This window comes from Saccopteryx leptura, chromosome 2 (genome assembly GCF_036850995.1).
Source record: "Saccopteryx leptura isolate mSacLep1 chromosome 2, mSacLep1_pri_phased_curated, whole genome shotgun sequence".
Taxonomy (NCBI): Eukaryota; Metazoa; Chordata; class Mammalia; order Chiroptera; family Emballonuridae; genus Saccopteryx; species Saccopteryx leptura.
In genome coordinates this window covers 20,024,511-20,096,599 of record NC_089504.1, presented here as the reverse complement: position 1 = coordinate 20,096,599, position 72,089 = coordinate 20,024,511, and the positions used below count along the sequence as shown (strand labels likewise).

The 72,089-nt window shown below is 44.5% G+C and overlaps 1 protein-coding gene across 1 annotated transcript; it reads right to left on the bottom strand.

The window, feature by feature from the left end:
- Positions 1–30,505: 30,505 nt before the first annotated feature.
- Positions 30,506–59,071, bottom strand: TNFSF8 (TNF superfamily member 8). Its single transcript, XM_066367329.1, has 4 exons — positions 58,650–59,071; positions 48,529–48,571; positions 35,508–35,579; positions 30,506–34,008 (listed from the first exon to the last, which is right to left on the bottom strand). Exons 1-4 carry the CDS (start codon positions 58,842–58,844, stop codon positions 33,617–33,619), a joined length of 702 nt encoding a protein of 233 aa, XP_066223426.1. The 5' UTR covers positions 58,845–59,071; the 3' UTR covers positions 30,506–33,616.
- Positions 59,072–72,089: the final 13,018 nt, after the last annotated feature.

Sequence of the window (72,089 nt, the reverse complement as noted above, 5' to 3'; positions counted from 1 at the left end):
TCAGGGGTTGTATCCAGGTTAGCTTCCAAGATCACAATTTAAACTCTGTGTATGTGCTCATATATTTATAGCTTGAAGTGTAGTCATTTATTTATTCCTGTAGTCAATGGGTTTAGTGAACACTCGCTGTGTGCTGGGTGCCTGGTAGGCCTTGGGGCTACAGTGAAGAACAACTCGCCTGCTCTTTCAGAGCTTAGCCTTGGCCTTCCTTCATGCAGCTTTCCCTTAGCAGCTACACTCAGGGTGGACTCTAGTTTTACCACAGCCCCTAAGGAGTTTCTCGTCAAGGGAGAAATCAGTGTGGGCTGGTATGATAAGGGATTCTGGGATTGGACATGAGCTTGGAAGGGCGGGCAGGTTTAAGATAGCAGAGCTGAGAGAAAGGGGCCAGTCTGGGTGAGGGGCAGAGGTGCAGGCTTGTGGAGGTAAGATCATTGTAAGGATGTAGGGAAAGGGAGGGCCTGCCAGAAAAGAAAAACAGTCTTGTGGTGAGGAACTCCTGGTCCAAGACTGAGTTTTCTTCGCTTGCTGATGGGAATTGCCTTCCATTTTCCAAACTACTGGTCATCAGATGTCTCTCTTGGGTGTGATTAAAAGTCTATGCCATCATATTCACCATCATTTCCCAAACTTGCTAGATCCTAAACTTTCCCAAATAACAAGAGTTATCTGGGCCCTGGCCAGTTGGCTCAATGGTAGAGCGTCTGCTGGGTGTGTGGGTGTCCCAGGTTCGATTCCTGGTCAGGGCACACAGGAGAAGTGCCCATCTGCTTCTCCACCGCTCCCTCTCTTGCTTCTCTCTCTCTCTCTCTCTCTCTTCTACTCCTGCAGCCATGGCTCAATTGGAGCAAGTTGGCCCCAGGTGCTGAGGATAGCTCCATGACCTCCACCTCAGGTGCTTAGAAGAGCTCAGTTGCTGAGTAATGGAACAATACCTCCTAGTGGGCTTGCTGGGTGGATCCCAGTCAGATAGCATGTGGGAGCCTGTCCTCTGCCTCCCCTCCTCTTACTGAATAATAACAACAACAACAACAACAACAAAAAAGAGTTATCTGGAAGTACTTGGTAAAGACACTGGTCTAAAGAGGGGTCTGGGATGTTGTATCTTTATTAGGCATTATATCCAGAAAACAAAGCCAGATTTGGGGTTACTCGCCATGCTTAATGACAATAAAGAGAGAGGAGGACAGAGTAGCTATAAGGTGTGTTGTCTAAGTGCAGCAACTTGAGAAGGCAGGGGACTCCTGTCCAAAAGAACTGCCTTAACACTCTCCTGGTGCTGGTGGTTTTTATAGGGTTCAGGAGAAAAGAAAAAAAGGGAAAAGTTCATGCAGTTAGTCACATAACAATAATAGGCAAGAGGTGGGGGTTCAGCTGCAGAAACGTTTCCTCTGTAAGTTTGATGTAACACAGGCCCAGTTAATATGGTCCTTGGTAAATCTTCAAGGCAGCGAGGGTCAGGCGTCTCCCAGGAATAGCGGGGACCTGGCACCTCTGGGACCATCTGCCTCTGGGAATTATCTGTGAAAAGACTCCCTGTTTTCTTAGAACACAAGGTAAAGATTTAAGATTGGTGAACTCAGTTTCTAATTAATTCATAGGCTTTAACTTATACGCAGTAAATCCTATGGCTAGGCTTTTACAAACAACTATTATGATTTAAACTCCCCTAATTGTCAGGTCCTTCCCCAAAGTAAGCTTTCCCCAACATTCCTGCAAAGATAAACTTTCACTGTGTTTCAGAGTAAAGGCCGGGAAGCCATTAGGAGAGAAGAGCAAGCAGATGAACTATTTCCTAATCCTTACCCATCTCCTATTCATTACAACTAAAAGTTAATGTTACTGAAGGCGATTTTTTAACTTCTGGGCTCCCCTATCAGCATGACAAGTGATTTTCTTTCTTTCATTTCTTTCTTTTTTAAATTATAGACAAGTTTGGGCAATATAACTCAACCCATTACCAGTGGTTCCAACCCTGAACCCTCACTGAGAAATTTAAAAAATTACTACTGCTCAGGCCCTACTTGCAGGGATCTAGTTAATAACAGTAAAACAATCAAACTAAAGAGAAGCTAATGCTAATTAGAATTAATTTAGGAGACTTTTGGATCCATTATTATCCCTTCAGTTGTACCACATTCCCTGCAGCCCCAGAATCAGCTAGGAAACTCACACGAGACTCCATTAACAGTGTCTTCCTAGGTTTAAGGTGCCCAGAATACAGCATTGCGAGCTACGGATGTGACTATTGGTGGTGCTGGAGGCAGGGGAGTGACCTCACTTGCTTTGGAGAGAAAAAAAAAAGAATATTGATGGTTGCTTTGGGCTGTCGAGGTCTGTTTAAGTACAGCAAATTTGAGGAGTAGCCCGCTGAAGCCAAGTGGAAAGGAATCCTCCCTGTTCCACTTAAACGGAAACTTTGGGAGGCGGTAGAGAAACAAAACCACACCAGGGCTCTCATTGTTCCTGAGAACTTGCTGAGTTAATGCAAAGTATGTGCTGTTTGTCCTGCAGGAAAATTAATTCCTTTTTGATGGGGGGGAAATGTTTGTCTTTTTCCATTTATGAAATCATGGGCTCTAAATTTTGGGAGGACACAGAGCAAAGAAGACATTTGAGAATTCATTGGCCCTACTGCTTTCTCTCTCTCTCTCTCTCTACTCTTCCTCACCTAACCGAGACCAGGCACCAGGAGACTTGAACCTTGAGCCGCCTCTGGCACTGGCTTGCTGTGTGATCTTGGGAAAGTCCCTGCTCTCTCTGGGCTTCAGCTTCCCTATCTGTTCAAAGAAAGCTGTTCTTCAATCTGTGGAGCCCTTCCAACTGCAACTTTGCAAAAATATAAAGCTTTTATATGGAACCTTCTTAGAAGACACCTAGTGAAAGCTTGACCTACATCTAGAAAGAACTATATTTCTTATGTGGCTAAATTGAACAGGATCTGTGCAGGGGCTTGGAAAACAGTTTTAGCATTCAGGAAAGCATGCCCAATGTTCTGAAGGAAGGCAAGGTCTGAAGCTGGACCTACTTAATTCAACTCATGCTGGGTTGTATGTTTTTGTTTTTTTTTTGTATTTTTCTGAAGCTGGAAACTGAGAAAGACAGTCAGACAGACTCCCGCATGCGCCCGACCGGGATCCACCCGGCACGCCCACCAGGGGCGATGCTCTGCCCACCAGGGGGCGATGCTCTCCCCCTCCGGGGCGTTGCTCTGCCGTGACCAGAGCCACTCTAGCGCCTGGGGCAGAGGCCAAGGAGCCATCCCCAGCGCCCGGGCCATCTTTGCTCCAATGGAGCCTTGGCTGCGAGAGGGGAAGAGAGAGATAGAGAGGAAGGAGGGAGGGGGTGGAGAAGCAAATGGGCGCTTCTCTTATGTGCCCTGGCCGGGAATCGAACCTGGGTCCCCTGCACGCCAGGCCGACGCTCTACCGCTGAGCCAACCAGCCAGGGCGGGTTGTATGTTCTTGAACTTGTGAATTATTCTCTGTGGGGTCTCATGTTCTTCATTCATAAAGTAGAGATGATAATCATCATCATAATCATAATAATAATGCCTGTCTCATGAAGTTATTCTGACAAGTAGATAAAATAGTGTACTTAGGATCTCAATAAAAGTTAGCCATATTATTTTTCCCTTATAATTTTGGTCCCAATGAATCTTTCCCCCTTTCCTTGGTATGTCCCATGGTTTGTTCTAGCTTAGTTTTGTGAGTGCATTTTTATTCTCTTTCTATTTTATAGTTATTTTGGTCTAATTCACCTAAAAATAAAGAAAGAAAAATATTTTTTATGGAGTCGAGTTTTAAGGAACAAAAGGACAAATATTATACCTGAATGGTAAGATTCAAAGCTGAAAAATTATCAATATTTCACATTGTCGAATGGAGTCAGAACTAGAGCCCAAAATCTGGGAAGGAGGGCAGGTCTCTGGGTGAGGAATTGCCCCCCCCCCATGTGCTTTGTGACCTCCATTTCTTGAGCAAGCACTTTCTGTGCAAACAATTGGCATGAAAAAAAGGACATTTGGGTTCTGTCTTGGGCAGCTTCCCAGAGAAGAGCCGTGTCCAGGCTTTGCTTTCCTCGCCTCCATCCCTTGTTTTCCCCTCCCCGGTCCCTTGAACGTAGCGCTGCTAAGGAGAAGTCCACAGTTGCAACACAGCTGCCGAGGGGCAGGCCTGGGAATCCGGTCTTGGGACTTTGTTCTGGTTCTTTAGCCTCTATGCTCCATGCATCCTTGAGGGAGTCTCTTGTCCCCTCTGCCTTGCTCAGAGTCTGTACCTGTGAGTGCGCAGGCTGGAATGAATGTGCAGTCACCGACATCAGCCGTACCTAAGCGCATTTTATTAACAATACACATGTTCAGACCCCACTTTCAGAGAGCCCGATTTAGAAAAATGAAAGATGAGTTGTCTTTGTCAGTCACTGCTCCTGACCCTAGGAACCGGCACATAAGACCCTCGAGGTGTGCGATCTGGGGTATGGGGCGCGCCTCCTCCACTTGCTGGGACGTGAGGGAACTCCAGCCAGTACCCTCTTTCCCAGGGTGGCCGCCTAAGCTGCGGTTCTGAAAATGTGGCCTCCACGAGGATCTTTCTGAGGGTCTCAGACAGAACCAACTGGGAGTCCTTTCTTTATGTTTAGTAGGTTAATACAATCAATTTCCATTGGTTGGAATTTTTTTTATATAATTAAGGGATGCTTGCTAATTAATAACCTAATATCTGAGTTCCCCTGAAAGCAAAGCCTAAGGCAAGGGTTTAGGTGAGAAGTTTGCTTAGGAGGTGACTCCAGGAAATAGAAAGGAGAGAAGGAAGAAAGCCATTAAATAGTGACCATTGAACTGGTCGCGAGTATAAGAAGTTAGAGTTCAGTCCCTTTGGGGACCTGCTTTCAGTCAAATCATGTAGTTCTGTGGTTTCCAACCAAGAATGATATTCCCCCTCCCCCCCCCCCCCCCCCGTGGCATTTGGGAATGTTTGGTGACATATGTAGTTGTCACAATTGGGAGTTGTGGCTGGCTTCTGGGGCTGCTGCTAAACCTCCTGTGATACACAGGACAGTCCCAACAACAAAATATCCGTGGTCCAAATGTGGAGAAAGCTGCCTCCAAATCATCCTTCTCACGAATGCTGAGCAGAGCATCTACCCATCAACTCCATCTCCTCCGGGTGGCCTCTGGGAGCGGGAATGACCTCAGACCGCCAGGCTGCACGTGAATTAGGGCTGAGCAGGTTTCCATGAATTTGGAGAAAACCCTGAGACTGAGAAACAGAGAGCCCCCACCACACACATAGATGGAGCACTGGCCATGTGCGTGGGATAGACTGATGTGTGCTGAAGTCAGGCCAAGGCCGAGGGGATGTGGCCAGGGGTGTTCTGCTTAGCTGAGTAATGATTCTGGGGCTGTGGAGAATACAGTACAACCGAAAAATAAAATGATAGACCCCCAAACTGTTATTATTTAAGTCTAACTATGAAAATGGCCGAAAGCTAGAAATGCAGAATTATCCCGAGCTGCTGCGTGGTGAAATGGTTAAAGGTGTGCTCTCTGGGCCAGGACTAGCTGCCTCCCAATCCCGCCTCCAACGCTTGTTGGTTCTGTGACCTCGGGCGAAGTAACTTTTCTGTCCTTCAGCTGTCTCACTTAGAAAATGGGATTAATACTGGTTCAAACCTCCTAACATTGTTATGAGGATTAAATATTATTTGTGTGTGTGTATAAAATTTAAAACACACACACACACACACACACACACACACACACACACACACACACTACTTAATGTACCATAATAACAGGGCCTGGCATTTGGTGAGCACTACTTGATTGATTGGGCATTGTCATTATCCCAGGGCTTGGATTCTGGGCTTAGGGAGTTGCAGAATTCATTTGGTTTGGCCTTTTCCTATTCATAATAGACACAAGAGTTTCCATTCAATTTAACTGAAAAACATGTATTAACCTCCTGTGATAATCCAGACACTGTACTAGGCTCTTAGCCAAACTCTTAGTAATAAGGATAGGACTCTCTCTCTTTCCTCTCAGCCTGTTTGCTTATGTCATTCCTTCCTCTCCTTTCATCACGTGTGGGTGGGGTAAAGAGTAAAGCACTGAGAGAAACACATTTCAGTCCAGGCGCAACTTTGTCATTCACTGGCTGTGATTTTGTGAAACCACTTTGCTTCTCAATGTTCACATTTATGAAGCAACTGTAACCCAGTCCTGCCTAACTGTTCTGCTGTGAGGCATAAATGAGGTTGTATGAGCAAAAATATTGCGGGAATTGCTAAATGTGACAAAAGTTTATTCTTTTCCTTGACTGTCTAGTGTGCTCACCTCTATCTGGGACTAGGGAGCTTTCAAACATCCGATTTCTGGTTCTAGCCTTATGACTGAGTGTGCTTGGAGGGAACCTGTAATCTAGACAATTTTCTAGTTAATTTTGATGACCAGTCAAATTTGAGGATCCTTAAACTATACTGTGAGTGCCTCAGAGCAGAGATGTCTTTTGAATGAATAAAAGTCCAAACCTCTATACTTAACGTAAAAGATGAAAAGTACAACTCTCTAGAGTTACCCCATTCCCCCAATCCGTAAATTTTCCTGACCTGACCCGCCTTCCTCCTATTGGATTAGTGTGTTTGCCCGGAAAGTATGTGAGCTAATTTACACTGCGACTATAATACCTGACTGTTCAGAATCACCTTGTCTTCAGAATCACCATGAATGACAATATCTGCCCCTTTCACTTCAAAGGTGGTTGGTTGTACAGATTAAGGAGAAAATAGATAAGAAAGTAATTTTTTTTTGGCTGCAGTGTGCTATAAATATTTAGGGGATTAGTGTTGTTAAAAAGAATATGCTAAGGAACTTGATGGTTCTTCAAGGCACACAGATTCATTACTGAGCTCACTAAAGTGCTTCAGGAAATAGATTTAAAACAAAGAGATATCGAGAATTGAAATTACAAGGCTGGGCAGAGGTCTACAGGCCAAGACATCCCAAAAGAATACAGAAGGACCTCAGTATTAATATCAGGAAAGTGGGCTTCAAGGCAAAAGATGTGACATAGTTCACAAAGGAACCTTATATAATGATGGCGAATGTGATCCATAACGGACTATACTGTCATGAGTAGTTCTGCACCAGTGAACATAATGCTAAATTATAGAAAGCAAAATATTCATAAAAAGCACCCCAACATCAAATTTATGCTGGGAAAGGCCCTGGCCGGTTGGCTCAGTGGTAGAGCGTCGGCCTGGCGTGCAGGGGTTCCGGGTTCGATTCTCGGCCAGGGCACATAGGAGAGGCGCCCATCTGCTTCTCCACCCCTCCCCCTCTCCTTCCTCTCTGTCTCTCTCTTCCCCTCCCGCAGCCGAGGCTCCATTGGAGCAGAGATGGCCCGGGCGCTGGGGATGGCTCCTTGGCCTCTGCCCCAGGTGCTAGAGTGGCTCTGGTCGTGACAGAGCGACCCCCTGGAGGGGCAGAGCGTCGCCCCTGGTGGGCGTGCTGGGTGGATCCCGGTCGGGCACATGCGGGAGTCTGTCTGACTGTTTCTCCCCGTTTCCAGCTTCAGAAAAATATGAAAAAAAAATTTTTTTATGCTGGGAAAATGTGTTACACATCTTCGGAACTTTGGCAGAAAGTTGGAGCAAGAGGTCCACCAGCATACAATCGTACAATGGTATCTCACTGCTCTCTGTATGGAGCGTCTATTATGACCCAAACAGCAGGGGCTCACCTACACCTCTAATTCTTTCAAACACACTACAAGATTGGCATAATTGTACACATTTATCAGATGAGTAAACAAACTTACCAAAGTTAAGTGTTCAAATCCAAATACTAGAAGTGTGATCAGAATTCTGGCTCTAATGTCCATGCTGCTTCCAGGTCATCACACTGGTCCCATAAAATGGTCAGCTATGTGGCTGAGTGTCAGTGGGTTATAGGACAGAAACTTGGAGGTGAGAGAATTGAGAAGTCTGAATAATTACATTTGCTTTGATTAGGTTGGTGTCACTTGGTTTAGTTTTAGGAATTCTAGTCCCCTCTTTTATGAAACAACAATAGGTGATTGTTTAAGGTCCCTTTTAGAAGGTAGCAGTGAAAGGTGCTTTGGCAGGTCAGCTTTTCTAGGCTGTGATGGATGATATACTAGCTTCTCTAGAAAAAGCCTTCCCTTATGATACAGCATACGGTCATGTGTATGGAGCACTCCCAATATGTGCCCCATTAAGAGTTTCATAGAGTTCAGGCTGTCATTCCAAGTAATACTCTAAAGCCGACTCTACATTTACACAACATTGCTAAAACTTTATTAACTATAAATTAGACTTCACTAGAAATTATCCCCTCTTTTATTTGAAAAGGAAGGGGAAAATCATTTAAAAAAGTCCAGGGTTAATCAATTTCTTGGAGCATTCTGCTTGGTTGAATCCATCTCAATATATACCTTTCAGACTCCTACTCTGTGCTGGCACCACGGACAGAGTTGCCAACAAGACAGAACACTAACTCTGGGAGGGACCATACAGAGTCTGTTAGTATGTTACTCTTTCAGTTGTAAGAACAGCAACTCTCCCATGTCAGCTCAGGAGGTACTCAATCGTATAGTAATACTTGAATGGACAACCTAAACTCCAGGGGACTCAAGAGATCCCTTAGCCTGCTATTGGGATACACGTAGGAATAAGGAAGAATAGAATCACAGTACACAGCTAGACCCTAAAAAAAAGACTGGCTCATCATGGGGGCACTAGATGATTCAGGACCTTCCAAGAATATTACTTGACAATGGCCACTGTTTCCGCCACTACCACCACCAATTTCTCTTTAATAATAAGCATGCCTATTAAGGGTCGGGCACGATCCCACCCACTTTTCATTCCTGACGATTTTCTCATCTTCACATTGTCTGCTACTTCTTGGCTGCTATTTTACCATCTTCTACATGTGTGCTTTGGTTTCTGGCTCTATCATTACCTTCTCAGCTCACTGTGGCTGGATTTCACAAGATTATAAAATTTCCTGATTGTTCTGATTCACTGATTTATTTAACCAGTATTTATGGTGCTCCTGCTATGTGTCAATATTAAGTTCAGACCTGGAGGTTCCAAATTTAATGAAAGAGTAATGGGTACGTGTAAGAGAGAGAGAGGGAAAGAGAGAGAAGGGGGGGGGGACCATAAGCCAATATGATGCAATCTTTATTTTGAAGGGATTTTGTTTTCATGGGTGAGAATGTGCCAGAGATCAGGGATGGGTAGAAGACAGCAAGGAGGAGGTGAAAACAAGCAGGAGTCTATTTCAGGATCCAGGTGAGAATGATGGTTTGGATTGCAGTGCTGAGAACGGGAATGAAGACAAGAGGAAAAATGTGAGAGCCTATTCCTTGCTGCATGGATGTTGGTTCTTACTGAAAGGGCGGTTCCTGGTTTGAGCAATCGTGTTGATGAGATAACACTTACTGAGCAAGTGTAGAGAATGGGCGGAGCAGGCAAGGAATAGATGTTATGATAAGGAATGTTGTACATTTTACATTTGAAATATCAAGGAGAAAGATGTCCGCCTCCCACCCCCCAGGATGGAGAAAGCACCAGGCGATGGTGTGTGGAAGTTGAAAGAGAAGCATGTGCCAGGGAGGGAGATGTCTGCTGTGACAAATGCTGAGAGTTTGAGTAAGATGAAGACAGAGATATGTCCACTGGACTTAGAAACATGGGGATTATTGACTGATGATCTTAACGTGAGCAGTTTCTGTTGAGTGGTGGAGCTGGAACCGAAAGTAGGGACTATTGAGAGTAAAAGGTTGAAGGTAAAGTCCCCTTGGTCCCTCACTTCCAGTTTTGTTCTGATATCCCCATTGGGAGAGCTACTGCTATTATGATGTTCATGTGGATCCTGTTAATTCAACTTAAAAAATGCATACACAGCCTGACCTGAGGTGGCGCAGTGGATAAAACATCAAGCTGGGATGCTGAATTTGCTGGTTTGAAACCCTGGGCTTGCCTGGTCAAGGCATATATGGAGTTGATGCTTCCTGCTCCTCCCCCCTTCTCTCTCTCTCTCTCTCTCTCTCTTGTCTCTCTAAAATGAATAAATAAAATCTTAAAAGAAATACATACACAGATACATAGCCAACTCTTTCTCTGTATTTTTAAATTTTTGAGGAGAGTACATTAAGTAAGAAAGAGCAAGAAGAGAAAGAACTTGGAAATAGTGTGTGTAGATAACTGTTGTCAAGTTTGGCTATGAATAGGGATATAGGAATGCTGTTAGCACTTCAGGGGTCAAGACATGCTTTTGGTAAGAGCTGACACTAGAGCATGTGTGCCCATTTATGGGAATTATGTAGCAGAAAGAGGGAGAGACTAACCACATTACAGGAAATGGATTAATTAAAGAAGTGAGGTCCATCAGGAGGCAAGGATGACTCCATGGGATAGGACTCAGAGCCAAGAGGAAGGTTGGCTTTTGTGAGGTCTGAGGACACTTCCTCTATCACGGAGAGTTAAAAGAAAAGGAAAATGAGTATAGATACCGTAGGCTTGAGTACGAGTGGTGAGAAGCTGAGGGACTTTACCCCCGGTGACTTGTACTTTGTTCTCCACTAACTATGACGTGAGGGTATCAGCGGAAACTGTGGATGGAGGAGAAGGTGGGGGAGGTCTGGGGGGAGAGAAGTTATTCACCTCGGTGAGTGACAAAGCGAGCCTGTGAGAGAAAGAAGTCAGCTTTCTGGGCAGATGTGCAAGCCCATCGGAACTTGGAACTGTTACATTAATGTGATTTTTTTTTGTTTGTTTGTTTCTCTTTCCAGCACCAGACAGCTGCCTGGGGCAGCCTCTGAGGTAGCAGAGGGCTGGGTGTGCAGACAAGCATGATAAAGGGGACTCTGGGCAAGGAGGGAGGGAAGGACTGCCAGACAGTGATCAAAACGAGTGCTCATGAAGTGTAGGATGGGCAAGAAAGGAAGTGAAGTCAGGGGAGACTCGGGTCAAAGACCTGTGGGGGTGGGAGTGGTCGGGGCTGTTCTGGAGCATGTGACTTGGGATGCTGGGAGGTGGTAGTCAGGGTGTGGGGTGATGAAGATGATATTTCATAGATGATAGAGTTTCTGCTGGTGGGAGGTCTGGGATGTGACCGTGGGAACGGGGGAAAGGTGAAGGAGCTGAGATACCAGCATGCTGGGTGGTCCATTGTGTGGATGCTGAGACCCGTGAGCCTAACTCGGAAGTTGGGATAAAAGAGGAAAACTGGGCTGGGAAGCTCAGGTCTTTAAGGATAAGGGAATGAGCAGGTGGTCCTAGATAATCGCAACAAGGAGAAGTTGTGAGTTCACAAGAGCCTGAGTGTTTTACAAGAGAAAGGGGGAGGGAGAGTATGGAAGAAGAAAGGGGGAACCAGGAGGACACCCACTCCCATCTCAAGACTCTGCTGATGTGGGACATGAAAGAACAAAGCACCTTCCCCTTGAGAGGGTAGGAACCATGGTATCTCGGAGATCAGCCCTATTCCCACTGAGGCAAAAAGGTACAAAGAGCTTACCCAGAGAAGTTGCTGATGTGGAGATGTTTGATGACCCCAGACTAGGATTTCCAGAGCGGCACTGCAGAAGGGCTTGTTGGGAGGGGTGGGGTTAGACCAAGAGATACACAAAACAGCCTGGAGATGTGTCCCCACTTATTCTCTGTTGTCCCCGCGGAGCCAGCCTAATGTACAGGGAACCTACTCTGCTGCCCACTCCATAAGGGTCACCTGTCCTTGGTCAAACCCCCTAAAGCCAGATGGTGATGATTTGGGTATGCAATGTGGCTTCCCGTGCTGCCTAGAACTATTTTCCTCAGCCCAGGCCGAGGGCTGGGCAGGCACTTGCAGGGCAACGGCTTCCTGAACACCAGTCACCTCTGAGCTGGGGTTTATTTCCACAGTTTTGATTACCTGTAGTCAGCCATGGCCCGAAAATACTACATGGAAAATTCCAGAAATAATTCTAGTTTTAAATTATGGGCAGATCTTACGCCTCCTGCTCCGTCTTGTGGGGGATGTGGATTGGCCCTCTGTTCAGTGTCTCCACGCTGTAGACGCTCCCTGCCCATTAGTCACTTAGAGGCTGTCTTGGTTATCAGAGTGACTGTCGCAGTGTCGCATGCTTCTGGTCAAGTAACCCTTATTGTATTTCACAACGGCCCCAAAGCGCAAGAGTGATGCTGGCAATTCAGATATGCCAAGGAGAAGCTGTCACATGCTTACTTTATGTGGAAAGGTGAGGGCTCTCCACTTAATAAAGGAAAAAAAAAAAACTGTACAGTGAGATCGCTAAGACCGACAGCAGGAAGAACTCTTACATTCATGAAATTGTGAAGAAGGAAAAAGAAACACGTGCTAGTTTTGCTGCCACACCTCCAACTGCAAAAGTTATGGCCACAATGGGTGGTAGGTAAGTGATCAGTTCAGGTGAAAAAGGCATCACATTTGTGAGCGGAGGACACGGACAGGAAACGTGCTCTGGTTGACGGCAACGTGGGTACAGACAGCCTTGACTTCAGGAACGGACCCCCTGGAAGGAGGGACACCGTGCTTTTTACTGCAAGTACGGGATGGTTACACAGACTCAGGAATAGGTTTGGGCTGAAAGATATAAAAATTACTAGAGAGGCTGTGCTGGTTCTGAAGAAGCTGCTGCCGCATTGAAGTTAATTGGGTCCGATACCATCCTCAGTTTCAGGCACCCACTGCAGCTCTTGGAATGGATCACACGTGAATAAGGAGAAAACTATGTACAAAGCCTCAACCAATCCCTACCCTTTGAATACAGCACTATTCTCTTCACCACTGTCAGTAACTTATTTTTAAACATGTCTAATCAATATAACAGCGTTTCCAGAGTCTAGCTTATTTTAGTGTTGGAGGAGTTCAGCATAAATGTGTGATTAAGTTATTTGTAAAATGCCAAATGAAATGTCAGTAAGATGTCATCTGGTCCCCGTTGTATTGGCAAAAATAACAAAGATTGGTAGCGCCCATGGCTGGTGAAAGTGTGGCACCACCAAACACTAACGGATGGAGAATGCCTTGACTCGAAATTTATGGAGGAGAGTTTATGATATCTCTTAAAATCTTAAGTGTCTCTATCTATTTGACATCAAATTTCACTTCCAGGAATCTAATTTACAACAAATTTTTGTTGTATTTTATGTGCATAAATATGTTAGGGATATTGATTGCAGTATTATTGAAATGGCAAAAAACCTCAAACTATTTGTTCATCAGTGGAGAAATGGTTTGAAAATTTCCTCTCTGCAAATAAATGCTAGATAGTCATGTAAAAGGATGAACAACAACAAAGACAGATCTATAGGCACTGAGTAGAAGGATGTCTTTGCTATATCATCAAAACAGTAAATGGCAGATGCACACACACACACACACACACACACACACACACACACACACACACACACACACACACACACAGTATGTCCGTAAAGTCATGGTGCACTTTTGACCAGTCACAGGAAAGCAACAAAAGATGATAGAAATGTGAAGTCTGCACCAAATAAAGGGAAAACTCTCCCAGTTTCATACCTATTCAGTGCAGTTCGGTGTGCGCTCACGCACAGATTTTTTAGGGCTCCTTAGGTAGCTATCCCATATAGCCTCTACAGACTCATCACTGACTGATGGCCTACCAAACGGGGTTTCTCCACCAAACTGCCGGTTTCCTTCAACTGCTTATCCCACCGAGTAATGTTATTCCTATGTGGTGGCACTTCGTTATAAATGCGCCAATATTCATGTTGCACTTTGGTCACAGATTCAAATTTAGCGACCCACAGAACACACTGAACTTTCCTCTGTACCGTCCACATCTCGACTGGCATGGCCTGGGCTGCTCCAGTGTAAACAGGTGTTACATCATCATCTGCACATGTGCACATGCTGCCACATCATCCTACAGAAACTGGGAGGGTTTTCCTTTTATTTGGTGCAGATTTCACATTTCTATCGTCTTTTGTTGCTTTCCTGTGACCAGTCAAAAGTGCACCATGACTTTGCGGACACACTGTATATGTGTATGTACGTTTAGCATGATTGTACTTTGTGTAAAAACAACATATATGTATTATCTAGGGGTGTGTGCATATGTATATTTCACCAATTCTAAAACTTATATTTTTTCATATTTCCATTTCTTTGAAATCAGGGTGTATCATACAATGTGTGATGTGTTAGTTTGACAGTAGTGTTTTTTCTTTCTTGGTGGTACAGAAATTGACAGAGACTTAGGTATGATGAAGTATGTATGATAGACAGATTGAGTAGAGAGAAAGAAAGATAAAAATATATAAAGAAAAAAGGGTACATATCAAATAGTTACCAGAGATTGTCTTCAGGGGTGGGATCGAAATGACAGTGGCTGGATTATTTCCTTTTTAAAATTATTTCTAATTTTTTTTTTTTCAGTGAGAGGAGGGGAGGCAAAGAGACAGCCACCCACATGCGCCCTGACTAGGATCCACCTTGCAAACTCTAGGGGGCAATGCTTTGCTCATTTGGGACCATTGCTCTGTTGCTCAGCAACCGAGCTCTTCTTAGTACCTGAGTTGGAGGCCATGGAGCCATCCTCAGTGCCTGGGCCAACTCGCTCCAATTAAGCCATGGCTTCAGGAGGAGAAGAGATAGAGATAGAGATAGAGATAGAGATAGAGATAGAGATAGAGAGAGAAGCAAGAGGGGGTGGGGTAGAGAAGTAGATGGGTGCTTCTGTGTGCCCTGACTGGAAATCAAACCTGGGACATCCACATGCTAGGATGATGCTCTACCAATGAGCCAACCAGCTACAGCCAGTTATTTCTAAATTTAATCTAATATTTTAATTGAGGTAAAATGCCCAAGGCTTAAGATCAGAGTCTGATGAGTTTTTATGGATGTGTATAACCTGTGTAACCATCATTCATAACAGATTTAGAATTTTTCCATCACCCCAGAACAATCAGTACTCTCTCCCAAACTTTATTTTGATTTCCTTTTTTCACCATGGGTGATTTTTTTCCTTGAATTTATTGGGGTGACATTGGTTAATAAAATTGTATAGGTTTCAGGTGCACATCTGCAATAATACATCATCTGTCTATTGTACTGTGTGTTCATTACCTCAAGTCAAGTCTTCTCTATTTTACTTCTATCAACACAGATTAGTTTCACCCATTATGAACATTAGATAAATGCAGTCATGCATGACAGTATTCCATTCATCAAATGCAATCAAGCGGAACATACTCTTTTCTGTCTGCCTTCTTTTGCTTAACAAAATGTCTTTAAGATCCAGTTATATTATTGTGTGTGGCTTTTCTCCCTTTGTTGTTGCATACTATATTTCATTTGTTTCTGCCTAGTATTTCATTGTATAAATATACCACTATTTATTTATTCATTCTTCTGTTGATGGACATTTGAGTTGTTTTCACTTTAGGAATATTATGAATAAAGCTGCTAAATTCTTCTACCTGCCTTTTTGTGAATATATGACCTCAATTCTCTTAGGAATATGCCTGGGAGTGGAATGGTTGGGTCATAAGGCAAGCATATGTTCAGCTTTAGTAGATATTTCCAAACAGTTTTCAAAAGTGATTGTACCATTTTCACTTCCACCAGTAATTTATCAGCTTTTTAGTTGCTTCACATCCTCACTGACACTTGCTGTCAGTCATTTTAATTTTAGTAACTTGGGTGCATGTGGGATCTTATTGTGGTTTTAATTTCCATTTCCCTGATTACCAATGATACCAAACACCTTCTCATATCCTTATTGGCCATATGAGTATTCTCTTTTTTTTAAGTCCTGTTTAATTCTTTTGCCCATTTAGCACTTAATTTGCCCACTTAAAGATTAATTGATTTATAGGTGTTTTTATTCACATTGTGAATGTGAATCCTTTCTCAAAATATGTAGCAAACATCTTTCCAAACTATCTGTGGCTTTTCTATTCACTTTTATAATGATGTCTTTTGATGAACAGAAGTTCTTAATTTAAATGAGTACCAATTTATCATTTCTTTATAGTTGTATATTTTATATCTTAAAGAAAACATTTTTGTCTACCTCAAGATCATGAAAACATCTTTTCATATTTTATTGCAGTAGCTATATTGCTTTATTATTTACATTTAGGTTAATGGTCCATCTCAAATAAATTTTTATATATATAGTGCAAGGTAAGGAAAAGTTCATTTTCATACAATTGTTCCAGCATCATTTATTAAAAAGAATATTTTTTCTCTACAGAGGTTTGCATCACTATTCAAGCAATCATATGTGTGTGGATCTATTGTTAGACCACACTGCACTGAGTATCCTAACTTTATAGTAAATTTAAATCTCATAGTGTAAGTTTTGCAACTTGCTCATTTCCTTTGAGGAGATCTTGTCAATTACCATTTCTTTGCATTTTCAAATAAATTTTATAATCAGTTTGTCAATTTCCAGGCACAAGTACCTACAGGATTTAAGTTAGAATAGCTTTCATATTATAGATCAATTTGGGGAGAATTTACATCATAATATATTTATATTAAAATGCCCAGTTTATATACCTGAAACATCTGTTTGTTTAGGTCTTCAATTTTTTTAAGCAATATCTCATAATTTTTAGTCTAAAGTTCTTTTATAGGTTTCTTTAGTTTTTCCTCAGTATTAGATATTTTTGAATACTACCGTACATGTTATATTTTTCTGAATTTTTGTCTTCTAATTGTTCATAGTATACAGAAATATATATGCAACAACCTTGAAAAATTCATTTGTTTGTAGACCCTTTGTAATTTTTAAAGTATAATATTTATATTATCTACTAATAAGGGCAGTTTCACTTCTTTTCTGATCTTTGTACAGTTTATTTCTTTTTCTTTTCTTATAGCTCTGGCAAGGACCTTCAGTTCAGTGTTGCGTGAAAGTGGTGACAATGGATATTCTTGTCTTGTTACCAACCAGGGGAAAACATTTAATATTTCATCACTGAGTATGGTTTTCATTGTAGGCATCTTGGTAAATATGTTTCCCTTGTTTCTTAGTGTGAAATATTTAAAAGAATCATGAGTGTCAGTGAGGAATACTTTTCTTGTCCAGATGTTTCTTCCACATGACGGGTGCTCAGTTAGCATAACTTCATGTCTCTCTGTGCTCTTTGGTTTGGTCTGCCACAAGGATGGTGGAGCGACTTATCTGAAAAGAACACAGTGGGCATGTTCCTGTCAATGCCTCTCTTTTTCTTCCCCATGGGAGATCCCTGTCCTTGTCCAGGACTCAGCGATGCTATGACTGGGAAGTCTGCCTGGCTCTGGGGTTCGGCTGGCAAGGCTGGCCCAGTTGGCTCTCAAATGGAGTGGCATCCTCCCACTTGACCTTCCACCATCACACAGTTAATATTTTAATTTCCCATCTGTCTTAGTCTTTGCTTTAACTTGTGGTTTGTTCCAGAACATGGAGAGAGAAAGGAAGGACTTGCTATTTATTGTGTCCTCCTGTTCGCTGCCACACCCATATTTTAACAGTCATATCAAGGGATACTTTTACTTTTTTTTTTTTTTTTTTGTATTTTTCTGAAGCTGGAAACGGGGAGAGACAGTCAGACAGACTCCCGCATGCGCCCGACCGGGATCCACCCGGCACGCCCACCAGGGGCAACGCTCTCCCCACCAGGGGGCGATGCTCTGCCTCTCTGGGGCGTCGCTCTGTTGCCACCAGAGCCACTCTGGCGCCTGGGGCAGAGGCCAAGGAGCCATCCCCAGTGCCCGGGCCATCTCTGCTCCAATGGCGCCTCGGCTGCAGGAGGGGAAGAGAGAGACAGAGAGGAAGGAGAGGGGGAGGGGTGGAGAAGCAGATGGGCGCTTCTCCTATGTACCCTGGCTGGGAATCGAACCCGGGACCTCTGCACACCAGGCCGACGCTCTACCACTGAGCAAACCGGCCAAGGCCTTACTTTTTTGATGTGTAATTTTTAGCATTTTAAAATAAAACCCCTCTTTTTTTCGCAAAGAACTTTAAAAAAAGTCTGTTAAGGCAAGATACTTTTTGTAAAGGCACAGTTTTCATAAGACAGTTTAAGCATCCTTCTTTATTCTGCTTATCTGGCCCTGGGACTTTTTTTTTTGGCAACATTTCACTCCCCTCTATCTTCCTGCTGGGCCTTAGCCATGCTTGCATCATTCCTTACTCCCTTGAAAGACTGGGCTTCCCCTCAACACCACCACGTCTGTGTGGCTAATTTCTCCTGTGGGTCTTCATCCTGCTGTGCCGGGGGTGAGGTCCTCCAAATTCACATCCCACAGTGACCACAAGAGCTCTCTCCCTTAGACACTCTCACGACAGGCTTTGGTGTTGATTAATCTCTCAGGGCTTCATTTCCATATACAGTGTGTCCGTAAAGTCATGGTGCACTTTTGACCGGTCACAGGAAAGCAACAAAAGACGATAGAAATGTGAAATCTGCACCAAATAAAAGGGAAACTCTTCCAGTTTCACACCTATTCAGTGCAGTTCGATGTGGGCTCACACACAGATTTTTTAGGGCTCCTTAGGTAGCTATCCCGTATGGCCTCTACAGATTTGTCACTGACTGATGACCTACCAGGACGGGGTTTCTCCACCAAACTGCCGGTTTCCTTCAACTGCTTATCCCACCGAGTAATGTTATTCCTATGTGGTGGCACTTCGTTATAAATGCGCCGATATTCACGTTGCACTTTGGTCATGGATTCAAATTTAGCGACCCACAGAACACACTGAACTTTCCTCTGTACCGTCCACATCTCAACTGGCATGGCCGTGGGCTGCTCCGCTGTATACATGGTGTTACGTCGTCATCTGCGCATGCGCACATGCTGCCACATCATCCTACAGAAACTGGGAGGGTTTTCCTTTTATTTGGTGCAGATTTCACATTTCTATTGTCTTTTGTTGCTTTCCTGTGACCGGTCAAAAGTGCACCATGACTTCATGGACACACTGTATTTTAAGTTGGAGATGTCCAGAGGACCCACCTCACAGTATATCTGAGAAGATTAAAAGAGTCATTTGGATGTAAAAGCATTTAAGCTAGTATGTGGCACTTAGTTTATGTAGATTACATGTCAGCTATTATTATTAGCTGATACTATTGCATTTATTGAGCATTTTAATATATCATTTTATACTTTCATCAGGATGTTTTGGTTATAAATAACTTATTTTCCACATTAGTTTTTAAGCTCTATAAAAGCGCATAGGACTGTGATACTTACCTTGCATTTCCTATGGGCTAGTTCAATTCACTATCTGCAATAGAACAGCAAAATGATCATTTTGATATTTCATTTTTTTTACCTGTATTTCTAAAATACCATAAGCCTGATCATTTTTGGAGCTATTTTGGGGATAAGAGATGTGTCTATACTCTGTGGAGATTTAATTTCTTTACGTACAGAGAAAGAGATGTGGAAATAGAAGGAAAATTAATTTGGTTGCTGGAAATCTGGGTTAGAGTCTTGGTTTTCCTATTTATTTGTTAGCTTGGTGGCTTTCATCTCTGATTCTCAGTTTCTTTACATCCATAAAATGAGGACAATAATGTCTTTTTTAATGCAGCGTTTAGCTTTCTTGTATGTTTCAATATGCAGATTGAAATCCCACATCTCCTATAATGAGCACTTGAATAGAATATTTCAGTTGGAAAAGAGATGAAACTAAAAGGAAAAATTTAATATAGGAAGTTTTCTTTTAAAGGTGATTCTGTTACCGAATTAAAGGGCTTTGTTCGCCTGCATGCATCAAAGCCCAGTCACATGCCAACAGGAGCTTGCAGCAAAGGAAATAAGTGTTTAAGGAAATGGTGCCAAACTCAAAGTCACAAGTGAGCTAATGATCCAAGACCGGAATCCCTGCTGTCTTCTAGGGGTAGGTTATACAGGGGACGAGGGAGTTAGTTAGGGTCATTTATGGTCAGGGCCATGGTCTCTACTGATTGGTCGGTTCTAGGGTAGTTGATCCGTGCATCTGGTCCTGATGGCAGCCATGGTGTTCTCTGTCAGGTTTTGTGAGGGTGTGTGGTCAGTGGGGTTGTTCCACATTTCTGAGTCCGGCGCTGAAATACAACTAAGGCCTAGATGTTATCTCTAGTTTGACTGAAACTCTGTCTCTGTAGTTAACAGACCTGAGGATTTGTTCCTAAGATGATTTGATGCTGACCTGAACCTCATTGTCCTGAGGGCTTAATGATTAAGGGAGTGGATGTGCAAGAAAGAAGGAGGCAGGTGAGTTAGGGTGCTGGGTGAGGCCAGTCAGTGTAAGCCAAAAGAAAAGAAAAGAGAAAAGTCATATTAAAGAAATAAAGTTTCTGTGCAGTTACAATTTTAGCTTCTATTCAAATCAATAAATACTGTATTTCATAAGTACCTATCATGTGATTCAAAGAGGAATAATAATAATGATACCTGTCATATTGAATTGCTAAATGATTCTAGTTTTATTTTTTTTTAAGATTTTTATGTATTCATTTTAAAGAGGAGGGGAGGAGATAGAGAGAAGGGAGGAGGAACAAGAAGCATCAACTCCATATGTGCCTTGACCAGGCAAGCCCAGGGTTTTGAACCAACAACCTCAGTATTCCAGGTCAAGGCTTTATCCACTGTGCCACCACAGGTCAGGCGCTAAATGATTCTACTACCTACCGTATTGGGTTTGGCTTTATGCTTATATACAACCCCATATCTCATAGTATATATCTGGAATCTGGATCATTTATCCTGGAAAACAGCCGGGTATGGGGTTCCATAATTCACATAGAATTTGCTTTTGTCTCCTTTACTAGTGTAAATGAAAGGCACATTTTCATGTTGCTTCAGTCACCATCTAGTCACTGTTTCCAAACTCTCCTGGATAGCTGATTGGAAAAAAATAACAACCAAGAAACAAAATACAAAAAACAACAGCCATACACATCTAAGAGCAAACAGTAATTTTCCTGGAGTAGTATATTGTGAATCCATGTTTTAGAAAGAGACATTTCCACAAAACTTTTTTGGTATTATAAAGAAGTTCAAATTCTCACATCTCAAAACTCTTTTATTTAGCACCAAATCTTTGCTTTGTTTTATATAACAAAAAGGTCCAACAAAAACAAAAAGGTTTTGTTTTTTTTAAAAAAACAAAAAGCTCAAAGGGTAATTCACATTTCTGGAGTTAGAAAGCTCCTGGCAGCTTTTTCCTCTAACTCAAATAATCAAGATTAAATAATAATAATACAAGAAATGTGGTTCAGTGTCAGCCACCATATTACCACTGATCTGAATTGTGTCATTATAAGGGTGTGTGGGGCTCTCACCCCCGAGCCATGTTGTGATTTTAAATTATTCTGTTTTTCATGATTCTTCTGTCTCCTCTTACTGCAAGCCATTCCCTCTTACTGCATTTGGTGAACTTGCCTTTGAGGCCATTTCTTTCTTTGTTAGTGTTGATGTAAAACAACTTCCAAACCTGTAGGAATTTTTTTAATGAATTTATTTGAACCAAACTGTTGACAATTGCCGAGAAGCCAAGTCTTAATGGATTGAGAAAGTTCTCCAGAAAATGGTGATTCCACCACTTATCTTATACATCAGAATCAAAGGGGAAGACGTAAGGGGGTTCCATAAAATTGATTGGTGATTGATTAGGGAGGCAGAAGAAAGCAAAGCTGGGAAATCTCTGGGATTGGGTAAACAGTAACAATGTACAACTGAAACTTCTTTGACATAGGCAGGAACAAGACAGTTAGGAGTTCATGGTTCACATAGCAATGACAATGAGGAGTCTGCGGGTTCCCACTCTGGTGGGATGTCTGGCCTGATGGGAGAAGAAGATGACCCTACATTCCAAAGGTATGTAAGCAGGTACAGTATAGTGTTACCAGAGTACAACGGGGTCTGGGGTTTGGTTCACCCACTGCCGCAATAACCTATTAGCAGAGGCTGGGTCTGAGAGAGAAACAGGTGTCTTTAATCAAGATTGCAGGCAACTTGAGAAGACAGGGGGCACATCCCAGCCCAAAACCTGCCTTACACTCTCAGTTGCGAGGGTTGATTATATATACCGATCACAAAAATTAGGGGATATTTCAAAATGAATACGAAGCGATAAAATATCCCCTAATTTTTGTGAGCGGTATACTTTTTCAGGTGAAACTAATATAATGGGGGACGTGCAGTTATTCATAAAGCAGGATAGCTGGTTCCTGGCATTGTAAGACTCATCAAGCAGGATGGCTGGTTCCCAGAATCGTAATTTATTCTCATGCATTCTGATCTCATCATGGTCTTTATTGCTTTTTGGGCACCAGTCATTTCTTCAGGGAGTATGGGAACATCTGGCTTCAGTAGTTCTGCATTCCTGGTTGGGGGTGCTAAACACAATCTAGGAAATAGGTTACATATGGTGCACTAGCAATCATACACACACACACACACACACACACATATATATGCAGCCATCAACTATACGTAAATGAGTGGACAGAGCTGTGTTCTAATAAAACACACATACAAACACACACACATATATATATACATATATTATTGATTGTATACTATATTGATATCCTATCAATAGTAGATGCAAAAGACAACAGACAGGCTTGAGTTAAAGTAAGCATTGACCTTTGTTTAGAGAGAGAACACTTCCCTAGGACATGACTACCCACCGTAAACTGCTTTTAGTTAGAAAGGTTTAATTCAGACCATCCTGAGTGTTTCCTTTAGTCTCGGAGTTTGCAAGTCCATTGTGCAGCCTTTCCCTGAGCTTGTCAGGTTTGGTTCATGGCCCCATTTTTATTTTTTTTGTCTACATTAGGATAGATATTACCATGGTCAAAGCCCAGGCATCCCCTCATAGAAACTGTCCTGCCTTAACCTAGGTTCTCAATCCCTAACCTTTAGATTCCCATCGAGGACTTCCAAAAGCAGCTCAGATAAAGTCAGGGCCTCTTACCTTAAAACAGGGAGGTCCGGAATTCCAGGAGAAACTCACCCAAGTTCACCGAAGGCAAGACAAGGATCCATTAGCACTCACAGACATGTTACTTTTAATTTTAATTTTTTAGTTACAATTTGATATTATATTAGTTTCAACTGTACGACATAGTGATTAGACATTTATATAATTTAGGAAGAGATCACCCTGTAAGTCTAGTGCTCATCGGACACCATACATAGTTAGTGCATTATTGACTATATTTCCTATGCTGTATTCTATGTTGCTGTGACTGTTTTCAGAACTGGCCATCTGTACATCTCAGTCCCTTCCCCCTTATTCCCCTGTCCTCCTAACCCCCTTTCATCTGGCAACCATCAAATGCCTACAGGCATGTTCTGCCCTCGACTCTAAAACACTTGACCCTCCCCTCTGACAGCAGACAGTATTGAGATGTTCAGATAGAGGTAGTAGCCGAACCATTCACTTTGTAGGTGAATTCAGGATTGTGTGTGTGGTACATAAGCATATGTACCTTAACATATAAAGCAAGACTGAAAAAAAAAACCATTTTCTATAAAGGAACAAATAGTAAATATGTTGAGGCTTTGCAGGCCATAGAGGCTCTCTTCAATTCTGGTACAACTATTCAATGTGTTGTCATTATAGCACAAAAGCAGCCATTGATATGTAAATGAGTGGACAGAGCTGTGTTCTAATAAAACTTTGTTTACCATAATACATAGAAACCCCAGAGGCTGTAGTTTGCTGATCCCAGAATATAATATAGTACGGGCAAGAAATCAGGATGCCAGGAACCCCCAGCTCTGTCCCATACCAGCTGACTGATAGGCTTACTTCCTTAATCTGTCACTTGAAAAAATAATTTTGTAAGCTCTAAATTACTATGCATACAGAAAACAGACTGATACGTTTGCCAGAGGGAGAAAGGGTTGTGGAGATGAGTGAAAAAGGTGAAGGGATTAAAAAGTACAAATTGATAGTTACAAAATAGTCACAGGGATATACATTACAACCTAGGGAATAGAGTCAACAATAGTGTAATAACTCTGTGTGGTGGGTACCAGGCGGGTACTGGAAATATCAGGGGAACACTTTGTCAAGTATATGAGTGTCTAAACACCGTGCTGTACACCTGACACTAATACAGAATAATATTAAATATAAGCTGTAATTTAAGAATAAAATTTAAAAAAAGGACTATGCAGACATCCAAGATGCTATTCATTCAGTCTTTTATTTATTCAACAAATGCCCAATGCGTGTTAAGAACTGTCCTAAACCAACAAGGTGGTAGTCGATAAGGATGAGTCACATAAACTTTGAGAAGGGTACCTATATCCGACTGTTGAGTGATTGTCAAGCCGGGGTCATAGGGTAAGATGACAACCTAGTAGATGGAGGCGGGGTTTTCCCCTGAAGGGAATTCATGTTCACACTGTCACTTATTTGGGGAAGTGGTTAATTCTGGGCAGGAAGTGAGTTGGCACTTTGGGTTGGGGGTGGTCACACTTCTTTCTCACTCTGGAGCCAGGAAGTTTGGACCAAGATTCTAAGTCACAGAAAGGCCTCGGTCATCCTGGTTGTGGGGAATGAGAGTCTTCCTGGCTATGTGGACCTGGGCCTAGAGTGATCGGTATCATTAAGTTTATGACTTTCTACTAAGTTGTGACAGTGACCGAGAGGAGAAGTGGCCAGCATTTCTGGAGCAGCCGGCATGAAGGCTCAGGGTGTAGTTAAGGTCTCAAGGTAGCCATGCCCCTTCTAGAGTCTAGAGGAAGGTGTGAGAGATGGGGAACCGGGCCAAAATCATTTGGAAGCAAGCCTCACTTTATGCGGTAGACCCTGGTGGGAGAAGCGTACCATGTATAACCATTGTTCTCACCACAAGGGCACAGTCTAGCAAGGGAAGGAAACACACAGTCAGACAATTCTACTACCGGGGAATGAGTGTTTAGAAGTGAGGATGTCAGGACCTGGGTCGGATGCCTACTTTAGCTTGGAAATGGCTCTTGAGAAATAATAAAATCTCTGAGTTGATGTGTTATGAATGAGGTCAGTTAACCAAGCTGGGATGAGAGGGCGAGGACCTGGCAGACAAAAGGAAACGGCGTGGGCAGAGTCAGGTGGTTTCAGAGTAGGGCAGCTCGGGGTCCTTCGGGGACGCGGCTGGGGAGTCAGACTTCAATCATTTACATTTTGTCTCCAAGCTGCGTCAAGTCAGACACGCTTATGCGTTTCTTCAAGGTCGTGTTTCCTCCGCTGCCGCGTGGGAATGGCCAGCTTTCTCACAAGGGCTTGTGAGACTAGAACAGTATCGAAGGCTTCAATGCGGAGAGCAAGCATTCAGAAAGTGTTAGCAGCTGTATAGATTAATATCCGATAAAGCTATTTAAATAAACACACCCTCGTTAATGCCGGAGGAACAGGAAAAGATCAGACACCAGCGAGGGCTGTGCGCAGGAGCATCCCCACGTCGCCTTGGCAGGGGAACTCAGCCCTCTTGTACGCTTTCTTGCTCTGTCCTCATCTCGACGTGTTGATCACATGACAGGTTGGGGCCTTCCTTCCTTTGACTCCTTCTGCACCTGATGCTGAGTTCATCGAGCCAGCTGGTCAAATGAAACCAGTTGTGACAGCAGAAGGCAAAGCCACCGGTCACGGCCATTATGTCATCTGTACCGCCGGCACAGGGGATGCGATGATGAAATACCTCTGCTCGTTTTCACTGGCAGCCTTCTGGGGGCGAAGCTGGAGGGGGCTTTGGTCCCGTGTGTTCTTCACTAGTTGTGCTGATGCCCTCAGCTGGTGATTCCCTGTCTTGCTGCTGGTGTACTGATTTCCTGAGTATTGACTTAGTGCCAGACACTAATCAGGGTGCTGCTGTTCAGAGGCAGATTCTCGCCTCCATGGTGCTCCACTCTCAGTGGAAAAGAGACACGAAAACGCCAGCGCTCCAGTGTGACCAGGGCTGCTGAGAAGGAGGCAGGGGTGAGATCCCCAGCGCTCCATCTTTCAATATGCAGTTGGCTCAACCAGGCCCGTTTTCCCAGAGGTACGGAAGCACGAAAGCCTCTCCGGCACATTGGCCTCACGTACACTTCTGTTGGTCCAGCGGCTGTTCTTTCCGGATGCAGGTAGGAGTCGGATTCGGTGAGTTTGTGGAAGCTTCATTCCTCTCACACCTGCTGTTGATTTGTTTGCCTTTTCCTTCCTGACACAGCCGGGCTCCTCCGAGGATACTGAATATCATAAAAATACAGCCCATTTGTACACTTTCAACCTTATTGTGTGTTTGTTTTTTCCGTGACTTGGGGTCAAATGATGCTTCTCATTTTTACAGCTGTGGAAATGTAAGTTTAGAGGGTGTTTGTGGCTCATCAAGATCCTAAGGTAAGCAATTGCCTGAGCTAGGATTCAAACTCAAGTTCCCAAACTGTCTTTTCCCATCTGCCGCCCCCAGACTTGTTTTCTGTCTTTCCTCAGCCACAGGGAAAGTACATAGCCCACTCTGGACTCTATCCGAAGTTTTCAACATACTGGCCAGAACCTGTTCCAGATCTTGCCTAAGATTCCCAAAGGAGAGAGCCGGACCAAGAGCAACTTAACAAACTCAGTGATGATAGTTCCAAATGAATACCATCATGGCGACTTCAAGATGCCCCGGGCAGTGTCTGGACTGTCACATTTGCATAAAGCAGCCAAAGAAAAGGGAGAACCCGTCTCCAAAGCCAGGATGGGAAACATAATGGATTCAGTGCAGTCCTCTCTACTTTGCAGGGAAAGTCACCAAAACCAGTGTCCCTCAGAAATTAAATGGCCGATAGAATTGTTAAGAGGGCTGAGCAGACAGAATCCAGGTTGAGCTTTCATAGGGTGTGGGTGTCTGTGAGTTTTTTGCGGAACTTATTAAAATGGAGGTTCTGCTTTAATAGGTCTGGGTGGGTGTGAGGTCCTGGGCTGCTGGACTAGGATGCAATTTGGATAGCAGGGATTTAAACCGCTGGCTTTCAAACTTAGCTTAAAATTGGGGGGGGGGGGCGTTAAAGTCATCCTGATGCCTGGGATCTAACCCTGAGATTCTAACTTAATTGGCTTGAGGGGTGACCTGAGGACTTAACGGAGTCTTTCAGTTGATTGTAAGGTGCACTAAAATTTGATTGAAACTCTCTGGGGTTAATATTCCTGCCTACAAAATGAATAGGATAGCATCCAGCTATCCCATAGGGACAGGAATAGCGATGAGGATATACGACCCTGGGCTCTTCAGGGGTTCAGTATACTAACTGAGGGTTTGTCTTTTTTCCTTCCAAACTCTTGGGGGGAAGCAGTGAGTTTTATTTTCTGAAAATTTCCCTTTTCTTTAAGTCAGCAAGCCACAAGAATCAGAAGAGTTCTCTGAGCAGATCAGAACAATGATAGCAGTTAACCGGGCCAAAGTGAGTGAAACAAGTATTCCAGGCAGACGGAAGAACATCTGCCAACACCTGGTGGGGAGTTGCAGCACAGAAGGTCTGAGGAATCGGGAGCCATTCAGTGTGATCTGAGCAAGGAGCACCAGGAGGTGGGGGGGGGGTGTGTCATGAAGCTCGAGGAAAAGGTGGGATCTAAATGGAGAGGGTGCTAGTTTAGAGACCTCAGATTTTAGGAGGGCCTATGTTTGTAGTGACTGGAACATGAACTGTTGGAAGGTGGATGCTCAGAAACCAGGGCTGGAGTCCCAGCTCTACCACCCATTGGCTGTGTGATGTTGGCCATGCTACTCAGTGTCTCTGAATCTTGGTGTCATTGTCTGCTGAGTGGGGATGATAATGTCTACTTCGGAGAGCTGTTTTGAGGATTAAATGAGTGAGAACAAGAAAAGTGTACAACATGTGAGAGCTGGGTAAATGGTTATTACTCTCAAGCCCAAGAGCAATAGAGGGTTGTTATTGCTGTTTGGAGATGGAGATTGTGAGGAGAAAGTTAGGAGGTGATAAGAGTAAATGCCCATGAGATGATGGTGGCTGGGACTGGAGAACTGGACAGATGTGGATTGGATGGGAAATAGGAGAGAAGGGTCATGCGAAACTCACGTAGACTTTGAGACTTAGAACGTAGGCATGATGACAAGTTTGGGGTATCGTGAAGTTGGTTTTGCACATGTTGAGATTGTATCCATCAGTGATCAGTTATAGGAAACAGACTTTACCCTGGCTTGTTCAGCAGGAAGGCATTTATCCCAGGGTATTAAATGGCTTAGAGAATTGTCAAGAGGGCCGAGGAAACAGGATCTGGCTTGAGCTCTCAGAAGCAACCTCTCTCTCCCAGGAACCGGGCTGCTTGGGTAGCTGCTATCTCTGTAATAATCTTGCAGCCAGGAAGCTGCCCCCTCAGGAGCCACAACACTGCTGTTTTGAACAGGAAACGGTGACAATCAGGAAGCCGCTGCCGCTGCCAGTTCTAGAACCAATGGAAATCTGCAACAGACCGAGTCAGCAGAATGGATGCTCCTCTCCCTACACCCAGATTGCCACACCTGCTGAGCTAGTGTCTGAACACGGGCACCTCTGCAGAAACAGCTGCAGAGAACCCGACCGCTTCCACAGCTGGGCTTGCGGCAGAAGGAACAAGTGTTCCTAAACCTTGTCCGTCTCAGATGAAACTATTCTAGAGCCCACGCTGCAAGAGACTAAACCAAAGTCTATCTTTAGTTTTCCAATTTCTAGGGCAGGGAAGGTCACATTAGAATGGTATTTTGCAAATTGTGAGTGACAACTCATGAAAGCATCATAAAATCAATTCAGGTGGGCACAGAGAGATTTTTTCCCCTTCAGTCACAAATAGTAAAAGCAACTATTACTTAATATAATGAAACATGAAACTTTTGTCTTAGGGATGTGTGTGTGTGTGTGTGTGTGTGTGTGCATCTTAGTTTGCAAACTAGAATATTTCTCCCTCTGGGTTATGGTGGAAAAAATCCCCTCAAAAGTCACGGCACTAGATGTTGAGTGCCAATCTCCCATTGCAAGGTCTCAGCAAGAACTAATGGATAGAGCCTGGAGTCCACTGAATACAGAAGGTTGGGTTTTAGAAGAAAGTCAAAGCTGGATATCTAGATTATATATATCTATCTATCTATATATATAGATATATATAGATAGATAGATATATATATATAGTCATTGGCAAGAAGATGACATTTGCAGCCATGGGAGTTAAGTCACCCAGGGAGACAGTGTGGAGTGTAAGAGAAGGAGGTCTGAAACAGACTCCAGGGAACTTAGACATTTCCTCTGGGGCAGAAATTTTCTTGTGCAGTTGTGCTTGTCCTCCGTGCATCTGGTACCTGTATTTTCCATATACTCCCCAGAAAGACAGCTGGCTCCAGGGAAGCTCCAGAGTGCTTCGGAAAGGCGTGTTCCAAACACACACTAACCACAGCTGATTCTGCATCAGCCAGGCAGAGCCGCGGTACATGCCACGCGGGATCATAAACTGGAGCCTGGCCTGGGGCCGAGCACCATGCTGGCACTGACGACGAGTGTGGAAGGGATGCACGGAGTAGCGAGGTTCTTAGGGAAGGTGGAAAGAGCTCCTCAGACCGCAAAGCCCCAGCTCCTGAGCTGTGACCACAGGTCTTCTAACCTCCCCAGCCGAGGCTGACACAACGGCTTCAGGCTACTCCAGCGGTCCTCCTCCAGGCTTCCACTTTTCCTGCTTTCACTGGCCCACGGTCAACAGTGGTCTGAAACTATTAAATGGAAACTCCCAGAAATAAACAGTTCATTAAGTTGTGGGCTGTTCTGAGGACTGATGAAATCTCGCGCCGTCCAGCTCCGTCCCACCATGGGCATGACTCATCCATTGTATCTACGCTCTACATGCTCCCCGCCTATGGTCACTTAGCGGCCGTCTCGGTTATTAAATCTATTGTCTGGGCATCACAGTGCTTGTGGCCGAGTCACCCGTATTTTACTTCATAATGACCCCAAAACACAAAAGTAGTGATGTTGGCAATTCAGATATACCAAAGAGAAGCCATAAAGTGTTTTGTTTTTTTAAGTGATAAGGTATATGTATTACAAGAAAAAGCAGTATATATTAGGTTTGGTCTAGCCATGATTTCAGGCATCCACTGGGGGTCTTGAAATGTATTCCTTATGGATAAAAGAGAAACTATTGTATTTATAATTTTTAAAGAGCATTCTTGTTGTATAGAAAAAGGGCAACACGAGGTCAGAGCTGTACAGGAAGATGTGCTTATTACAGCAAAACTGGGAGGCAAACGAAAATGTTCACCCATAGAGGAATGGACAAATTGTGGTCTATTTAATGAAATACTAGTATGTAGCAGTTAAGTGAATGAGCTACATCTACATATATTAGTCTGGATAAATTTCAAAAAGGTAATAATGTTATATGAAAAAATTCAAGTCACATGATGTTATATAAAGTATGACATCATTTATTGAAAATTTAAAATCCACACAAAATTCTACTAATATTCTTATGGGAGAACAAGTATAAATTTATGTAAATGTCGGGGACACAAACTTTCAGACAATAATTGTTCTCTGAGAAGGGTGTGGAGACATGGATGGAAGAATGAGACTTTAGTTCTATATGTATTATTTTTAAAAAGAAGCAAGGACATATAGCAACATTTTAATAGTTATTAAATAAGCTGGTGAAGCATGGAAGCAATATTATTTTCTGTTTTTTTACAATTAAAAATAAATACAAATGAATATAAATTTTGTAATGCCCAGAGCAAGAATCAGGTTTCTTCCCCTGACCCTGAGTTCAGCAGATGACTTTAAAACAAGTACCAGGGGAAAGTATACACACACACACATATACTGTATGTATATGTAATACACATATGTGTATAACACACACATGTACTTATGAAGATATATATGCACATATGTATATACATATGCAGTTACATGCACACATGATATTCATATCCACATATACACATAATTTCAAATTAAAACATGCTTTTAATTTTTTTTTTAATTGGAAAAATTCAGGCTTTACATGTTTCTTCACTTTCTAAGAGATAAAACTTTTATATCCTGGGAATCGAACCTGTTTTTTGAGATTTGACCATGTATTGGACCTACAGATCAGCCGTGTCTCCTGTTGGAATGATGACCCTGGAGGACTGGAGGGGCCAGGGCAGCACAGAGGGATGCCCGGAGTACGGGGACCACTCCAATGACGGGCTTAAAAGATGTGACCTCAAGAATTACAGAAAGGCTGAGGAAGGGGACTGAGAAAGCCTGGTGGGAAACAGGAGTCAAGAGGTGGGGCTCAAATCCTAGCTTTACTACTAATCATGTGTAAGGACCTGACAAATCCCTGCCTTCCATTGGGCTTTCATTCAAATGCTAGCTTGGCTGATCTCTCAGGATCTGTCCAGAGATGACACAGACTGACTACTCTATCCTCTTAAGGGCTTTCTCCTTGTGTCAGAATAATCAGTGCTATACATTTTCTCAAGGGCAGGAATACATTTAGTCTATATTGACTTGTTATTTTTCATCAACTCATCTTCCTCTACAATTTCTATAAGAATACTATGTGTGTGTGTTGAATGTGTGTGTTAGGGAGTGGAGGGAAGAACAGTTTTTACCAAAGAGGCACGTTTCAGGTAGCCTGAGTTTCCAGTTACAAAATTCATGTATTTTACTTGCATAGATGGTGTCATTTGCTCACAATATTCCCACAGACTGACTAACCCTCAGGGAGTAACTTTACTTTTGAACTTCCTGGGTTGTCTATTCTCAATGTTATCTCTCAGGTGAGTTACTAAAGACTATTCTCTTACTGTTTTGTCTTGCTACAAGATTCCTTTTAGTGCCGGGCCCCCTGTGTCTTCAGCTGTTGGCTTCAGAGTATTGCCTGATAGAGGCTGAGGCTGGGAACTACTCACAATGTCACAGCCAGACACCTCTGCTCAGAGGATGGTCGGTGAAAAGTGCAAATGGAATCTTTCTTGAGTTGGAATACGACACAGTAAGAAAATTTGCTTAGTTTACACATGCTTAGGTTGCAGATAGCTTTTTAAGAATGCATGAGTTGGTGTAAGGCACGATTCATTTGTCCTGCAGAGCTAGACTGTATCTCAGATGCCAGAGGCTTCCTTCTCTAGCTTTGGGTCATCAAAACCTGCTTAGCTCTTTACCACATACCGTTTGGCTTGCTGAGCACCACATCTGTTCAAATGCCCCCTGCTCCCAAAGAATCTACTCACAGAAAGCATTTAAGAGAAAGGTAGACTTTACTGAATATTTCATTGACTGTGGCGGACTCAATAGAGCATGCTGCTCCCAGCAAATGACTTACAATTTCCCTTCAGCCATTTCTGTTCTCCCAAGTGCCTCCCATCCACACTGCCACGGCCGACTTTCTCTTCCTTTCAATCTTTTCTGATCTTTCTCTGACACACTTTCTTGCATTCCTGCTCCTTTCTTTTCTCTACTCCTTCTAGAGAAAAAAAATGCAAATGTTGCTTCATTCTTTGGCATAGCAGTTAAAGGGTCCCTTTTCTTTGTGAGGCATGACGTCAGGGGCTTATATTTCAAGTCCAGTTGTCCTTTCAACCATGAGATGCTCCTTTGAAGATGATGGACTGATGCAAAGCTGGATGGAGCTAGAGAAACCTCCCTGCTGCCCACGTCAGAGGACAAGGTGGCCATTTCTCGGAAGTCCTTTCCCCCATTTTTTATTAGTCATCACTGTCTTTGTGGAGCCTCAACAACCCTCCACAGAAATGGTTTTCAGAGACATGTTTGATGCAGGAAACAGAATGAGATCGTGTGGACGTGATGGCAGCAGCTGTGCCCTTGACCACTGACACTGATTCAAGAGCTTGCTGAATGCACTGCACTTTCCTGAGAGGAGACAGAAACTGTCCATTGTTGAGTTATGGTCCATCTTAGCTGGAATGGAGTCTAGCCTGGACAGGTGGTTTTCTAAGAGGCCACACGGCTCTTAGATTCACGGCGGTCAGTTTGGCAGTCAGTCCTTTCTTTTATACATTTTAGGTCTTCCAATTCACACCATTTGGGCAAGGTGCCCTGAACCTGGTCTGCAAATTCTGACTCTGCTGAAGCAATGTGCAGCCAGGTGCCGCCAGTACCATTGGTTTTATACTGGTGTGGGGGGCCTTCCCTTTGGTTGGGGGCTTCCAGAACACTGTCAGGAATCTTAGTTCACAGATGTGTGATGAGAGAGGCTGGTCTTCTGAGTTGGAGGACACTTTGGAGAGATTCCAATCCAGCTCCTTTATTTTGCAGACGTGGCTCCCGAGTTCCAAGGAGGGGAAAGGAACAGCTCCAGGGCATACAGCTAGCTAGTGGTTGGGGCATAAATCCATCCCTTCTGATTCCCATGTGGGGCTCTGTCCCCTACGCGTCCTTGCTTCCCTGCCTTCTATCTGGAAGATACTGCACTCAAAACTCTCTTTTTAACTCCAGAAGTGTATCTTCCTAAGAGACAGAAGGAGAAGCATACTATTTAATACCCTGTGTGGTTTCAGTCTCGGTCTCAAGTTTCCTTTTTGCCCACGTGTTTAGATGGATGAAGTGCTGGATGGTAGAGGCCAGGAGAAAGGGTTTTCAGTCTGAGCTACTGTATAAGAAGATGGAAAACACATTCTCAAGAGGAAAGATGTTTGTATCCACATACTGGTACTCATTCACCACAACTGATACCGTGCTGTTGACCTGGAGATGCTCCAGCAGGAACTGAGAGAGATTCTGGTAGCTTTTGGTTTGCACTCCCGACTCACACACTGTCACCAGGGTCTGCTTTCTGACATCTTTGTTGATGAGGAGTTCCAACTTGAGGTCGACAGCCTGTCCCTGGCAATTCACGAGAAACTGAAGTTGGCAAATAATGAAGTACCAACCCGGGAACTGGATCACTAGATTCCCATCCTGATAGCTGACTCCGTGAATAATGCCATCTTCGTTCCAAGACAACTTGGATTTGTTTATGTGCTTCGACACTGGAAAGGGAAGGAAAAGCAAAATGAAATTATTGGGCAGATTGAAATGATTTGATGTCTTTACTCAAGGGTTTCCATTCAAGACCCGAGTCTTCTATAATATTGTCAGCTGTCCCAACCATCTGGAATGTCTTCTGTGTTACTCTTCCTAGGTGCTGTTTAATATTCTAGGCACAGGGACAAGACTGCCCCTCTTCCCTTTCCTAATGCTCAAAGCTGAGGGTCAGAATACACAGGGTATTGGGCCTCTATCTCCTATATTATATATAATATAATCTATAATAATATATAACATAATATATTATTATAGTTATCTTTGCCTTTTCAGACTATAAGCTCCTGGACTGTCTTCCCCACAAGTTCTGGGACATCATGTTCATTTTTTTCAATCAATCAATCAATATTTGATCACTAGGTTTTTTTTTTGGTTTTTTTTTTTTTTTTTTTTACTATTTTGTAGGCAGTGCACAAAATATTAGAAACAGGACATTTATTTTTGTTCAATTAGTAACCACTTCAGGCATCAAGATGCTCAGGAGAATCTCAGTCTGTTCACTTTCACACGAAGATGCATCCTTTCAGCATTCCTTGTCTAAATGTTTAAATGTCTCCCTCTCTTTGAAAGGGCAGCCAAACATCTCTGTATGGGTCCCTCATATGCTGGCTCTTCCCAGCTGGGGTCTAGAGGGAAGCAGTTAGCAGATCCTCTAAGCCAACATGTTCGTGTCAGAAGCCAAGTCCTTCTGAGCCCTAACAAGTGAAAAGCAGCACTGATGATTGGTCAGGGTGCCTTTCAGAACCGGGAAGCAGTGTCTTAGTTGTAATCGCCTCTGTGCCTTTCCTTTAAACCTCGTTGCAATGCATTTGAAGAGGGCAAGCTAATCTAACTGCAAAATTGAATTTCTAAAATGAGCAGAATGGCTATTCCAAGAATCCTGGCCGTCTCCTCCATATCTCATCTGTCCCAGTGTAAGTAGCTTTCATTATTTCATTTATAAGGGGCCTTTTACCTTGCTGCAATATGCAAATCGGCCCTGTGCTGACATGTTCATTAAGCTGTCAATCTGGGAACAGAGCAATTTTGTGGTCCCCTTGTGAATAACCTGATAGAGGCAGAGATTAAGAGCCTCCTTCCCTTGTATGAGGAAAAGCAGTATGCCCTTGGCCTGCAACTTAGAGGTGGCTGAATAGGAGGTGGGGGGCGGTGGACACAGATGCCTTTAGGGACCAGATAGGCAACTCCAAGAAGTGAATAGGGCTGAAGAAAGAGGAGCCGTGCAGATTTAAAGTACAGTAACTCTCTTCTTTTTTCCCCCTAAGATATTTTAATTCACATTCCAAAAAAAAAAAAAAAAAAAAAATAGCTTGCAGGCTAAGTAGAACACATCTGCAGGTCACATCTGGCCATGGACCGCCATTTGTGACCTCTGGCTTAGAAGTTTTAGAAAGGCCATAGGATGTGGCCCTCAGTGGTTGGGTTCTTAGACTTGGTTACTGACCTTGGAGGTAGGCCCAGGACTTCTTGAACGGAGCCCTTTCCAGGATGCAGGAGATGTCCTCTGAGCAACTTCCTGAAAATGAGATCACATGTGAACTATCTTTCTCTGCTCCGGGGGTTGGAAACACCAGACCTTTCTCCGTGACCCTTTATGGAGACAATTACCATTCTGTTTCCATTTGAGGGCAAAAGGGAATCTGTTCATTTCTCATTTTGTCATCAAGCACCTTTGTATTTTTTTTAATTGACTGTTTCCACCTGGGCTTTTACAAAAGACTGTGGCAGTTAGGGAATGAAAACATCTTTGACCTGGGTTCCTGTATGTACCAGGTGCCATTCTAGTCCTATTACATATTTCATCTCACTTAGTCTTTGAAGCAACTTCACGAGAGAGGTGTTTTAAAGTCCCTTTGACAGGTAGAAGAAAGCCTGGGGCCACATTGTCCCACGTCACTCAGCCAGGAAATGGGAGTCAGGGCAACAATATTGATGGTAGTTGTTGCTGTCCTTCTTTGAGAGTCCAGCAGATACTGGACTGTGTACTTGTACCTCCTTCAGCTGATTTAATTCTCTGAACAACTCTGCAAGGTTGATTCTGATGCTTAGACATGGTCAGGGGTACAAACATGGTCAAGCAAGTTGGAAATGCTGAAATTCACCTCCAAGTCTGTAAGGTTCCAGAGGCCAGTTTCCTTCTTGAAGCTGTTTTGCTAGACAGTGGAGACAAACATATCCTTGTGCTCAATTTTAAGAGGATATAGGATGAAAAAGATCTGAGCAGGGAGCTTGCTATCAAGAGCTTCCTTAGCGGGGGAAAAGATAATGTTTCTGTCATGGCATTTAAGATATAAAAATATTTTAAATATATTCACTGGTGATGGTAGCTTAGCTTCTCCTTATTATAATAACTATTTTGCATGCAAAGAACCAAGTTATACATTTTTTGCAGTGTATCATAACTTCAACTTATTTTGGGCAAATTCCTTTTTGGGGGGTGGGGTGGGGCGCGCTTGGTTTCCCTGGCTGTAGAACTGATAGATCAAGGACCTGACGTTGACTTCTTTTGGATGATGTCATCATAGTCAGAAGCCAGGCAGCCATAGTCTATTCAGTTGAAGCCACTCACACCCGTGAATTTGCTTGCTGGCTCTCTGACCAGTACTTGTTGGGCTCACAATCTCCCCCCTGCCCTCATGGGTTCCCTTCCCAGGCCTGAGAAAACCCCTCCTGGTCCTTTATAGCGGGAGACTTGGAATGGCTCACTGTTTTTTTGTTTTTGTTTTTTTAATAAATAAATTTTGATGGAATGGCTCACTGTTAAGTGAAGAGTTCCCTCTGCTGTCTGGAAAAGCTCGCTGCTAGAGTCACCTTCAGCAGGAGGAGGGGTGGGGGTGGGATGGGGGGAGGGGCAGTTTTCATCCTTGCCTGTCCTCGCCCCTTCAAGAGGCCTGGGTCCAAAGGTCTCTTTGGTGATGAGGGCTGGTAAGCCAGCTGCTCCACTTCTGATCCTGTCTCTCACTCGCCCTCCCATGAGCATTCTTGCCCTGCCCGTCTCAGCCACACCGCACACTGGTGGGGTGTGAGGGATCAGAACCAAAACACCGAGGGCTTCTCATTGTCTAATGCACCGTGACTGCTGTTGAGACCTCTCTGGTCCTGCCTCTTTCCTGTGGGAGGTGGAACAGCAAGTAGGGAGGAATCACAGAGAGGCACATTTGTCTGCGTCTCTTCTCTGCTTGAACCCCCTTTCCGACTCTAGAGTGCCTTCAAGGTTAGGGCCAAGCTCCTCCACATGGCATTCATGTTCCCTTGTGTTCTCATCCCTCACCCTCTGTCCTAATTAGTAATAATAAAGTGGCCCTGGCTGGCTGGCTCAGTGGATAGAGTGTTGGCTTGGAGTATGGATGCTGTCCCGGGTTTGATTCCCTGTCAGGGCGCACAAGAGAAGTGACCATCTGCTTCTTCGCTCCTCCCCCTCTTCCCCTTGGCTCTCTCTTTCCCTCCTGCAGCCAGTGGCTTGTTGATCCAAGCATCAGCCTCAGGCTCTGAGAATAGCTCAGTTGATTTGAGCATCAGCCCCAGATGGGTTTGCTGGATGCATCTGGGTCAGGGCACATGTGAGAGTCTGTCTCACCATCTCCCCTCTTCTCACTTAAAAAAAATAATAGCAGTAGTAGTAGTAACAGCAGTGCTAGTAATAATAATAATAAAGTTATTGCATACTGAGTGATGGCTGTTCTCCAGGGACTTTGCTAAACACGTTACATGCATCCTGTCATTTAATTCTCACAGCCACCTCAGCCACCTCAGAAGAAAGGTCTGATAATAATGTCTATCTTGTACACGAGGAAACTGAGGTCTTAAACGACTTGTTCACATTCACACAGCCAGGGGGCGGTGGAGTGGAGAATCAAACCCAGGTTGCCTGGTGCCTACGTCTGAGTGGATTGCTCCCCCCTCCATTGGAGTTTGGGGGCTTCTGGTACCATGTTGATTTGCCATCCGACTGGGAATCCCCCTTCACTGGGCAGGTGATGACCACAGCATAGCCTGGTGGTCATCTCTTCCAGGAAGCCTTCTCTGACCCTTCCCTCTGTTTGCCGACTTTCCTCCATTAGACCGTGAGTAGACTACCGTCTGTGTATTCCCCGGTGCGCAGCCCAGAGACGCTCTGCCCGTGTTTATTGAACTGAATCACCTAGTTCGTCTCTCTTCCTTCCCTCCGTGACTGTCAGGTAAGTTCTTAAGGTACTAGGGAGGTGAATGGGGGTGTCTGGCTTGCCTCTCCCCTCGTGGCTGAGATAACAGCAGGCCTCATTCCCCCATTGGTCCTGCATGGAAGGTTAGATTCAATGAGAGGATAAGACCTGGGCTTTCTGGACTGAGGCCAGCCTATCACACCAGGGACAGGCTCTGCTCTTAGGCCAGAGGTCCCCTCAGGCCATGCCACCTCAGGTGATCTTCTGTAAACAGATGACTGCAAATGTACAAGCCGGGGCTTGCTTCTCACACATGCAGCTTTTTTTTCTCTTTCCCCTTTGGTCTTTGCATGTTTGATGGGTTGACCTCAGTTGTAATTCTGAGAAACCCAAGGATGGAAAAAAAGAAAAAAAAAAAAAGCAAACCTTATTTTGAAGCATTTGCATTTCCTGGAGTCAAATGGTGGGGTGTTTTTTAATTTTAATTTTTCTTAAAGAACATTTTAGAATGGTTTTAAGTGAAAGGAAAAACATGGGCAACCCCCATTGACAATGACGTCGCTAAGGAAAGGGGGCTGGGACCCAGGATACTGGAGGAGATGGAGGGTTGTCAGTGGGATGAATGGGGGGGTGAACCTGGAGAGGGGCCTGGAGGAGGCTTTGGCCCCTGGGTCTGCAAGGCCACCAGCAGGAGGATGGTACAGCTGCTCTGCAGGGCCCAGACACTACGGCTCCAAGTGCACGTTCAAGGAGATGCCACACTCAGCTGATGGCTAACATGTTGTCATCCCCATTTCTCCAATGATGCAATGGAAAGACCTCACTAAGAACACACAAATCACACCGGAAGTCACAGGACTGGCACCTCAAATATCTGACTAATTAGTGCTGCTCACAGAGGCGTTGGGGCTGCTTTGAGGGTCATGAGGCCCTTGCCAAGAGCTAGATGAACATTTTATGCGGCTTATGTCTCCTCATTGCCCTAGGAGTCCATGATCTGACTTCCGTTCTTGGTTAGGAAGACAGAAAGGAGTGACTTATCAATAGATAGTGCTACAGGAGCTGGAACCCTGTAATGGTCTTGGAATTTTGAATGCTGGGAGCACAGGGAGCCGGACACTCCCTGTTCTATTCTTACCCAGATGAACGGCATGTCTTTGGGCCTTTAGTCTGAAGAGCTGATGTGTGGAAAATGAGAACTTTCTTTAAGTCACGGCTGAGTTGACGGTCTGGGAGTTAGAATCTAGGACCCTCCCCTCTCTGAGCTCTCGTGTTCCCAGCTAGATGAAGAGCAGTGTGGATGTGATGATCTAGGCCCTTTGAGCTCAGTCTAGCAAACCCTGTAGACTCGGCTGTGTACTCCCAGCCCTGCTGCAGGGGGAAAGCAGTCCCGGCTCCAGCTGTCTATCTCTGCGGGCATGTTGCTCTACCCAGCTAGGGGACTGTCTTCACCTGTTCAGATTGCCAGACACCCACCATGGCAAGACAGAACATTTTAGCTCTGGGCATAATCCAAGTTCCAAAAAGCCTGGTTTCTTAAGTATATATTTATATGGTTCATAGAAATGGAAGTTCCGCCCTGGCCGGTTGGCTCAGCGGTAGAGTGTCGGCCTAGCGTGTGAGGAGGACCCAGGTTCGATTCCCGGCCAGGGCACACAGGAGAAGCGCCCATTTGCTTCTCCACTCCTCCGCTGCGCCTTCCTCTCTGTCTCTCTCTTCCCCTCCCGCAGCCAAGGCTCCATTGGAGCAAGGATGGCCCAGGCGCTGGGGATGGCTCTGTGGCCTCTGCCTCAGGTGCTAGAGTGGCTCTGGTCGCAACATGGCGACGCCCAGGATGGGCAGAGCATCGCCCCCTGGTGGGCAGAGCTTCACCCCATGGTGGGCGTGCCGGGTGGATCCCGGTCGGGCGCATGCGGGAGTCTGTCTGACTGTCTCTCCCTGTTTCCAGCTTCAGAAAAATGCAAAAAAAAAAAAAAAAAAAAAAAAAAAAGAAATGGAAGTTCCCTGAGAAGTCACCTGGACCAGGCTTGGTGACCACATAATACACATGCTCCTCAATGTTAGCCCCATGGCATACCTGTCCTAGGTCACCCCACGAGTTAGTGACTGAAGCAGGACCAGAGTCCAGCGCTCCTTACTCCTGTGGGGCATTCCACCTTTCAGCCAACTTACATACTCTGCGAATTCTCCTGAGGACCAAGGCCTCCGGATGGGAGAGGTGTGTAAGCTCTTCTCCCAAGCTCTGGGCTACTCTGAGGACCAAGGCCTCCAGATGGGAGAGGTGTGTAAGCTCTTTTCCCAAGCTTTGGGCTACTCTGGAAGGGTCATGAAACTTCTTAAAACTTTTTGTGGAAACCCAAAGAGAAATATGTGCCAATGACAACATCCTGGCCAGTTGCACAAAAGGGAGATGTTGTATAAGGTGACTGAAAGGATCATGTTCTAGAAGTCAGAATAATGGCAACCTGAACACTGGACGCCACCTTGAGCTCTCCAAAAGTTCGGCCTGAAAGGGCTGTTAGATGCCAAGTTGACCACAGTCCTAGTTTTCTGAGTGGGGAGACTGAACCCAGAGGGACTGCCAGTGTGGCCCAGGACCCCACAGCAGGTTAGCAGCAGAGCAGGGTGAGAGCACTCCTAGTCCAACGCTCGGTTTCTGCTTTTTGGTCTTGCCATGGGGCAGAGAGGGTTAAACGTAGGAAGGAGTGGGTTTTCGGCCACCACACACACGGCCACCACACACACGGGGCTGGAAACTAAGGAGACAGCTGAATGTGCTAGGAAAACAAACCTCTGGGCTCCCTCTGCTGGGAAATGCCAGAAGGTGACTTCAAGCCCCTGCGCTGACCCTTGCCAAGTCACCACTCATGGGCCATCAGGCCTACATTACGATGCAACAATGCCCAAAGTGGCAAAACAAACCACACCAACCATTGTAGCTGGATGGTATATGGTCTGATTGCCAGGTACCACCTGGGTTGATTTCAGGACAAGACAGACACAGTGCATCTCAAAACCAGCACCTGAGTTCTGGCCAAGGCTGTTAGCTTCAGACATGTCACTGCCTCTTACTGCCCCTCAGTCATGGCATCTATAAAGTGAGCATAGCAGTCAACCCAAATGTGGGGATGTTGTGATGATGCAACGAGATTATGGATGTCCAGTGGCCAGTGCAGCATGTGACGTAGAGGAGACGGCCAACAAATGGTAGTTAGTGCCTTCCTCCCCTCCTCCTCTTCCCCTAGTTGTTACAGTGGCACAGCCTAACAGTACTGCTGAGCAGAGCGGTCTGGTTGAGGAAATGCTCATTAAAGCAAAGCCCCTGGCATTATCTAGTAAATTAGAGTTTCTCAATTATGTACATAAGTATTTGAGGTCGTCTGACACTTCCAGAAAAAAGTGTGCCGAGTCCTCCTTCCATCTGTTGAAAACATTTTAATCCTCTGAGGAAGGAGAGGAACCATTCCAATGACTCTGCATCTACCTGGCTTCTTATTCCATCTGTCTGGCAGAATATCCAGGAGAGTCCCAACAGTGACATCTAGGGGACAGTCTCTCCATTGTCAGTAGACTTTGGAACCCAAGTGAAACTGTCTCCAACTTAACTGTCCCTAGGCCAACTAGCGATGGTGGGGTAACAGCGAAGCGGGCAGGCACCGTGGTAAGCACAGAGAAAGCAATCAGTAGTACACATTGAGATCTAGTTGAAGCTCATTGGAAACCCTTGAAGATTCCTTAAGATTTTGGGACCTTTTCAATCCTGACCTGTTGCAGTATGTAAGATAAACCTATCTGACCCTATGGACATTTCTTTGGAATTCACTTCTACTAAATGAAGGTTGAATAGATAGTATTGGGGGCATTTAAGAAGCACCTTTAAAGGCTAGAACCTAAAAGGCAAAGTAAATCTAGAGTTTTCTGGTGGCATCTGCCAACATTTTAAATAACTTTTTGAAAAAGTTATTCTCGATGCAGAAGTATGACAGCTCACTTAGCATGCTAGGCTTGGGATCAAACTGGCTCGGGTTCAGATTCTTCCACTGCCACTTGCCAGTCACTCCGCCTCTTTGAATTCTCCTCAAAGTGAGGATAATGATAACCTCCTTTGAAGAGTTGCTGGGAGGAGTAAAGGAGACAAGGCATAACAATGAGCCTGTATCCACCACTGCCAAAGTACATTAGACAATCATGGTTGGCTTCCGTTCCATGGTTCAGGACATGCATTGCAGGGCTTGTAGAAATTTAAGTCACTACTCGTATCCTGAGGCCTTGGATGAAATAAATAATGAAGCCAGTTTGAGGCATAGGCCTGTTTTCCCTCCCTCCTTCGCTCTCTCCCTCTGTCCCTCCTCCCTTTCCCACCTTTATTTCTCTCTGTCTTCCTTCCTCAAAGCATTTGAAAAATGAGAGTTCCCTGTGGGTGTAGAGACTTGTGATTTGTATGTGCTAAGTTCAAGTATAAATTTTAATGTGTCTCAGTGATCAGAATATTTTTTTCCTGTTCCTCGCCTCTCCTCTCCTCTCCTCTCCTCCCCTCCCATTTCCTCCTCCCTCCCCTCCCCCCCTCCCTTGTACCCCCTCTCTCCTCCTGGGGGCAGGTGGTGGGGATTAGGTGTCGATCCTTTAGCACTGTGAGTGCCCTCCCCAGGACCCCATTCCACTTTATTCCCAGTCGACCATTTTCTGTGTTACTTGTTGTGGAGAGATTCCTGACCCCTGTTAGCTCTGCCTTAAGGAAAAGACAGTGAGTTTAAGAGAGGGTTTGGAGTGAGTGTGTTTAAAGTAAATGAAGATGCACACAGGCTCTCTGAGGCCTGTGACTATCTGAAAAGCAATCTATCCTGTAAGCAGGGTATCCTTTCTTGCTATGGAAAAAAAAAAAGCAACATCTGGTGAGTTGAGCTAGATTCAGATCAATCCAGATGATAGAAGTGAGGTCTGTTTGCTACTTTCAGTCTGTCTAGGGAAGGGGCTGCTGTCCCTCTACCTGTCTCCTCTACTCCAGCACAGCGTCCTGGTGGGGCTGTGATCCTGTGGATCACAGCCACGGGACCTCAGGGATAGCTGGACGTCCGTAAGCAGCCAGCCTCACTGGTTTAGCTTCATTGCCTGCACCGGGCAGATTTTATTGTATCCCTGGGGGTCGGAACCACTAGGTACAATTAGAGAGCCAACCTTACTTGATCTCTCTCAATACTCACATTTTCTTTTTAGGCAGGGGGGCGGGGAGGAGGGTTGCCTGGCAAGCCACGCGGGGACTGTAATTGTGAGAACGGTAGAATGGGCAAAGAATTAAGATATTGGCTTGATTCCTGGCATGTTATACTCCAGGCAAAGCCACTGCCAGGGTCAGGCCAGCTGGCTTGCCCCCACCACACCTGATATTTTAGAAAACAGGAAATTTCAGTTCCTGCAAGGGAAAGTGAGTTGCCTCCAGGCCCCAGACTGGAGTGTAGGTATTCCGAAGTTGCAGCCAGTTCGCTGCCTTTTGCACCTGGTCCTCAGCAGGAGACTGGATTCAGGCGAGGGTAGGGAAGGAGAGGAAGGGGTTGGGAGGACCCCTGTGTGGTTAATCCACTTTCCCCAGGGCCTCCAGGAGCCTCCGGGGAGCAGGGGCACATGGCATTCACAGGCAAGACAAACTTAACTAATGGCAGGTGGGGGGGCAGAGGGGACCATCCCAGGTTTCAGGGCTCCCCCGAGGCAAAGCAAGGGCTTAAATTCAGCTTCTAGATCCCCTGTCCTGGGCTGTTGATGCTCTCTACCACCCCACCTCTCGTGCAGACCCACACGTGTGCTCACGCTCTTGGCCCTGTCTGTCTCAGAGCTCGGTGACAGCAGAGCAGGAGCTGAGGAAGGGAGGGGAGAAGGAGTGTTGGGGGGGCTCCCTGCCTTGGAGAACGGGTGGGGGTGCTGGAAGAAAGCACAGTTTTACTAAGAATCTGCTGCTACAACCCTGCTTGAGCAAAAGGGCTCCAAGGCAGGTCAGCCTGGATTTTGAAGTCTTGCTCTGCTCCTTGCTAGCTGTGCAATCTTAGGCGAGCCAGTAAACCTTTCTGTGCACCAGTTTCTGTACCTATAAGACCAAGATAATAATAAGCCCCAGGGCTTGTTGTGAGGAGTAAATGGCGGAGCCCTCCGCCCAACGCTTTGCACACGAGCGTGTATTATTTTCCCTCTGACAGATCCTCCTTCATATGAGGTGAAGGAATAAAAGGAAAACTGATTTAAAACTTGTCTACGGAGTTTCTCGAGTGCAGGGAAGAGGAACTGTCATTTGGTGGCAGGTATGTTGGGAAGGCTTGGGAGTGAGAGCTAGGTGACAGAATCTTTCTGCAAAATAGAGTCAGTAGAAAATGAATTTCAGCAGAGTTTGTGAGGGGAAGTCATGCATACGGGCGGGAGGGGTGGAAACAGGGAGAAGGAGGACAGACGGATAGGTAGGAAGGAGAGGGGGTCAGGATGCGTGGCGGAGGGCGGAACCCTTGGAGGAAAGCTATCCCTCAGGACGTTCCCAGCGGCTGGAGTGGCAGAGGTCTTACATGAACAGAGGTGCACAGGACACATCTGCATCGTCCTCTGCAAATGGGTGGCATGCTCCTCCTGCCAGCTTCTCTCCGTTCCCTAAACCCTGCTGTAAATATCACTATACACAGCAGCGGGGTGCTGTGGGGACTCTGGGGAAATTAAGGCAATGCGTCTGTGTTCTGTGGTCTGGACAAATAAGCCATGTAACGTGAGCACAAGCAAGATTCAGAATGTGGTGGAAACAGACAGTCGGGACAAGAACTGAAGAGAAGCAGCACAAGCCTCCCTCTCCTTGCAGCCCTCCTGGGTTCCTCCCCATATATGGGATGGGACAAAGCCATCTTATTTGGTGATGAGGAAACAGAGCGGATCTTGTGTCCAAAGGACACAGGCTCAGCCAGGTAGCAGAGGAGGGTGGTATTTGATGTTCTGTTTCACCGTCACTGCGGCCCTGTGCGGGAGTCCTTAAATCTCCTCTCTCTGTAGATGAGAGAGGAGGGTGTGGTGGAAGGCTCTCCTCCCCATGCTCCTCCTGGCCCACAGTCCTGGCTGAACCCCAGGAGTGGTCCACTGAGTCCTAAACACAATGGAGCGAATGTGAGGTGTCTGCTGATGACCAGTGTCCTGGCTGGGATAGGAAGCTTTTGTCTTGGGACTGAGAAATCCTTTCACTACAAAAATGGCTTGGTTTACCACGGTTTCCCTGCAGCTAATTGTCAGGCTGTGCTAATTTACTTAAGTGTTCATACATGACCCTGACTCCCGGGCGTTGGGCTGCTGCCAGCTTTCTGCTGATGGGAGACAGTTTCCATCAACTGGTGGCAGAGGGCTCCCTGGAAAGTGTCTGGCTTCTGCCCTTGTCCGTTCCAGTGACAACCTCAGGCTGCCTCTGGAGCTTTCTCCTAGGAGTTTCTGGGAGATGATTCCTCTCTGCCCCGGACTAGCTCACAATGGTTTTTCAGAAAGGACCGCTTGCTGCTTGTGCCTGGTTAAGATGGGTTGGCAGCAGGCAGCAGCTATGGTGGCAGATTTCCTCCAGGTTATTGTTTGACTTTTTCTTAAATATTTACATGTTAAACAACAGAATTATCCTAAAGCGTCAAAGCTGGAAGGACTTTTCAGTTTACTGAGGACATTGCCGTTCTGTTAGAGACGAGACCCGGAGGAGAAGAAAGACCTGGCCAGAGAAACAGCCTGCTGCAGTGAAGGTCGGTTCTGGAGACCGGGTCTTACCCCAGGGTTTTGTGCTTTCCACCTCACCCTCCCACCACGTCTGTAGCTTGCCAGATGGAGGGAAGAGGAGGGGAGAGCCAGGGACCACACACACCAGGTCATGGACATCGAGGCTGACGCACATCTTGCAGGGAAATAGAGAGGAGCCTGGGATCCTGGTCTCTGCTCTGCTGGCAACTCCTTGGATGACCTTAGGCAAGTCACCTTGATTACAGGGGCCTCAGCTCCTCATCTGCAAAATGGGACCACTAATCCCCACTCTCGGTGGGGGGAGGGTGGGGTGGTGGAGGGGGGAGGCTAAGGCCTACCCGAGGGAGGTACTGGAAGGTTTTTACCAAAAGTTTCATAGGTATGGTAGGGATTATTATTATTATTATTATTAGCATTTTCTAAAAATCTTATTGCAGAAACCGTAAATTATGAACTGAGGTTGGTTTGGGGTTAGTTTGTGTTCTGATAATTCACAGTGATGGTCAAAATAAGAAGGCATCTGGCAAGTGATCTAGTCTAGGGTGCCCACAATTTAGGATTTCAGGGATGAATGAAATTTACACCCAAATAAAAATTCAGTGACCTAGACAGAGCAATCAGCTTTTGATTTTTGCCTGTTCCAGCCATTAAAATAAAAAAAAAATAAGTTGGACAAAAAGTGAACCAACTTAACTTCCACCCGTATCAGCTTCATGTTGAAAAGAAAGGACATACACTCAGAGCAAATCAGTGGCCCTTCCATGAAAGAGAGTTGGTCACAGGAAAAGGGGCAAGCTTGTCTTTCCTCTTCTGATTCCACTCTGGACCGGGGAGAACTATCACAGGGGCAGAACCCTGAGGCAGAGCGCCTGTGCTGGGCAGCCTGCGATGGGAGTTCTCTCCGGGTGCCGAACTGAGATCTATGGACACACTGCCTAATCAAAACTGTCCCTGTCACTGAGATCACGTTCCTGTTCAAGATCGCCTCCCCCACTCAGAAAATGGAAAGTTCTGTTCTTGGAAAATCTGGATGGATGTGCTGGTAGAATGGTGAGCGTGGGGGAGGGGAAATGCCCTTTGCTCTGTGCCCTCGGCTCTTTGCAAGGCTCCTGGAAAACGTGTGTGACGTGCTCTGATCTCAAAGCCTATGCTGTTTCCATAATAGGGGCCGACGAGCTCTGGTCTGTGGGTCTGAGCCAGCCCACCACCTCCTTCTGTAATTAAAGCTTTATGGACCCGTAGCCCTGCCCGCTCAATTGCAGCGCCCATGGCTGCTTCTGCATGACACCAGCAGAGCTGACTAGTTGCAAGAAAGATTGCACAACCTGCACAGCTTAAAATATTTACTATCTGGCCCTTTATGGAAAAATAATTTTTTTTTTTTGCTTACCTCTGTATTATACCATGAATTTTTTTTACTTTATTTAATATGACTGCCTACAGAGGCATTATGGGAATTGAGGTCAGATGCTAATTAGAGACAAGGTTAGATATTGTTGACAAAGCTATAATTATTAGTCTGCCTTGAGAGAGCCAGAATGCTGGTCTGTTTGGGCATTTTGCTTGTACTTTCTAAGTCTCTGTGTGACAGAGAGCAGGAGAGACACGGTTAAGGGAACTCCAAGTGTGAGGCTGTGGATGTGAGAGGCTGTGTCCAGATATTTATGTCTTCCTCTGGAGTCAAGGATGTTCTGGTGTCTCCACCTGGGTGTCTATGATGACCCATTCTTTCTCTTTTTCTTTCTTTCTTTTTTCTTTTCTCAGAACTGTCTAGTTATCCAGCTATACTAGTTCCCTAGGTTCCAAATATTACAGAACTGAGATGAGTTCATGTTCTTGGGTGGAAAGAACACTGGATTAGAGATGAGGCCATCTGGGTTCTAGGTTTGGCTCCCTATGACCTTGGAGACAGCCCTTCACTGGGTCTCTTCCTCCTCTGCATAATGAAAACATTAATCATACGATCGCAAAGTTTGTCACCTTCGGTGTTAACCCAACTCTGCGTTATCTCTGGCGCTAGTAGAGACACTGCATTTATTAGTGACTTCCATGGTAGAGAATGTGGGCGTGTGGAGAAGAAGGCCTGTTTTCACAAGTCCTCAACTACGCTATGCATTCTGGCTACTACCAGTTATTTAATAATTACCAAGTATTGATCGCCATGCCCAGCGATTTATGGGTGAGATCTGATTGGCTTCCTGAACACCTTCCTACAGTAGTATTGTTATTCCCATTTCATAGATAAGGAACTGAGGCTCCCAGGGATGGAGCACCAAGATTCACACCCACGCTATCCTGATTCCAGATTTCAAGCTCTTAACACAGCACTGCTTTGTGTTCCTGTCCACGTCCATGCGACAGCCTATGCCAGCGGTGGAATTTTCATGAGTGGGAGGGTTGAGGGATGGTGCGAGACTTGTGGGGATGAGAGTGCAGATGAATCAACTTGCATCGGCTCTGCCCTGAGCAGCGCCCACCTCCGCCTCTGCCGACTCTTCTGTTGGGCATGGCCATGATGTTTCTGGTGGTGGGCCAACTATGCTGTGATATGGATCACTCACTACACATGCATTCTTAATTCCAAGGTCTTACCTCCTTTAAGGGGGAATTTTCCTGGTGGGTTGGGAATGGAGTCCTAAAAGAGACGAAAGAAAGAAAGAAAAGAAAACAACACAGTGTGAGGGTGATGGTCAATTCAAACAAGTCACATTTTTCTTTCCCATTTATGTTGTCCTCAAAGTAAGTGAGAATACACATTCTAGCTGACATGCAAATTTTAAAAAATAAATCCACCAATGTAGTTATTATGTATTTGCTGGACAACATGCCTATCAGGAAAGCAATTCAATGACGAGCCACTATTTACAGGTGAGGAGCCAGGGCCTGAGAGGTAAAATGAAAAGTTTCCAGCAGCTCAGGGACCAGAATCTACAACTCCACTCCCAGTCCAGTGCTTTGGGTATGTTTTCACCTCTACACGCGTTATCTCCCCCCCCCCCCCCCCTTCGGTCAACATAAAACCAATCAAGTATAGTATATAAACATATGTGGGTTTTTTTCCATCTTTCATTCATCAAGCAGTAAAAGTAAGTTGTAACCCTACACGGGAAGGAACATTTATATCCCTCCTGTGGTTGGAAATTCTGAATTAATGGGATGTTTACATGCCAAACGTTGTGAAGATAACATAAATAATTAGATAGAGTCCCTGCCCCTCTGGATTTATTACGGACTAAAAATGGAAAGTAACATTCAAATATTTATAAACATGTAGCATAAACAAATGCAAATAGCTATTATATATTTATATCATAGATAATATATCATGATATATTTATATACTCATTATATGTTTCATATGGTGTATTCTATAATGAACATAAATATATGCGTCAGGATTGACACAGGTAAGGAAGAGTTCAATAGAAACAGGCTGCCTCCCGCAGGGGGGCCTCCTAGGCTGGGGGAGGGCAGGGAGTGAAAGGGAGGTCTCGTTGTGGTGCCCTGGGCAAGCTGGCGACAGGAGCCAATGGGCACAGCTCTTCACTCCTGGTACATTTTTCAGAGACTAATTTCTGCGCACCCAGCCTCCCTCCCCCTTTCCCTCACCTTGGCCACCCCTCAGGTGTTCTGCCAAGAAGGAATGAAATGCTTTACTCATCTTTTGACCTGTCCAGGTTGGGATCTCCTATGGTCCATTGGATTGAAATATTAATAAAGACCTGGCGAGGTGTGAGCACTTCCACAGAGGAAAACACCTTCCCAAGGGAGGAAGAAGTTGGCAGCTGCCAAGGTTTTATTGTCTTAATGCTAGATGCAAACATCTAGGGTCAGATGGAGTTTCGCTTTTGTTCTACCATTTCCCTAGGGGCTCTGTCTTTTGCCTACCCCTGACCACTCTTCTCTCCTGGGAAACAGATCTTTTCTCTAGCCCCAGTGGGTGGGAATGTGTCTGAGACCTGAGGCAAAGCCCTAGCACGGTACTGATCTGGAGAAGGCAGAGGTCAGTATGATCTTTTGGGCTTCGGTGTTTCAAGGGAAAGGAAGTGAACTTGGCTTGGAAGGTCCTTCCCTTTTTGCCTTAATATTCTATGATTTTATAGCTTGTAACCAAAAGCTGTTAACCTAACTAACAATGCTGTCTGTTCATGTGTGGTCTCTCAGTGATGCAGTGCATAGGAAAAGCTGACCTCACAAAATTCCCCTCTGGGTTGCCTCTACAAGATGATAAACTGCATTGCGAAATTTAAGGGGCACCTAGTTTACGGCCAAGTGTGGCCATCAGTTAGTGTGATGTTCAAATGTACAAAGACAATCACTGACGTTTGGGTGTGGTACTAAGAACACCAAACTCGTTGGCTGTGCAGGAAAGCACGCGGGTCCAGTGAAAGAAGAGCAGGACAGCAGCGCCAGCAGAGCCATCGCAGGCCCACCAGCAGTGGGGAAATACCAGAGAATCACACGTCTGGCACCTATTGAAGGAGCACCTGGTGCGTGCCAAGCACTAGTCATTGGAAGACACCCTGTGGCTTTTATGGCTTCATTATTAAAGCAGTTATTTAAAATATACAAAAATAAGTACGTAATCAGAATTTTGAGTTGCGGCAAGAGCTATAAAGGAAGAGTCTGAATACTTCAAGATGGTAGCACAGCCTCCCTCTTATCCAAGGGGGATCCATTCCAAGACCCCTACTGGATACCTGAAACCATAGATGATACTAAACCCTAGGTACACCATGTTTTTCCTGCACGTACATACCTTTTCACATAAATGATCTCCAAATTGCCAGCACAAATGATGACTTTGGAGCTATTATGAAGTGAAAGAAGGGCTGAAAGACAAGTGCTGTGTTTTGACACTGTGACAGGAGATCTGATTACCCAGATGGCCACTAAATGACTAATAGGCGGGGCCTATCTATAGTAGGAAGACACTGGACAAAGAGATGATTCACATCCTGGACAGGACAGAGGGGGATGGGGTGGGACGTGGTGAGATTTTATCACACCCCTCAGAATTGTTTATTTCTGGAACTTTTCATTTAATATTTTCAGATCATAGTTGACCACGGATAACTGAAACCACAGATAAAGGGGTGGCGTGTGTGTGTGTGTGTGGGGGGGGTACACTGCTATCCTCAGACACTTGTGAAAATGCAAATTCTGACTCAGCAGTTTTGGGTGGAGCCCAGGAGTCTGTATTCCTGACAATGTCCCTGGTGACCCTGATGCCACTGGCCCACAGAACACACTTTGTGTGGTAGCAAGGTTGTAAGAGCTGATGTCTGGGAAGAAGACCTCATTTATATGGGGTCACGGGTGGGCTCTGTGTGTCATTGGAAGGCTCTCTGATTTCCTAACTTCCGGCAGGAGATGTCAGAAATGAAGCGTCTTGTATAGGAAAGAGTCCTATGGCTTAAACCTTCGCCTGGGGCCCAGGGCATCCACGACAGGAATGCAACTATTCCTGTATTGAAGGGCTTTTGGTACAAAGTCTCCTAGTTCTCCTGGCTGCCCAATGTAGATGAGAGCAGAGGATCAGCACCAGAAGGCAGTCGAGACCTCCTTCAGTCCATTAAGCTAATTTTACCAAAGAGGAAACGGAGACACTTATGAGTCAGTGGTAGATCTGAACTGAAGTTCTCTGTGGCTCTTTCCACTTCCCCAGGAGCAGTGGCTAGCTTTAGAAGCCAATGATAGGAAAGCTCATTCTTCCCTGCTCTCTCCACCCATTTGGAGACAGAAAAGGCAGGGTCTAAAGGGATGATGACTTCTAAAATTTGCTGAGGACTGTATGTGCCCTAAGCACTGTGCTAAGTGCTGTTCACTGATTTCTCTTAGGCGAATGCCTCCAATCCTCGAGTTCTCTCCCATATCTTTCCTGGGGATTGGGGTCCTGGATGGGGAAGTGTGAACCATCTTGCTCAGTGACTTGGCTTTGATGTGAAAAGTGCATAAGCTAGACACAGACACAAGCCAACAGACCCTCCCAGGTTGTCATTCTCAGCTCCACTGAATAGCTCAGGAAACTTCATCTCCTTGGTTACCAGCCGGCTATACTTCCTTCAGTGTACCTCTTTGGGTTCAGACTTGGTATGTGATGGATGTCTCCAACAATGTTTCTTTTCTGTGCTAGGATGGAAGAACTATCACATTTAACCTTCTCGCCCAGCCAAAATGACCCAAACCCAGTCATATTCCCTGCTGAGGACTCTTGTTTTCCCGTTTCCTTTCATCATTGTGATTACAGGGCTAATAATCCTTCCTTGCACTGGGTTGTTGCAGACATAATAAGATGTTATATATAAAGTGTTAGTGGATGCTTGAAAATGGTACCCATTTTGGCTATTCTCTCGATCCTAATGATGTGCTTAATTTGCATCAGTACCTTGAAAGGCTATTTCCTTTCACAGTGCAGGGTAATCAGCTCCCAAATTTGCTCTTGACAGAGGATGCTCTCTCTTATTGAAAGTGGCCAAAGGCAAAAAATATTTGCAGTATGCCAGGGGATTCTACATCCCTTTCCTTGCTGGCCTCATGCTGTCTTGTATGGTGGGCCACAGAGATCTTTGCCAGTCATGCCTCTCTTATTTTCAAGTTAACATGATTAAGCACTTAATCTTCTGGAGCTCAATGCTTTACGTGCATTATTTTATTTGGTCTTTACCTCAAGAGTTGGTGACTAACCAAGACTTAGAAACAATACTCAATGATTACAGAAGGTCACACAGATAGGAACTGGAAGGGAAAGGATTCAAATCCAGGTGGGTTGACTTGGATGGGATGCCACATTGCCTTGCTAGGATAGGGCAGGATTAGGCTGAGGCAGAAAGCTCTCCTGTGACTCTATGAGAAAGTGGATGAAGGTCATAGAAAACCGCCAGGAGAAAGATGATTTTTATTGGCAGCCTTTGAATTGGTGTGGTTAGTGAAAGTGGAAATTGGAATAGAGTGGCTTAAAGCAGTGGTTCTCCCAGAAAACATCTTGTTCAAACGCTGTTTCTGATTCATTAGGTCTGAGGTAGGTCCTTAGGTTTTGCATTTCTAACAAGTTTCCAGATGATGCCTGTGCTGCTGATCCACTGACCATACTTTGAATGGCAAGGGCTTAAAGACATCACTCAACAGGCAATTAGAACATCTGAGATCTTCCTTCCTCAAGGAATGGGCAATGCCTGTAAGAGGCTGAGTGTGGACTGGGCCCAAATGTGGGTTTAGGAAAACTTCTTCCCAGACTGCTGATGGAGTGGCATCCTATCCTCCCACCTTCCTCTAGCAATGCTTATTGCCACCTGGGTCTACTTCCCGCTGCCTCCCTGTGTGGTCTGCACTGTCCACTCTTCTAGCTTGGCCATTCCCCTCCTTGTGCCTCGGTTTGCCTTCCTGTGGACTGTATCTCTCTCTTCTCACTCTTTTGCCTTATCTGGGATGCCCTGTCTTGACTCCACCTGCCACCACCTTTCCAATGGAGAGCTCATCTCCATTGAAGGATGCCAGCTAATCAATGGAGGAGAAATGATAGAATCAGGCAATTATTATTCCTCTGCCTTCAGTGTGTTAGCTGATTCAGACGAGGGTCATCAAGGAGTACTACAACCACTGAGTGAAGGATATTTACATGTCTTCAGAGTGTTACCCAGTAGATTAGTTATTAAAAAAAAGAGAGAGAGAGAGAAAATGCTTTACCAAAGAGATAGCCAGTGGTTACCACCTTAATCAAGTGACTAAACATCTTTGCCAGTAATGGAACAACCCAACATTGAGCCCCTAGCCATGCTACATAAGAAGTCTATAACATTACCTGTGCACTGTAATTGCCACAAATGTGTCACCTGTATATAATCATGAGTAGACACTAAGACAAATCCAAAAGGCAAACTATTTATTCTGCAATAGAACTAGCCTGGAGCCTTCAAAGAAGTCAATGTCGTGAAAACAACAAAGGGGAGAGGAGATTGGTAGATTATTGCTTCTCAAATTTGAATGTGCACATAGAGCACCCAGGGACCTTGTGAAAATGCATTTTCATTCAGTAAGTCCAGAATGGAGCCTGAGATTCTGCATTTCTAATGAGCATCCAGGACCATCCTTTAAACAGCAATGTTCTTGCTGAACAATCATAACCCAATGTTATGATTTGTGTGTGTGGCCTGAGAGGGGATTCTGGATCCCCAAGCAAAACAAGGCACAACGCCTGTAGAAGATATCTTTGGACAAGTGGGGAAATTAACATATGGACTGTTTATCATTCTTAGATGATATTGCTGAATCAACATTAACTTCTTGGCTATAATAATGTCTTTGCCATAAGAAAGAGATGGGAGCTGAAACGCATGAAGGTGAAAGGTCACTCCATCTGCAACTTCCTTGCATGTATATCTAAAGAGAGCAAAAATACGGCAAACTATGAACCCAACGAAGTTAGGTTATATGGTATTTGCCATGCTAGTTTATTGGAGGTTTGAACATTTTCAAAATAAAACTTTGGGTGTAAAACAGGATCCTTCTAACCCTAAAGGAGGCTCAGTTTGCATCCCAGCTTTTCTGTGAACCCCTCCCTCACTCTCAGCAGAAGTTGTCCTCCTCTCTGTGGTCAATGACGTCCTGTGCCACTCTGCCCCAAGCTCAAGCTCTTGGATATTTGAGTCTCATTTCCCCCAGTCTAGAGATTTCCCAGGAAACACAAGTCTTACTCTGTTCACATGGCCCTCCCAACACAGGGCTTTACCCTGACATGTTCAGAGCACCATTTTGGCTGATAAATTCCATTGAAGAGAGTAACTTGGGTAGAGGGAAGCATTTCAGCTTACCCCCCTTTTTAAATGTAAGCGTAAAAGTAAACAAACAAATAGATAAATCCATACTACCACCTCACTCACTACTCTTAAACAGGCAGTCAGCTCCACTGGTAAGAATCCAGTGTTTTAAAAAGGAACTTCCTTTGCTTATAAAGAGAAAGGAGGAAGCTACTTTCTCTCGGAGAAAGGGTCTCCTTGAAAGCCAGAGAATCACCAGCCTTCCCTTTGCTCTCAAATTTCTGAATGTAAATAGAACTCTGTGGTTTGTAACAGAGATGTCCCTAAGACCAAGTCCCCAGAGTCCCTTGCAATGTAAACCCTTCTGGGGTCAACCTGGCAGCCTCCCTCCTTATCTAACAAACCTTTGTCTCTGGAGGAGATAAGAGAAATTTTGTTGGTTTTGCTTTTGCTTTGCTGTGTAAATAGTGTGAAATTTCATCTTGGCACACACGTGTGTACTGTATGTTGTACTAACTCAATAATGCATCACTTTTCTTTCCGTGTTGAGGTGAAGAGGTGTCTCTTTGTTGGTAGTACTTTTGCGTCCTCAAGTACAGTCTCTTGAGAAGCTCACTGACAATATTTATTAAAGTGAAAAATACACCTTCTACTCTCACCACTAGGAATTTATCCCACTGATTTACTCATAGACGGGCACGGTAAGAAAAATTCTAGGGGAAAACATGTGTCCTTTCCTAGGTACAGATAAAATAAATCATGGGAGTCATACCATAGGATACTCTGAGACTCCTCAAAAGAATAGGTGGATTTCCATGTATTGGCATGGAAGGATCGCCAAGATATACTGTCAGGTCAATAAAGTGAGGTACAAAATAATGAGATGTGTGTACCATATATTTGTAGGTACACAATTTTTTGGAAGGACAATGAAAAAACAGTCAACAGTAATGATGGTTATCTCAGGAAAGAGGGATTGGTGGTTAGGTGGGGAGGGTATAAGAGATTTTTACTTTTTTTTCTCCCATTGTTTCTTGTTTACTTTGCTTAAATAATTTCAATATAATAATTTTATAACAAATATACAGATTTAAACATAAATAAAACAAAGTACAACTACCACACAGACTTAGAGACAGTACTGGACTACTATTCCCTCAGCAACGTAAAATCAGGACTTCTGTTGGCCTGATTGAAGGCTGTACATCCCCGTTGCTTAGCGCAGTATCCTGCGCACAGTTGATGCTCAATAAAAATTTGTGATTGAAACCTAAGTGCCTTCTTTGTCTTGCCCAAGGCCCAATGAGTTGACCTTGTAGTTAATTAATCTTCAGGACAAATCTCAAGGTAATCTTTGTGAATTGTCCTACATGCTTTGTATTGTCTTTTCTCCATCCCTTTGCTTGTGTGGTTTTATTGGCCAAGAGTGCCCTCTCCTTTGATTGACCTTCTCTACCTGTTTGAAATTATACAATCTCTCAAGCCAACCTGAAACTTCAATCTTCAGTGAAGTTTTCTGTAAACTTGTCTGGGAAAATCTTCTGTTGCTTTAACTTGGGATCTCATGGTAGCTCCAGGTGTCTACCTCTGTCACTTATTACTATGACTTATCTTGTTTTATTTTTGTCTATACATGTGTCTTTTTTCCTACAACTGTGACTTCTTATTCCAGTAAAACCATGTTTGTAGTTCTCCACTCCTGCCCCATCCAACCTCACAGAGTGCTATGTAGCCCTCAACACATTTCGTTTGTAATAATTGGGATGTGAGTTTAAGTTTCTTGGATATCCCTTATTGATTTCCTTTTTAAATCAGAAATCCTTTTAAAGTCTCTTCATTTGTCTAAGTTATTCCTATCCTAAAGTCAGCCTGCATTCCCTTTCCTGCAAGAAGCCTTCCCTGATAGCATGAGCTCAAAGGGATAAACCTTCTTAGCTCTTTTAACAGTTAATATCTGAGCGATTTATTGGGAATGACATGTGCAAAACACTTAACACTTAATATCACAATGCTTTTAAATAAACAACTGGTATTTCTCAGGCTAGGAAATCACAGCATACCAACCCATATAGCCCGATTGTGAAGTGAATCTTTTCATATCCAAACATGAGGATTAAGTCAAAGAAATGGATGCACAAGAAGATAAAACTCCCCAGAGAAAAAGGAGAACAACGTTTCTTAGTGCTTCTGTTGCTGTTTGTGTTGGAAAAGGGAATGCTTTCTCTTTAAATAATCAAACAAGTTGACTTGACCACTTTCTCAGGATGACTTGGTTCAAACCCTGTCCCCTTTCTGTTCCTCATTTTCCACATTTGCAAAAATGAGGCAGAAAGATCCAGACCAGTTCCTTTATAATATATTAAAAAAATCAAGTAAACTAAATGTTGGATTAGGATAGAACCATTCTGGAGCTCTCTCTAGTTTAATATGTCACCATCTCCACCACCCCCCCCATCATCATTATCATCAATCATCATCATCATCATCATCATCTCTCCTTCTCTCTCAGCTTCTCTCTCAGCAGTTCTACATACAACCTTTAATTAAAGACCTTAAAGGCCACTTCAATTTCTTTTCTTTGACCTTTGCTATAAAATGATACAGCCCTGCTTTACATCAAATTAGAATTACAGAAATCATAGAGCCTTTGCCAAAAGCTAAGTGCCCTAGAGTGTTTCAGGAGTATTATTCTTAGTAGATGTAGATAAGGCCATTAAATGATGAGTTTCATGAATTCTACCACTGAAATAAAATATTAGCAATGCTGTTTCCTTTCACTTTTATAGAGACACGAGACTCAAAGCTTCATTTAAATTTCAAAGCTTGAGGGCTCTTGAGAAAAGATACCAAAGCCTTTTAAAGCCTGGTTCTTTTCAGTAATCCTTAAATTATAGAGCATTCAGCCTATAGGAGCTGAAGGAAAGCAGAGAGATTCTGCAGGATTGCCAAATCACCAGGAATGGAAATTAGGATTAGGCAGAAACGTTCTCACTTTGGCAGGGTGGTGAGAGGGTACAGTTCTTAAAATGTCAAAATTAACAAAAACTTTACTTAAAAATTCATCAGCAATATGTACTTTCAGTACAAGATTTTTAAAGAATGCAGACTGGTGGGTTCTCTCCAATCTCCTAAAATCTGAAGAGGGCTTCCTCCTTCATCTCTTCTGCTTTTTGCAACAAAGTTTACCTTTTACTTCAAACCAAGTTAATCTGAGATAGTTTGATCTACTGTGTGCACCCATAATTGCTTGTCCTTTCAGTATGCTGAGAAGTCTCAGAGAGAACAGGTGTTAAAAAACATTTCTGCTTCTCTGTTCTGCTTCTTGTGACGCCCTATGCTCTTCAAAGCTGTAATTTAGGAGAAAGCTTTCAAGTTGTCTTGTGGGTTTTAATGCTGAAACGCTCAAAGCACTAAAGCAACTCTGGTCTTCTCTTTTGTCTCCTTCCTTTATGATCCTTGGCTTCTAAAATTTAGCTCCTTGTTTAAATAAATAAATAATAAATAAATAAATAAAAAAGCCCTTGGCAATGAACATGTGGACCGAGAATACAGAACCTGGGAATCTGGTCTGTAGAACTTGAAGACATGATAATAAGTTGTGCAAATATGTTACTGGGCTTTCTCACTGTTTCCTTCCTTGGTACGAGTGTCCGGCTCCGTCAGATTTAAATCTTAATTTCTCAAAGTTTATTGCTCTCTTGCTCTCATTTGGCTCCTGGGAGTCCGGAAAGTTTTGAGATGAAGGCTCAACAGATTTTTCTCTCAAAAAAGCCAAAATATTTCAGAGTGAAGTTCCTGTTTCTTTTCTCCCTTTCTCTACATGATCTATGTAACTTTCTTTTTTTTTTTTTTTTTGTAAACTCTCAACTAATTTATTAGCTTATTTTGCAAGCTCTCTCTCTGGAGAAAACTGAACATAATTTAGGAAGGAAGGGTGAGGAAGAGAAGTCCACTTACCGACTTCTGCACCACCAACACCATAATGGTTGCCACGGCAAAGATGAGACACAGAGCCAGCGTGACCGTGGTGAAGTAGAAGTGGTGGCGGCCGGTGCTTCCCAAGTGGCTGGCAACGGAGCCGGCGGGCTCGTGCATGGCTGTGTCGTGAGAGGGGGCCACACGGTGTAGTGCCTGCTGCAGCCCTGGGCCCATTCTTATATAGTCTTCTCTGCATCACACCTTATCTCTCCTCATCTGATTCGGTTCTGGGGCCATCTCCGTTCCAAGAAGGATTCTCCCCTGCATCCTGGATCATGTGACTTGGAAAAAAAAACTTCACCAGCTGCCTGGTGAAGAAACTCTTCTCTGGGGGCGTGTGGCGAGAGGCAGCAGCAGGGGTGGGGAAGAGGCTCATTTTTCATCGCCAGGGATTAATTTGAGTGCAGAGAAACAGTAGCGACACAGAAGGTGACTGATGTCAGAGGGCGAATAGGAAAATGACGGTTTCCCTATTCTGGTGTGTGTGTGTGTGTGTGTGTGTGTGTGTGCGCGCGCGCGCTCGCGCGAGCGTGCGCACAGAGTCACTTCTGTTTCATTTAGACTCAGCCACAGAATGCCTTCCTGTCTGAGAAGTGGCATATTCTCTTTAGGGAGGCCGGCAGATCAGAAGACCTCATCAGAAAATGCTGGACCTTGGCGGGGGGTGGGGGGCGGGGGGGGGGGGGCTGCCTTCCTCAGGCTCAGGCTCAGCTTGACAGTCTCGCTCCTGCTGAAAACGAAACGCTCCCTGATATCTGGAAGGAAGAGCTGACCCACGTGGAGAGTCATCCAAAGAAGGACAGGCTCATGGCACTATGAGATTTGGGAACAGGTGCAAAGAGACTGTGTGTGAGCTGGAAGTCTGGAAACACTGATCTTTGGAACAAAAACTTTTGCGAAGTGTGTTGGGATTTGTTGGAGTTCCAGATAAACCTGGGCTCGCCATAAGACTCACAGAAAGGGGAAGGAATGGGCCTTGAGGGTGGGGAAGAAGAGGTCTGGGTGTGTGTGCATGTGCTGCATGTGGGCGGGTCATGTGTGACGTGTATCTGTGATGTGTGGGGCATGTTGTGTGCATATGTACGTGTCGTGTGCTGTGTGCATATGTGACTATTAGAGTTGAACCTCTACTGTTCCAGGCACATGCTGGGAGCTGTCCACATGGCCTCACTCTACCCTCACCTCCACCCTCTGCGGCAGGTCATGTTTCTTTCTCCCCAGATGGGAAAATTGAGTATCAGAGAGAATGAAAACCGTCTCAACCAAAGTCGCGAATGTTGATCAATGTGACAACATGGGTGCAGAGCCACACCTGGCTAGCCTCCAAGCTGATGCTAAATCATTCAGCCGTCACTGCGCTTGAAGGCTGAAAACCTGAGGTTGGGTCTTGGCCCTGCCCCTGACTGGCCCTGGGTCCTGGTACAGATCCTGACGGCCCTCCGTCTTCCCCATCTGCATTGACAGCTGCCATGAACATGGAATGGGTTAGTGATGAAAGAAGACTTTGTGAGCGGGAATAGACTTGGCTGCGATGCTGGACCATTCCGGTCAAACATCTGAAGCAGTCCCCAGAGCCCAGTCTGGAATTTAGAGAGTTCAATAAGTAGATCCTCTGGGGGACAGAACTGGTCACTTCTGTGCTCCCTAATGCTCTCTGTGTCAAAACACCATTTAGAATGTGAAGCATTGCAGAGCTAGTGCCTCCAGAGAGAGCTCTTTGAAAACATCTGGAAGTACCCCAATGCTCTGAGCACCCCTTCCCTTTCTGCTCACTTTTTGGCTGTAGTGTATCTCTGAGAGCCGGCAGAAACCCCAGATCCTCTTAAGTAAACGTCCTGTGTCCCAAGGCAGGCATGGATTATTACCACTGCCACCTCGGCAGGGATCCCAGACTGCTGCGCGTCACTTGAGTTCCGTCAGACTTTAGGAACGGGTCTGGATATTCCCTCCCAGGGAATCTGTCCAACCATAGATTCTGGATACGGAATAGCCATCAAGAAGCAAACTGTTTTCTTGGGCTAAATAGAGCGGTGGGCTGTATACCTATTTCGCACTCAAGGAAGCTGAGGATCCCTTGATCCCAAGCTGGATTTTTACCCACTCAGTTTTTTTTGTTGTTTTTTTTTTTGTTTTTGTTTTTTTTGTATTTTTCTGAAGTTGGAAACGGGGAGGCAGTCAGACAGACTCCCGCATGTGCCTAGGGGATCCACCCAGCATGCCCACCAGGGGGCGATGCTCTGCCCCTCTGGGGCATCGCTCTGCTGCAATCATAGCCATTCTAGCACCTGAGGCAGAGGCCACAGAGCCATCCTCAGCGACCGGGCAAACTTTTGCTCCAATGGAGACTTGGCTGCGGGAGGAGAAGAGAGAGACAGAGAGGAAGGAGAGGGGGAGGGGTGGAGAAGCAGATGGGCGCTTCTCCTGTGTGCCCTGGCCAGGAATCGAACCCGGGACTCCTGCACGCCAGGCTGACACTCTACCTCTGAGCCAACCGGCCAGGGCCTATCCACTCAGTTTTATTGAGAAGTAATTGAAATCCATCACTGTATAAGTTTAAGGTATACAGCGGCTTTTTTTTTTAATGGTGAAATGATTCCCACAGTAGGTTGAGTGAACATCTAGGCTTGGTTTAGTCAGTACACGTCCTCATTTGGCTTGGTAATTGAGGTGGGAATAAAACAAGCCAGTGTTGTTGTTGTTGTTTTTGCACGTGTACCTGGCTGATCTGGGGAGGAGGCTGTGTCCCGCGGTGGGCATAGGCAGTGAGTGGGCAGCAGGCAGCTCAGTCATCGGCCCAGAGCTGCTGAGAACAGGCTGCTATCTTGGCCCCTCTCTTTAGACTCTTTGATGAAAGTGGAAAACTTCTGATTGTCGAATGGAAGCTGTGGGTGTTGAAAAATAAAAAAGCTTTACTTGAAGTGCCGGTCTTCCTGAAGGCCTGTGGGGCTGAGAAGGGCAGTGGAAAAAAATGTTTTGTCTTACAGTTACCCGTTTTGCATACAGTACTAGTGTCCTGAGTGGGGGAAGGCTGACAAGGAGGAAAAACCAACCTGTGTGTTTACTGAGAACCTTCTGAGCAGTTGAGATTTTCAGATTGGTTTTTCTAGCAGCTTGCGGGCCTGATTCCACTTCTGTGCCTATGGACTCCTGCACTTGCACACCTTCGATAGTTCCCCGATTCTGCCCCCTTGGTTGACAAGAGGTTCCCAAAGCGAGGCCAGCCGACCTGGCGCCACCCATTGTGCTAACTGGCTGCTTTCTCCATTCTTTTCAGCCACTCAACATGCCAATGGAAAAAGCCTTGACAATAATTTCTTGTTGAGTGATTCTCAAGTCCTTTCTGGAAGTGAAACTGTGCATGGAGTGAAAATTGTAAGAAAACAGAGCTTCTCGGGCAGAAGCAGACGGATCAAGAGGAAGCGCTGAGACCCACCTGTTCATTTTACCTTTCCACGGTCTGGGGTCTCTTCAAGATGGCGCAACATTTGGAAACTTGTGATGTAGTTCAAAACCCTCATTGCTCAAACTGGGAAACTGAGACAAATAAATGGAAATGGCTTGTGGGAGTTCACACGGGGAAGGCAGCGACGAACTTAGAAGTCCTCTGTGCTCATTCTCATGCTTTCTCTGCTGATATTCCAGGAACACCGAAATGTCTTTCCATGTCCTCCTCTCCCTTCCTGCGGGTCCCTCTTGTCCGTCCAGGCCCCCGGCAGCCTGCCTCACCTCCTCCGGAATCGCCTGTCCAGATCTCTCAGGTCCACCAACATCCTCTTTCCAGAACTCTATCTCTGTGACACCTAACATTGCATCTAATTATCTACTAACCGCTTTGACGTATGACTGTCAAGTGCATGAACACGTGTTAATTTTGCCTTCCCCTGTAAGATTCAGAGTCCCTGAGGGCAGCCTGCACTTTCCCAGTCCCCTTCTGATGCCTTGCACCCCATCATGCATTACTTGGCGCTAGGCCTAGGCATGGTCAGACTTCAGTCAATGCTTTTGTTGACTCTGCTGACTCCGTTTATGGAGAGAGAAACTTCTAGAAGGTTGGCTTATACAAAGGAATTGTGTAATGGCATACTTGCCTCTTACTTCTCCACTGTCCCTCACTTCCCTGTCCTTCTCCTGATGGCTCACCTGGGCTTATGAGGGTGACCACCAGCCTCCTTTTAGCCTGTAATTAGTAGTGAGGGATGGCTGTAACATCTGAGACTTGGTGGGCAGAAAACACTGACTTCTTATCCCTGCAAGAAGGAGCCCCATTTTTAAAAGAAGAAAAAGCTCTAGAACTCTCGCTACCAGTGTTTGTTTCCCCTTAGAAGGGACTGTGAAATCTCTAGCATGTAGACCAGTGGTTCCTAAAGTGTGGTTCCCAGACCAGCAGTAGCAGAATTTGGTGGCACTGCAAATTCTTGGGCTCCATCCTAGACTTACTGAATTAAAACTCAGTCTGGGGTCCAGCCATCTGTGTTTTTAATGAGCACCTTAGGAAGCTGTGATTCTTGAAACCATTTGGAAATTACTAGTTTAAGGAAATGCTCTTGAACAGTCTATTCCAGGATGAACCTCCAAGGGGTTGTCTGGTCCAGACTGTGGTCTTTGGGCAGATGAACTCTACCCCCCCCCCCCATTGCATGGATGAGACAACAGGAGCATAAGAAGTTATTGTCTAGGGCAGTGGTTCTCAAAGTGTGTGTCAGGGTACACTGGTGCACCCTAGAAGATTTCCAGGTGTGCCCTATGGTATTCCAGAGAAATATGTGCCTGTTGGGGACCAAAAAACCAACAGGGTTTTTGGAGTTTAGATTTTTGGGGGACAGAGGTGTGGGGAATTGCCTATAAACTGACAGTCTGCCCAACTCCCCACCTCACTTGCCTGATTAGGTTGCAAAAGGCTGTTAAACTGTGGTGCTGGATTGTTTACCCCCCATGTTCCCCAGAAAGACTGGAGGCAAGTTTCTTCTATCCTCTGTTTGGTGTAAAGTTAAGATAATATGTATGGTGGAGGTTTTCTGCACTTGGTAAAATTCTTGGGTTGCCTTGGAAACAGGATCAAAGATCTCATTGATTTGCTAATGGCCCACCTTGCCCTATAAATAAAGCAAGATGTGGTTTTTGGGCGTGCTTTATTCTTGCCAGCAGCAATTACAGGACCCTCCCGACCCTGTATTTTTTTAATTCCACACCATTCCCACTCGGGACCTGGAATTACTAGCTGTGCTGCTTCACGGCATGTGCCCAGATATAAAAATAAATATAGTTACTCTACAGTGTGTCCATAAAGTCATGGTGCACTTTTGACTGGTCACAGGAAAGCAACAAAAGACGATAGAAATGTGAAATCTGCACCAAATAAAAGGAAAGCTATCCCAGTTTCATACCTATTCAGTGCAGTTCGATGTGGGCTCACGCACAGATTTTTTAGGGCTCCTTAGGTAGCTATCCCATATAGCCTCTACAGACTTGTCACTGACTGATGGCCTACCAGAACAGGGTTTCTTCACCAAACTGCCGGTTTCCTTCAACTGCTTATCCCACTGAGTAATGTTATTCCTATGTGATGGCACTTCGTTATAAACGCGCCGATATTCACGTTGCACTTTGGTCACGGATTCGAATTTAGCGAGCCACAGAACACACTAAACTTTCCTCTGTACTGTCCACATCTCAACTGGCATGGCCATGGGCTGCTCCGCTGTATACATGGTGTTGCATCATCATCTGCGCATGCGCACATGCTGCCACATCATCCTACAGAAACTGGGAGGGTTTTTCTTTAATTTGGTGCAGATTTCACATTTCTATCGTCTTTTGCTGCTTTCCTGTGACCGGTCAAAAGTGCACCATGACTTTATGGACACACTGTATTATACCATTTCATTATGGAAATACTACTCTTTTTGTTAACACATCATTATTATATTAATGATTAACACATCATTATATTATTTTTAGATAAATACACCCATATAAAATGGATAGATTTCTCAAAAAGAAGTGTGATATTAAAGAATCCGATTCTGGAAGTGAGCAAAAGTTAAGTGTAAATAAAATAGGACTTGAAGGCTGATGGGCAGAATTTAATTTATAGCATTTTCCATCACTTAACACTGAACAATACAATTGGATTAGAAACCCATTCATGGAAGCTTCAGGTGATTTTGGTTTAACATTAACAGAAGAAGAACTGGCAGCTATATCCACTGATCGTGGATTGATGATTAAACATAAGGAATTGTCCCTTGAAGCCTTTTGGATTTCTATAAAAGAAGAATATGTGGCAATATCTAAAAAAGCTTTGAACATTTTACTACAATTTTCAACATCCTATTTATGTGAATTAACATTTTCTACCCTTAACACAATTAAGAGTAAAAAGAGAGAAATTCTTCAATGTATTGATGAGGAAATGAGAGTTTGCTCTCAAATATATGCCCAAACATTGAAGAAATTGCTAGGATACATCAGGCTCATGTTTCTCATAAACACAAGAATGAAAAAACTTAACACCTTCATGCTAGGACCTGCCAGATTTACTAAATCTTACTAAGAATGTATCTATATATATAAAAAGATCACTTTTTGTAGTTTTTTTTTAGTTTTTAACCTTCTTTTTTACAAATTCTAAAAAGCATAACTCAAAAAATGTAACATAAAAATGTTTTTTAATGTCAGAATAAATTTAATTTGGTCGTATTTATTTTGTTTAATTACCATAAAAGCACAGTTGGACTTTATATTTTTTCTTTAATATTTGACTTAATTATTATAACATATTTCTCAGAAATTTGCATATAGTGCACCTACAATTATTTATAGAATTTTAAATGCACCCGACTTCAAAAAGTTTGAGAACCACTGGTCTAGGCTCATGCAGCTGGGGAATGTTGACATGAAGACTCGTGTTTCTGCCCCTTGATCAATCTCTCTTTCTAACTTCAAATGTGGCTGTAGGCTGTAAAAATACCATTGCTTATGCCGATGGAGGTATATTTGTCACATGTATCTAGTTGTCTTGTGGTGACCACTGTCTGTGGTAGAGCGATATATTTAAAATCTATTGGTACATGCTAGAGAAGGACAAATAAATGCCCCCAGGCTATTTCCAAGCAATGACATGCGATGACACTGCTTACTGAGGAGGGAGGAGCCTGCCCCATTAGCCAGAGAGCCAGCCCTCTGTTTTGCTGGGGCTACCTTGAACAGATTGGACATTGGAGCTGGCCAGAGTGGCACTCATGGAGAGGGTGCAGCGAGGACAGAAACAGCAGGGGAAGGTTTAGAGAGGGGTCAGCAAACTCTGGTCACAGGACAGCTCTAGCCTGCCACTCTTTCATAAATAAAAATGTATTGTGAGGCCCTGGCCGGTTGGCTCAGTGGTAGAGCGTCGGCCTGGTGTGCGAAGTCCCGGGTTCGATTCCCGGCCAGGGCACACAGGAGAAGCGCCCATCTGCTTCTCCACCCCTCCCCCTCTCCTTCCTCTCTGTCTCTCTCTTCCCCTCCCGCAGCCGAGGCTCCATTGGAGCAGAGATGGCCCGGGCACTGGGGATGGCTCCTTGGCCTCTGCCCCAGGCGCTGGAGTGGCTCTGGTCGCGACAGAGCAACGTCCCCAGAGGGGCAGAGCATCACCCCCTGGTGGGCGTGCCGGGTGGATCCCGGTCGGGCGCATGCAGGAATCTGTCTGACTGTCTCTCCCCATTTCCAGCTTCAGAAAAATACAAAAAAAAAATGTATTGTGACACAGTCACGTCCTGTCACATAGGCACCATCTATGAGTGAGTCCGCACCACCACAGCAGCGTCGAGCAGGTGCGACAGAGACCTCATGGCCCACAAGGTCCAAAATATTATTACTCTTTAGCCATTCACAGAAAATGTTTGCCGACCCGTGGTTTAGAGTATTAAAATAAACTGAAGGCAGGGTGACCAAAGAAAGGGTCTGGAGAATTAAAGAAATGTGTTTCCTCAGAGTCCTCTATAAAATTCTTACCTAGGTTTACACTGCTGACTCATGCCTTCCTGTCAGAAGGTTCCCTTTTGGGATGCACCAACTGTAGAGGAGCCAGATGTCCTGATTGGTACATGACAAAAGTAGACCACTGGAGAGGACACAGGGGCCGAGAGAGAGGTGTGCAGGAGACATTGGGAAATATATAGACGGATAGAGTTATAGTATTGGATATACATGTGTGTTTATAAATAATATGTATTTAGCACACACACATATATGAATATATGCATATATGTGAATTACATACATATATGTATATACATACCTAAACACGTACTTACTTATATATGTTATTACTCCTGATTAAAAAGTGTGTTGAGGCCCTGGCTGGCTAGCTCAGTGGTAGAGCATTGGCCCAGCGTATGAAAGTCTCGGGTTCGATTCCTGGTCAGGGCACACAGGAGAAGCACCCATCTCCTTCTCCACCCTTCCTCCCTCCTTTCTCTCTATCTCTCTCTTGCCCTCCCACAGTCAAAGCTCTATTGGAGCAAAGCTGGCCTGGGCACTGCGGATGGCTCCACAGCCTCCATCTCAGGTGTTAGAATGGCTCCAGTTGCAGCAGAGCAATGCCCCAGATGGGTAGAGCATTGGCCCCTGTGGGCATGCCGGGTGGATCCTGGTCGGGTGCATATGGGAGTCTGTCTCTCTGCTTCTCCACTTCTCACTTTAGAAAAATACAAAAAAAATGTGTTGGAGCAACTTAAAATAAATACACAGATTTATAAGAACTGAAGCCGTGAAACAAAGCAAAAAGTAGGAGCCAGGATATAAAGGAAGAGACAGAGTGAGTGGGTTAAGGAAGCCTGGCTGATGACAATTTCAGGAGCTGAGCACATCTATCTCTCTGAGCTTCCCGGTAAGCAAGGCAAAGAAGAAAACGCATTGGGTCATGTAACTCTCTTAGCTCATATAAAGCCAGCTGCGTTCAAAAGGAGAAACGGGCCCTTTGCTTGTTGCGTAAGTGCTTTAAAATGTACGTACGCTGAAACAATAGATGATTATAGTCTGTGAATTTAAATCATGCCACTGAAATGATTTAAAAGCTAATCTTAAAGATGGATAATATTGAAGTATTTCAAAAGGACTGTAGTTTTATGATTTTCAGTGATCCAGAACTAATGATAAATGAACAACACTAGAAAAGTGAGAGATTTAGGAACAAAAATAGACCATCATTTTCCTGTCTCCTGTGGGCCTCCAGTGAAATTGAGAAACTAGAAAACTCATAAATTTAGATGGTCCCTAAGAACTCCAGTGTTATTCAAAGAAGAGAGATGAGTCTGTACTTTTTGCAAAGCTGAGATGAGGTCTTTCCCTATCGATGACAAAATAGATAAGGAACAAAACAAGAGTGTTTTGTGGTATGTTGTCCATTGGGCATTTGAGAACTTATGATGCTCTGGACACTGTCAATATAAAGAACACAACAGGTATCATTCCCACCTGTATGGAGATTATAATTGGGTAAGTGAGATGGGCAATGAAATAAGTAATTTGTAACATAACATGATGGATATTGATAACAGAAGATTCGGGCTGTTACACGTGCACAGTGGGAAAACTCAAGCTAACTAGCATTCTCGAGGGGGCTTCTTTGAGGCGAGCTCTTTGACCTCTCCAGAGAGTTAAATAGTCCCCTGAACGCTCCTAGGTAGTGTCGTGCCTTTCCTCTTCACTTTAAAATCTTTTGGGATCTCCCCTTGCCTGTGGAACCCGGTCACATTTCCTTGCGAGTCCTCCCTGGTCTTCTCCTAAGCTTCTCTTTTGCCTCTGATCCCATTAAACCCCCACCTCTGCTCCAGGGGCTCCAGGCGCACCGTGTATTCGGACCCCAGTCCCTGCTGCTTGCCTCCCTGTTTATTGTGCGTGCTCCACCCCCACCACATCAAATGACCTTCTTGAAATTTCTTACTCCGAGAATTCAATGCTTTTTTTTTTAAGTTGCCGTTCAAATATTGTCTCTTCTCTGAGCTTCCTCCCTGAACTTCCAGTAAGAAATATGTCCCTCTTTTCTCTGTAGGGTTCCATAGCTTACTTCTATCTCCAGTCAATAGTGATGATCGTGATCATTATTATTTTATGATTACAGCCATCACTTACATTTAGTGAGCTCATATTGTGTGCCAAGCACATTATGTTCATCATTTCACTTACTTTTACAATTATCCCATGAGTGCTACTATTCTCATTAGGCAGATAAGGAAGCTGAGGCTTGGAGCTGCCAGATGGCTTTTCCAAGGTCTTACCATTATGCATTGATGGAGCTGGCATTCTGACACAGGTCTGCCTAACTGCGGTCAAGTTGCCTTAACCACTGTGCAATTATATTACCTGTATTCTAGGTGGCGACCTAGGGCTCTGTCTCCCAAGCTACACTGTAAGCAACCTGAGAGCACAGCATGTCCCTTGAGAAAATAACTTGCAGTTATCTACACCTAGCAGGCTGCCAATAAATGTTTATATATATATATATATAAAATTTATATATATTTATATATATTAATATATATTATATATATATTTATATATATTATATATATAATTTATATATATTAATATATATTTATATATATATATATATATATTTTTTTTCCCCAATTGAAAGGAGGGCAGATTGAGAGACAGACTCCCACATATGCCCTGAGTGGGATCCACCGGATAACCCCTGTCTGAGGCTGATGCTCTGCTCATCTGGGGCCATGCTTGCAACTGAGCTATTTTTAACACCTGAGGAAGAGGCTTCACAGAACTATCCTCAATGCCCAGGGCTGATGCGCTCCAACCAATTGAGCCATAGTTGTAAGAGGTGAAGAGAGAGAGAGAGAGAGAGAGAGAGAGAGAGAGAGAGAGAGAGAGAGAAAGGGGAAGGAGAGGGTTGGAGAAGCAGATGGTCACTTCTCCTGTGTGCCCTGACCAGGAACTGAACAGGCAACCTCTGTGCTTCAGGATGATGCCAATAAATGTTTAAACTGTGCATCTACCTATTAAGTCTATTCAAATTCATGGATTGGAGGAAACACCATTTGTTTAAAGACCTTTAATTTTTTTCCTAAATGAGATCTAAACATGAGCATGTCCCAGAAAAGAGATTCCAGGCCTTGTCCCTTCCCTTCCCTCTTCCCTCTTGCTGCCTTCCAAACTCCAGATTCCTGTCTCTCCCCTCCAGTTCTTGCCTCCAAGTATATGGGTACCTGTATCTTGAAATAAAAGCAGACAGAAACTGTGACACATAGACGTCTAAGGAAATTGGTTTCTTCTTAGAATGGTGCCTGAAACATAATTGCTGAGCAAAGAATGAAATGAGCAAACTTATATTAGAGGTGGGGGGGATTTGAATGGCTCCTTCCTCTGGCTATGCTAGATTTATGGACTGTGTTGAGGATGGAGGGTGTCACTAGAAGGTGTCGTCAAGTGCTGTTCCTGACTTTAGCAAAATTAGGAAGTAACCTTTTCTCTTTTAAGTGGACTGACATTTTTCTTTTTTTTTTAATTTCTGTGAAATTTGAAGACTGATGGGTCTTGGTTTTGAAGTAAAAACACCATTTATCCTGAAACAAACTATTTCAAACTGAACTGGCGCCTTCCCTGGGCAACGGCACATTTTCAGTAGCGAAGGGACCAGGGGAGGAGGAGCTCTGTGAACCACGAGGACGCAGCCCTTCTTGTTGCGTGCTTGTGATCTTTCCTGGGAAGGAGAGCAAAAAAGTCCCAACCTCACTTTGTGTTCTTAACAGCAGACTTTCAGCTGCGCAGAGATAGGGGTGGTTAGCAGACCGAAAATGCCAAAGTGCGAGCCTCTGCCGGCCTGCGGAGGGGATAATCCGAAGGAGAGACACAGAAGGAGTTAAGAAATGGAAAAACAGTGTGTAGTGGGACATGGCTCCTTAGTGAAGGTATAGTAGTCCATCTTCTTCCCAGGGACACATTCCTAGACGCCCTGTGGATGCCTAACCCTGTGAATGATAACAAACCCCATATAGAGTGTTTTTTTCCTATGCACTCATACCTATGATAAAGCCTGATTTATCAGTTAGGTACAGTAAGAGATTAATAACCGTAACTACTCATAAAATAGAACAATTAAAATAATACACTTTAATAAAAGTTATGTGAATGTGGTCTCGCTCTCAAAATACCTTATTGTTCTGTATTCGGCCTTCTTGTGATGATGTGAGAGGATACAAGGGCTATGTGATGAGATGCAGTGAGGTGGGTGACGTAGGTGTCGTGACGTAGCGTCAGGCTACTGTGGACTTTCTGAGCATGTGCCAGATTAGGAGGAGGAACAGCTGCTTGGGGTGATGCTGGGTCTTCAAGCCATGATGAGGTCGACAGTTGGCTGTCAGGAATCGATGATGTCAATGGCTGGAGAAATTTGATTTAATTTTCAAATTATGCGTGACCACAGGCAATTGTAAGTGTGGAAAGCAAAACCGTGGATCGAGGAAATTGTTGTATAGAAGAGTGTGGATGTTTGAAGAAGTGTTCAGAGAAGGGACCTGGAAATTCAGATGTGATTTTCAAATTCCTTCTTCCTTCTATGCTGAATGCACAGTTATTAAACACTCACAGGGAGATACGTGTTTCTAACTATTGGGAGGGAGTCAGCTTAGTCACCCTATGTCTCAGTTGCTTTCATTGGTAATAGGATAAAAATCAGATCAGATCATAAAATATTGATATTGTGTTTTAAATATCTTAGAACAGTGCCTGGTACATAGTGGGACTTGGTTTACATTTGTTGAAAGGATCGGAGCCTTTGGTTGACTTGAAGTGTTAGACGCTAGCCTAACTAAGTATACCACTGAGTACGTATCTAGGCAGTACAATTCCTCCATCATTGCTGCTCAAACCCCTAAAGATGTCCCCTTCTCCTTTCCTTTCTCCCTCTATCCCCTTTCCAGCGCTTCCCTATTTCTTTTCTCATTTGTCTGTGTTCCCTTCTCGGGCTCTCTTCTTCCCTTCTGCTCACTGAGTTGCAGTTTTAGCAAGTATTTTCCTCATATTTTTGTTATCTAATTTTGCCCCAAACTGTTTATCATGAACAATGTATTGCTTTTGGTAAAGAAGATATCAGAAACAACCTATATTTCTTACCACAACTAATATCTTGTGATTATATTGAATATGTCGTACTGTTCTTCTTTTTTTTTAAAAAAAAAAATATATGTAATTTCCTGCTGGCGTAGGAAAATCTATTATTTCCTTATCTGAAGACGATGTACTACCTTTCACTACCTCTTTCTAGAGAACATGGAATGTGTAAGAAGTAAAATGAAATGTCTCCCTCTGAGACCAGCCTATAGAGTGGTTGCCAAGCCCAGGGTTTTCTTTTCTTCCTGCGCTGTGACGCTGCTCTCTGGGGCGGCCCCTTCTGTCCTTCACGCCAGAAGTGCTCATACAGCT

Coding starts and splice junctions, on each gene's coding strand:
- TNFSF8 (XM_066367329.1), bottom strand. CDS start 58,844: ATGGGCCCAGGGCTGCAGCAGGCACTACACCGTGTGGCCCCCTCTCAC. Junction 35,580..48,528: donor AAAATTCCCCCTTAAAGGAG/GTAAGACCTTGG, acceptor TCTCATTTTCAG/GAAGTTGCTCAGAGGACATC. Junction 34,009..35,507: donor GTCCTGGGCCTACCTCCAAG/GTCAGTAACCAA, acceptor TTCCCTTTCCAG/TGTCGAAGCACATAAACAAA.